The 72,089-nt window shown below is 34.1% G+C and overlaps 2 protein-coding genes, 3 long non-coding RNA genes and 1 other non-coding gene across 61 annotated transcripts; 4 read left to right on the forward strand and 2 right to left on the reverse strand.

Moving 5' to 3' along the window:
* The first annotated feature begins 827 nt into the window (after window positions 1-827).
* LOC112036521 (disease resistance protein RPV1-like) lies at window positions 828-8,242 on the forward strand. Of its 2 annotated transcripts, none has more exons than XM_065764553.1 (6): window positions 828-1,552; window positions 2,576-3,677; window positions 3,878-4,153; window positions 4,250-4,975; window positions 5,071-6,616; window positions 7,999-8,242. In XM_065764553.1, exons 1-5 carry the CDS (start codon window positions 1,059-1,061, stop codon window positions 6,154-6,156), a joined length of 3,684 nt encoding a protein of 1,227 aa, XP_065620625.1. In that variant the 5' UTR covers window positions 828-1,058; the 3' UTR covers window positions 6,157-6,616; window positions 7,999-8,242. The 2 variants fall into 2 exon arrangements, with proteins under 2 accessions (XP_065620625.1, XP_065620628.1); XM_065764556.1 differs by having other exon boundaries at window positions 8,009-8,242.
* Window positions 8,243-8,806: 564 nt separating this feature from the next.
* On the forward strand, window positions 8,807-18,024 carry LOC112022713 (uncharacterized). Of its 6 annotated transcripts, none has more exons than XR_010625426.1 (8): window positions 8,807-9,329; window positions 11,073-11,184; window positions 12,438-12,902; window positions 14,170-14,242; window positions 15,755-15,854; window positions 16,721-16,870; window positions 16,946-17,027; window positions 17,402-18,024. It is a non-coding gene; the product is annotated as an uncharacterized LOC112022713 (transcript). The 6 variants fall into 6 exon arrangements; XR_010625422.1 differs by having other exon boundaries at window positions 8,808-9,329; window positions 12,417-12,902; window positions 16,712-16,870; XR_010625425.1 differs by having other exon boundaries at window positions 8,808-9,329; window positions 15,763-15,854; window positions 16,712-16,870.
* A 1,592-nt stretch (window positions 18,025-19,616) lies between these two features.
* On the reverse strand, window positions 19,617-32,064 carry LOC112022741 (disease resistance protein RUN1). Of its 50 annotated transcripts, none has more exons than XR_010625384.1 (12): window positions 31,358-32,064; window positions 29,468-30,572; window positions 28,965-29,270; window positions 28,213-28,863; window positions 27,386-28,107; window positions 25,348-25,512; window positions 25,213-25,233; window positions 25,040-25,080; window positions 23,582-23,651; window positions 21,636-21,736; window positions 20,726-20,892; window positions 19,617-20,124 (listed from the first exon to the last, which is right to left on the reverse strand). XR_010625384.1 is itself a non-coding variant. In XM_024055368.2 (5 exons), the coding sequence occupies exons 1-5, from the start codon at window positions 31,849-31,851 to the stop codon at window positions 27,436-27,438; spliced, it is 3,228 nt and encodes a 1,075-aa protein (XP_023911136.1). In that variant the 5' UTR covers window positions 31,852-32,064; the 3' UTR covers window positions 27,222-27,435. The 50 variants fall into 50 exon arrangements, 1 of the variants encoding a protein (XP_023911136.1); XR_002883939.2 differs by having other exon boundaries at window positions 25,008-25,080; XR_010625387.1 differs by having other exon boundaries at window positions 25,188-25,233.
* A 4,786-nt stretch (window positions 32,065-36,850) lies between these two features.
* Window positions 36,851-42,335, forward strand: LOC136063774 (uncharacterized). Its single transcript, XR_010625429.1, has 2 exons — window positions 36,851-36,929; window positions 42,026-42,335. It is a non-coding gene; the product is annotated as an uncharacterized LOC136063774 (long non-coding RNA).
* Window positions 36,978-39,817, forward strand: LOC112022764 (uncharacterized). The gene is made up of 2 exons (XR_010625428.1): window positions 36,978-38,394; window positions 39,324-39,817. It is a non-coding gene; the product is annotated as an uncharacterized LOC112022764 (long non-coding RNA).
* LOC112022767 (uncharacterized) lies at window positions 39,997-41,898 on the reverse strand. Its single transcript, XR_002883966.2, has 2 exons — window positions 41,420-41,898; window positions 39,997-40,495 (listed from the first exon to the last, which is right to left on the reverse strand). It is a non-coding gene; the product is annotated as an uncharacterized LOC112022767 (long non-coding RNA).
* Window positions 42,336-72,089: the final 29,754 nt, after the last annotated feature.

Here is a 72,089-nt window from a genome sequence, read left to right on the forward strand (position 1 = left end):
TCTTGAACCCACAACTTTACCCTCCGGCCACCTAGAACTTGTAAAAGCATGAGGTGCCAGTTGACAAAAAGTATAATATAGCACTTTAACAGTATAATGTGTTAATGTATTAGTATTGTAAGATAAGAAAGAGAAGTTTAGACAAAGAAGAAACTTATGCACAGAAGGCTCTTAAGTTTAGATAATAAACTTAAGTTTAGATTGAGAAGTCAAATACCAATTTGAAAAAAAAAAATTTGGGGGGCAATCAATGTTTAGCTCCATTAGCTGCTTGTTGATGTTGGTTTTAGTAACAAAAACGAAATATTTTCATACCAATAGATATTGGTTTACTATTTCGGAATTAGGGCAATATACAATTATATAAATATATAATAAAAATATTATTGCTTATTACTATTGACCTAAAATTTAAATTGATAATAGAATAAATTTAAATTCTAATGAACTGAATTGGTGTATATCGTTTTTTTGTTTTTAAATGTAAAAATTGGTTAATTGCACACATCATACATTTGTCCTTACATATTGTATACCAACAGTCCACAGTCCACACCGATTGGTGATACGGGAAAAAAAAAAAATGGCACTTTTGTAAATAAATATGCCTGGAATGGTATCTGTAAGCAAGACACCTTCCAAGAAGTTTCATTCCAACTTAAAAATTGAAAAGTCTACCCTTCCCACGTGATTCCTTCTCTTTATTTCTGCTTTTTACTTTTCCTTTCCCAATTCTTTAACATTCCGTCTTCTTTTTCTTTCGTTTGTGCGTGAGAGAATGTATGGTGTGTTTTCCAATTTTAATTTGTTGATTGGAGCGAATCTATGTGTGAGAAAAGACAATGATTTAGTCAATTCCGCGTCGTCAAAAAGAAAAAAAAAAAAAAAAAAAGTCATTTTTTTCATTGTTTTCTACTCTTGGGACTTCCCTACTTTCAAGGCCTTCATTTCCATTCAAATATCGCTCTGCCAAAAAACTTGGAGCTTTGCTCCTTGTCTCTCGTAATTCTCATTTCATCACATCTTTCTTCTTCTCAATCTTCTGCTTGTAGATTCTAATGGCTTTCCAGATCAATCAAGGAGACTTCTTTTCTTCTTCCACTCGCCAGTGGGACTACGATGTTTTCTTGAGCTTTAGAGGTGAAGATACCCGCAATAGTTTTACTGGCCATTTATATCAAGATTTGTGTGACAACGGTTTCAATACCTTCATTGATAATGACCTCCAAAGAGGAGAAGAAATTTCAGTTGAACTTCTGAAAGCTATTAAATCATCAAGGATTTCAATTATCATATTCTCTCAAAACTACGCATTTTCAGCTTGGTGCTTGGATGAACTTGTCGAGATTCTTAACTGCAAGCAAAATGGACAGGTAGTTTTACCTGTTTTTTACAAAGTGGATCCATCTGAAGTACGTAAGCAAGAAGGTAATTTTAAAGTAGCACTAGCTAAACAAGAAATCAAGTTCAAGAATAACATAGAGAAGGTGCAAAAGTGGAGGGTAGCTCTATATGAAGCAGCTAATTTATCAGGATGGCATTATGAGAATGGGTATGTATCTAATAACTAATATTATGTGTTTTATGACTTTTAGACTTCTAATGGTTTTGTTACAACCACAGATTCCAAATATGAAAAAATAAAAAAATAAATCTATTATGATCATCTCTTCAATTACTGAGGCAGTTAGGTTAGAATAAATAGAAGAATTTAATCATACCAATTAAGAGTTTGTCTAACATATTTTGAGTTTTTCTCCCCCATTGGTAAGTTGTAAAAACATCCGATGAGCTCTAATCTCATGACCTCACCTTTCACCCACACTTGTGAGATGAAGTGTTGTTTGAATCAAGGCTCATCGACATAATCCTTTCAAAAACATTTCTCTAATTTTCTTAATCATTTCATTCAAAGTATTAAAAATGGGTTTTCAATAGGCTTGTAACCTCACCTAAGGTGAAGTTTTCATGTCCCTACTTGCCAAAAGCCTGAAACAATTTCTTACTAGGTAAAAAGAGAAAAAGAATGAATCAAAACCAAAGTTGTAAATAAAATATAGATTGTCGATTCAGTTTGTCTAAGAAACACAACATATATAAATACACACACACACCCCTTACGAAGACTTGTTAATGTTATAGTTTCTCCCACCAATTATTTTATTCATTTTTAAATGCAATTTTTTTTTTTTTTTGGGTCAAGTATGGAAATCCAAAATCTTATTCCACCCCAAAAAAAAACTAATATTAATGCTTTTTTTTTATACACAAAATAGAAATTCTACTCTAGTTTAATATAAGTGTATATATGTGTGAAGCTCCCTCTTGGAAACTTGAACCCCGGTCCTTACCCCCCATACCTCACAAGCACTTATACTTGTAGAGTGACTATCGCACCAAGGGTGTGTGGTGGTATTGCTGCTTCTCAAATCCTTGAATTATGTCCTTTAATTTAATTGATAATATGTCAAGTGTAGGTTTTAATGCACAAAACTAGACATCTTGATTCTTATATTTTAATATTCATATTTTTAACTAGTCCAACTTATTTAATGTCTCGTATGTTTTATTGCAGTGGCCCTGAATATAAATTCATCCAACAAATTATTGAATATATATCATATACTGAATTAAATGGCAAACAGTTATTTGTTGTTAAATACCCTGTTGGAGTAAATTCTCGTGCCAAGGCCATAGAATCGCTTTTAGATATTAAGGTAAATGATGTTCGGATGGTAGGGATTCATGGTCTTGGGGGAATAGGTAAAACAACTATTGCAAAAGCTGTGTATAATATAATTGCTGAGCATTTTGAAGGAAGTTGCTTTTTAGAGAATGTTAGAGAAAATTCTGGAACAAATAATGGCATAATGCAATTACAAGAGAATCTCCTTTTTAATATCTTAAGGGGCAAACATTTGAAGGTGGAGAGTGTAGCCCATGGAACCAATATGATAAGGAAAAGGCTACAAAGTAAAAGGGTTCTTTTAATTCTTGATGACGTGGATAAATCAAAACAAATTGAAAATCTGTTTGGAAATTTTGATTGGTTTGTTTTAGGAAGTAGAGTCCTTATAACAACAAGGGACGCACACTTGCTAGCTACTCTTAAAGTTTATGCAACTTACAAGGTGAAGGAATTGGCCGAACATGAAGCTCTTGAACTCTTTAATCAACATGCCTTCCAAGGAAATAAACATGAGAAAGATTATTTTGAACTTGCAAACCAAGTCATCCAATATGCCAAAGGCCTACCCTTAGCTTTAGCAATAATAGGTTCTGATTTGTGTGGAAGACCAAAATCTGAATGGGAAAGTGCAATACAGCAATATAGAAAAATTCCTAAAGGAGATATTCATAAAATACTGAAAGTAAGTTATGATGGATTGGAAGAAACAGAAAAGGATATTTTCCTCGATATTGCATGTTTCTTCAAGGGAAGGAACAATGATAATGTTGTAAATATATTAAATACTCGCAATTTATGTCCAAGAGTTGGTATTTCAAACCTTGTTAATAAATGTCTAATAACTATTGGTCTCGGTGACATATTGGGGATGCATGACTTGGTACAACAAATGGGTAGGGAAATTGTTCAGCAAGAATCACCAGAACTCAAAAAGCATAGTAGGTTATGGCATTATGAAGATGCTCTTGAAGTACTAACTGGAAGTAAGGTATAACTTCTTCTTTTTTTAGTTTTTCATTAGGTAGGAGTAATAAGTTTTTTTTTTTTTCCCCTTTGCTATTTTTTTCTTTTTAACATTATATAAAATATAAATTTAATAGTATAATTTTTGCACAAAATTTTAAGATTATTATAGTTTTGGCAAATTCTATTGTGTTATATGTTTCACTTAATTCCTTTTCCAAATAGGGGTCAGACAAAATTCGAGGTATAATGCTACATTCGCCTAATCCAATACCAATGCAACTACATGCTAAAGCTTTCAAAAAGATGGAAAATCTTAAATTTCTTATGGTTAGAAATGTACTCATTTCTGAAGAACTTAAACATCTCCCCAATGGATTAAAGTTACTTGAATGGGACCAATATCCTTTTTCCTTGCCATCCAATTATTGTCCTCAACAACTTGTTGAACTTGAGATGCCGAGAAGTAGTTGCATTAGATTGGAGAAGCTATTCAAGCAGGTATGAGCATTAGTATTGATGAATTTTGATTTCTTTAAATGTTATTTCTAAAATTTTGTCGAAGAACAATTTTTTATTTACTTTTTTTCTTTGTAGGGGTTCCTTTTTGAAAATTTGAATAGTATCAATTTGAGAGAGAATTTAACCATTACAAAATTACCTGATTTGTGCACCCCAAACTTAGAGATATTGGACATGGCTGGTTGTGAAAATTTAATTGAGGTTCATGAGGCCATTGGATCACTTTATAAGCTTAAAAGGTGGGAGCTAATGGATTGCAAAAAACTTAAAATTCTTCCTAGCACCCTTAGGTTGAAATCTCTTGAATATTTTTGTATATCTCGCTGCGTAAGCCTTGAAAATTTTCCCAATATTCACCCAGAAATGGAATGTAACTTTTTAGGTTTTAGTGATAGTAATATTAGAGAATGGCCTTTATCACTGGGGTATCTCATTAGTGGGCTTACGATGTTAAGCCTAGATGATTGTCGAAACCTTGGTGATTTTCTCGTTAGCTTTTCGAGATATGAGTTTACAAACTTGAGACAACTGCAAGTCCAGAACTGTGACGGAAAGATAATTGAATCACATATTTTGACAAGGCCCAAATCCTTCCCCTCATTGATATATCTATGTCTAAGTGATTCTAATATTGTTACAATCCCGAGAAGTATTAGTAGATTTCCTAGATTACGAGAACTTTTCGTGCGCAATTGCAAGAAGCTTCGAGAAATTTCAAGGCTTCCACAGTCTATAAGACTTGTGTGTGCAACAAATTGCATGTCTTTGGATCTACCATCATCATGTAGATTATTAAATCAGGTGAGTTCTCTCTATATTAATAATCAGGTGATATATATATATATATATATCACGAGAATCTCTAAATTTTAATTTCTTGTATTGGCTAAATGCAGTTTGGAGAAATATTCATGGATCCCAACTTTTGTGAGTACTTTGAATCTGAATCTGAATCATTTGACGGTAGTTGTCAACTTATACTGCCAAGAGTTCCAAAGGGGTTCAAATTGAACCATCAGAGTGATGGAAATTCTGTATCATTCTGGGTTGGTAGTGAATTTGAAAAATTAGTTCTCTGTTTTGCTTTCCAATCGGTGTTGGCAGAAGTTGCGGAAGCAACTTGTTTTGTTGTTTCCGCCGATGGTTTTTCAAAAAAAATAGAAATGATTTTGGATGATCTAGAAGGAGGTTCTGAGCATCTGTGCGTAAGTCCTATAGATCTTTGGGAATGGGAAGAATCAAATCCATCTGAAGAGAATCTCCTTACGATTGAAGTTAAAATCAATTACGATGGAATAATCCCTTCTTCTGATGATGATTCCAAAATTACATGGTTGGGAGTCCATGTAGGCTGCATCTGCCATGGTTGTGGGTCTTCCTATGTCTCTGATGACATCGTTTCTGTCTCTGATGACATCGATCACCATTCTTTTCCATCTGATGGGGGGCTTCAATTGGACACCAACTCACTCAAGTTTCACCCAGGTTGGGGATTTAGTGACGTGATGGATGATCTAGGTTCATCTTCAAGGGCCTGGAGTTGTGATGACACTGAGCTACAACCTTTGCCGGCTGTTTTCTCCACTTCTAATTGTTCAGATTTAGATCATGGGGTTTTAAACAGTGGAGGGGCTTCAGGGCTTTTGATCGAGCCAAACTCAGGTTTAGCTGGGTCATATTTGGGATTTGAAGGATTTGAATCAACATTTCATGGTGATGTGCACGATTTGGATTCATCATCATTTGCCTATCCCTTTGCAAGCATTGGATATCATGACTCAAATGCTAGTAGAGATGGTTGCCCTCCCCCAGTCCTTGATGACATTGAGCACCATTCTTTGCCATCTGATGTGCTTCCAGTGGATACCAAAAATGGGTCTGAATTAGGCTTGGGTTGGCAAGATTTGGGATTTAGTGATGGGTTTGATCTGGGTTCCTCTTCAGTGGCCCATGCCTTTGACAGCAATGAGCTACAACCTTAGCCGGCTGTTTTCTCCATTTCTTATGGTTCAGATTTAGATCATGGGGTTTTAAACAGTGGAGGGGTTTCAGGGCTTTTGATCGAACCAAACTCAGGTTTAGCTGGGTCATATTTGGGATTTGAAAGATTTGAATCAACATTTCATGGTGATGTGCACGATTTGGATTCATCATCATTTGCAAGCATTGGATATAATGACTCAGATGTAGGGAGAACATTGGCTCCTTTGGTTCCTGAAGGCACCACCATTCACCATTCCTTGTCAGTGCTTCCAGTGAATACCACAAATGGGTCCGAATTAGGCTTGGGTCGGCTAGATTTGGGATTTAGTGATGGGTTTGATCCGGGTTCATCTTCAATGGCCCATGCCTTTGACAACAATGATTCCAACTTCAATCCGTTCCCACCATCAAAGAAGACAAGAACATCTTGATCACACTTCAGCGAATTATACTCCCAAGGTATGCCTGCTTTAGTTGCATTACTGGATTCACACCTTTGACTGCCTTTATCATTCATAGGATTGTTTCTCAAGTATTTATAGGGAAATTAAGCTGCTGGGCTTTGTATTTCTTAGTTATAAAATAAGTATTTATTTTATTTTATTTTAATGCAATTGCTGTTGAACTAATTGGTTTTGGTAGGTCCAAGATCCATCGAGCCAATTGTCAATGTTTTATTGTTAATTTCTAAAAAATAATTTTGTTTGATTAATTTTGCCTATCTTGTGGGTTTTAAATTTTGTTATTGTTAATTGTCATAGGTGTCTCTTGACTTTTATTGATTCACTGAATAATATTACTTAGATTTTTCATTGTTTTATTGACAACTAAACAAGAACGCATCAAACATATTACCAAGAGAAATAAAAATCAACTTTGCACTAGACTATGGATTCAGAATCCTTGAGTATCCTTCCTTTCACAAAGAGGCTATGGCAGCAAGTTAAGTCATAGTGTCTAATATAGTCCTAGGCATATGATTGTTCTTTGAGGGTAAAAATAAGTTGAAGGCCAAAAGTTTTAAAGCCCCCCAAAAAAATTGCTAGGTCTGCAGTGGTTTATTATGTTTGACTTGAAAGAAATGCCAATGTATTCTGCAGCAATGTCAAGTCTGAGGAGGCATTACCTCGGTTGAGTTTGCCAAAATTGAGGGTTTTAGTTTGATTCTTTGGAAGTTTAGTTGCAGCTTTTATTTAGTATCCTGCTTGCTCTGTTTTTGTTGTTAGGTGTTACCGCTTTTAGATACTGGTGTTTGCTGTTTGTATAGTTTGTTTCTTTAATAATTCATTTGTTCATAAAATAATAATAATCTATGTTTTTATCTGAGGACCTCAACCTTTTTCACATACTTATTTTCAACATTGCTAAACAAAGAACAAACTACAAAGAAAGTGTGAATTCAAACCTGAATTCCGTTGCAGCCAAATGTGAATGTTCTAAATAAAGTAACTATTTCTTTTTTATTGATTGCATGGCTCATATGGTTACTGCGTTTTTCCATTTACTGCTTTTTTTTTCTTTAATGTGGTTTAATTATTAAGAACTTCTAGATTTGGATGAAAAATGTAAGAAAATGCAACGTTTGAGAAGTTTCTATGCACTATGCATTCCTCTTTTTTCCCCTAATTGGGGGTCAGTTTGTATATTTTCTTTCTACTTATTTTTAAGATATTAAATTTACTGTAAAACAGATTTAGATTTTTCAAGTTCAACTCTCAGATATGAAAATGCTTTAGATCTATCCAGCCAAGCTAAAATCATGTAATGGTTAGTGTAGTAAAATGTTGAAAAGTCCTATTAGTCTAAAGGTTTATCTGTATTGATTCTTTTTTACTTTTTAGGTGTTTGCAGGAATTCAAAACCTCTGAGGTAAGACCATGGAAATTTTATTTTGTGGATCTCCTCCTTTAGTGATCAATGTTTTGGTGAATATTCTTGGATGGGAGGATCATACAAGGTCGATGAGTTAAATTGCAAGCTTGTCATAATAGTTAAGTGGTACTGAACTCTCTCATTTTCTTTGAAAATATAATAAACCAATTTCCCCTTCCATTCATTTTCTTAAAAAATACATAATCTTTTTTTCTTTTTTCTTTTTTTTTTTTTTTTTTTTTTTNTCTATCCAGCCAACCTAAATCATGTAATGGTTAGTGTGGTAAAATCTCGAAAGGTCCTATTAGTCAAAAGGTTTATCTTTGTTGTTTCTTTTTACTTTTTAGGATTGAAGTTGGAAGCTCGAAAATGTGTTAAAACACAAGAGCTTGTTTAAACTCCCAATTAAAATAACGGCTAGATTGATTTTACTCTAACTTATCTAAGTGTGGAACAAGAGTAAATGAATCGCAATCAACTGATACTACTCTAGTACATAAACATGAACTACAAACAATAAAAGTAAAGCACAAGAGTAAGGAAAGGGAGATGCAACCATAATAAAAGTAAAGCACAAGAGTAAGGGAACAGAGATGCAACCATAATAAAAGTAAAGCACATTATTTTGTTTTTGTTTTTGTTTTTTGTTTTTAGTAGATTTGCATCTTAATGTATTAAAAAAAATGATTTTGTGTATTTATAATTTGTTAATACTATATGGATGCCTATTTTGAGTTTTTTTTTTTTTTTTTTTTTGCTTATACTCTGGCCTCCTCGAACTTAAAATCTTGGGTCAGTCCTGATTCAATTTCAATGTGATGTCATGAACCGTGTAGTTGTTTATATATTATGTTTTATTAAAAGAAGTTCATATTATGTCAAAGTAATCTTTGAATGTTTGGAACTTGGTGCTGACGTGCGTGATGTGATTAGTTTGGAAAGTGCGTAACAACCATATTTTAGAGAAGGGAATGAGATCTATTGAGAAATTTAAGTCCTTGCTACTATTTGATTTGCCTATACTTCTTCAAGTACTGTGAACATAGTGTAATTCCTTTCATTAGCAATAAAATCAATGGATACGGGTGTATGTAAATAAATATATATATTTGACACACGTTAACAGTATCTTCTTTTTATTATAAGCATCTTATCAACTCTCTAAATTTCTCTTTTTAATGCAACTTTGGTATTTAGATTATTTATTGTGAGGTTTTGGAAAAGCTCGAACAAGTCCAGCTGCCAAGGAACAATGATAATTTTGAGATGGATGTGAAAATTAGTCCAAAGATTAACAAAGGTATACCTGGTCTTTTGTAGAATTTCATGTGATAAAATATATCCGAAGTCTTTCATCTTTTGAGTGATATTATTGGATGAGTGAAACATCTATTACATATCTTGCTTAATTGATCCTTAAGTATCCTCTTTGAAAATTATTTTGAATAAGTATGCTTCTAAACCAATTCATTTAAAGATATGTTTAAAACTATTTGTCTGGTTTTGAAAAAAAAAAAGTTTTTTCTTGAATAATCCTATTCTAATTACTATTTAAGAGGGTTGGGGGGGTGGGGCTGCAGTTAAAAGATTTGTACACTCTAGTATTCTTTTGGATGAGTAGAATGCTCAATCAATCCCTAGGTGAGGGGTTGCCAGGTAAATTCCTAGGCATTGTTTAAATCAATATGACTAGCTCAGATGTTCTTATGGTTGAGATATGGTGCTTAGAACCATAGTTTTCAGAACCGGACCGGACCGGGAGATCGGACCGTGAAAACCGTGAACCGTGATGAAAATAAGTTTTTTAAGCATAAAGAATTGGGCATATGTGACAATTCCATGAACCCCTAAAACCGAGGTTGGACCGTACGAACCGATCAAGAACCGTGCGGTCCAACCCCTTAGCAATATATATATATATATATTTTTTTTTATATAAAAACAACTTAACACAATTTTATTTTACTTAGGCTCCGTTTGGTAGGAGGGAATGGAATGGAATAAAAAGAATAATTTTAGAATATTCTTCCCTTCTCTTGTTTGGGAGTTTTAAAGGAGGGAATGGAAAGTCCATTCCCTTGTTTGGAAGTTTAAGTGGGAGGGAATAGAATGAGTAGGAGGGAATACTCATTCCTCTCTATTCTCTTAAAACCTCAAATTTTCATTCCCCCCGAAATTGGAAGGAATGGGAGGGAATTGAATTAGATTTAATGATTTTTTTACTAAAACTCCCAAAATACCCCTATATATTCAACCCTTTATTTTAAAATAGGGGTCTAATAGTAATATTGTCGTAAAATGATTTCATTCCATTCCCTCCATGTTGCTCCCAAATAGGATTACTTACATTTTATTCATTTTCATTCCTTTCCATTTCTTTATTTTAAAACATCCAATTAAGGTTACTTAATTCCATTCCATTCTTTTCCCTTACTTAAATACATTTCATTCCATTCCTTTTCTTTCTATTCCCTTATGATTATCTCATTCCATTCCATTCCATTCACTTATGAACTCCCAAGCGGAGCCTTAATTAAATTATCCATCTCTTACAAGGAATAAAAAAAAAATTATAATTAAAATCCTTCAAAAATATTCAACTTTACTTCAAAAATTAATCATAAATTTTAATGTTTTCATGGATATTATTTTATTTTATTAACTTTCTTATTTAATTATTAAATATATACTTGAAAATCATTAAATTTTCCTCACATATATAGATATATTAGTCAATTTTACTAGTTTTATAAATTTAATATCTATACGTAGTTCAATCTTAGTTCGACCTCAAAAATCTTGAACCTTTCTCTTTTACGATTCGAACGGTCCGAGTCTGAAAATCTTGCTTAGAATACTCGCATCAGCCTCCTTAAAATAACATTTCGTCTATTTTTTAGCGAAACTCAAGGAAAATAGTCACGTAACAGTTGTAGGGTGCCCTTGCTACAACCGGCGTTGCATTGTTCCTCGCTAGACAATAAAAAATGAGAAATAGTTCATTTTTTTCTCATTCTCTGCCTCTCTCTCTCTCCGCTCACAGTAAACTTTGGCACTCTCGATTTAGCGCCATTTTCCGCAAGGAGGAGTTGGTCGATCTCACCGGTGCAAGGAAGAGGTTTTTGAACAGCATAGATTGAAACCCACTGACTCAGGTATGATGCCTTTCTCTCTCTCTTCTCCAAATTTTATTGCTTTGTGCTTTGATCGATTTTTTCCCAATATGCTTGATGATGGGTATGATGCCCAGTGGAGTGTGGGTTTGTTTGTGTCTATGGGTTTGTGCGCCTGGTGGGCTGCGGGAATGAGGTGTGGGTGTGCTCAGAACAGGAGTTAGCTTCAATTATTATGACTTATGTTATGTTAATCTTGAATTAGAGTATCTGTTTCAGTAGCTAAGATGTGATTTGTTGCTCAAAGTTATCATTTTTCTTTACCCATTTTCTCATCTGATTAGAGTATGTGTTTCGGTAGATTCTATTGTACTTTCTTTTTTTTTATATATTCATTCTTCTCTGCTCAGATCTTGGAAGGTAAAAATTTCTAATGCTCAATCATCTGCACCAAATCAAATACTCTCTTGGATCTGTATTTCCAGACTTAAGTAAAGAACAGTCAATGAGGATAAAATAGAATACTACAACTCACTTTCTTGTAGGTGTGAATTGACATGGATGACTTTTGAGTGTTTTGATACTTGGTAATGATGTATAACATGAATAGATATCATACTCTATGCTCTGTTTGATGACTGGTAAATGAAGGAGTCAAAGTAAAGGTGAACAAAAGGAAAAGGAAGGAAAAATAGTGCCATGTAGGAAGAAGAGCTTCAACTAAAAAGCTCTTTAGTGTTTTTGAGTGTTTGGTTAAAGTCTCTTTTCAATTCATTGAAATGCAGGATGAGCATAGTCATAAGCTTTGTACTTTCTTCTATCAAAAAAAAAAAAAAGCTTCGTACTTTCTGTTCTTTGTAAAAACCTACCAAACAATATTGCTAGTCTGAATCCTGAAGGTGCACAATATTGCTAGATTACTTCTTTCTTTCTTTTTTTTTTTGAAAAAAGCTCAGAAAACTTGGTGGTTTATAGGTTTCCGTCCAAAATAAATGAGGTAATATGATTTTTGGGGGGTTAATATAATGTGGATTTTCACTCTCTAGTTTTTGGATTCAATCTTTTTCTGTTGATAATGTATTTCAATCTTTTATATCTCTTTTTTATTATTGCTTATTTAGTTATTCATAGCAATAGAGGAGAGCAATCCAGTTTTCTTCTTCATTGTTTGCTCATATTTGCAGTGTTTGCGGTTTTACCTTTTATATGTCCATTTTTGTTTTTAAGGTAGGGAATCAATAATTTAGTATAACTCTGCTTGTGTCTGTGCTTAGTATTATATACTTTGTTCACAGTCTGTTCCAAACACAGAAAAAGAAGAGTAGCAGTAGGTTGGTGGCCATTCTGAAATTTAGTCACTTTATTTGTATGAAGAGGGGTCTAACATGAATAATGAATTTATGATGGACTCTCCACAAGATGAAGTGCGTACCCAACAGTCTCCATCTTAAGTTCAAATGGAATCCATTACTAAGAAGACACAACGGGGTGGTAATTTCATTGTAGAAGAAGATTGTTTCATTGTGTCGGCATGGCTCAATATTTCATTAGATGCAGTGCAAGGGAATGAACAAAAACACAAAACATATTGGAACAGAGTTTTGGAGTTCTTCAATAAAGAGAAGACATTTGCATTTCCTCGTAATGCAAACTCTCTAATGAATCATTGGTCAACAATTCAACTCCATACTAATAAGTTTGTTGGGTTCTTAGCTTCAACTGAGATGGCCAATCCAAGTGGTGTGAATGAGCAAAACAAGGTAAGATAAATTGCTAGGTCTGCAGTGGTTTATTATGTTTGGCTTGAAAGAAATGCTTATGTATTCTACAATAATGTCATCTCTGAAAAGGCTAGCCATGGTTGAGTTTGCCATAATTGAGGGTTTTAGTTTTAATCTTTGTAAGTTTAGTAGCAGCTTTTATTTAGTTTCCTGCTTGCTCTGTTTTTTTTGTTAGGTGTTACAGCTTTTAGATACTGGTGTTTGCTGTTTGTATAGTTTGTTTCTTTAATAAATTCATTTGTTCATGATAATAATAATAATCCATGATTTTTCAATCTAGACCATTTTCGCATACTTACTTTCTACATTGCCAAACAAAGAACAAACTACAAAGAAAGTGTGAATTCAAACCTGAATTACAAAGAAAGTGTGAATTCAAACCTGAATTCTGTTGCTGCCAAACATTAATGTTACAACTAAAGTAACTTTTTTTTTTTTTGTTGATTGCATTGCTCATATGGTTACTGTGTTTTTCCATTTCCTGCTTTTTTTTTTTCTTTAATGTGGTAACTATTGTGAACTTCTAGATTTGGATGGAAAATGTAAGAATGTGCAATGTTTGAGTAGTTTCTATGCGCTATGCAATTGCAATCCTATCCTCTTTTTTTCCCCTAGTTAGGGGTCAATTCATATATTTTCTTTCTGCTTATTGTTAAGATATTAAATTTACTGTAAACCAGATTTAGGATTTTTAAGTTTATCTCTCGGAGATGAAAATGCTTTACATATATCCAGCCAAGCTGAATCATGTAATGGTTAGTGTGGTAAAATGTTGAAAGGTCTTATTAGTCTGAAGGTTTATCTTTGTTGTTTCCTTTTACTTCTTAGGTTTGAAGTGTTTACAGGAATTCAAAACCTCTGAGGTAAGACCATGGAAATATTATTTTGTAGAACTCCTTCTTTAGTGATCGATGTTTTGGTGAATATTCTTGGATGGGAGGATGGTATAGAGTTGATGAGTTAAATTGCAACCTTTTCATAATAGTTCAGTGGTATTGAACTCTCTTGTTTTCTTTGAAAATATCTTAAACCAATTTCCCCATTCGTTCAATTGCTTAAAAAATACATAATCATTTTAGCTTCAAGAGCTAAAATGGGAGGTAAAGAGTAGACTCCTTTGCAATGGCATGTACTAATTTTTATTTTATTTTATTTTATTTTATTTGCTATCACTTATGATTTAGAGATTTAATTAAATAGTTTTTATACAAATTAATTTTTTCAAATCTTTATTCTTTTTGTCTAGGAATGTGGAGCAATCAATAAAGGGCTAGATCCTATGTCAAGGTCATCAAGAGGTACTCTCTACAGTTAAAAAGGTAGGTAATTCATTTAAATACTTTTGAAAAGGCATCTTTGAAAGTGCACCTCGCTCTTAATGTTCTAAAAAGTAAATAAAATTTTTGGATCACATATTAAGATAATGAGAAATGAGTTGATTGTTAATCAAAATGACAATATTTGGTTAGTTTTGTTGACAAAAAACAAACAGGTGTTTGTTGATCTTTTGGTTTTGTTTAATACTAAGTGATTTGCACTTGAAAAGATTTTGAAGACTATTCAAACAGCTAAACAATAATTTTAGAGGTTCTAAAAGCTGCAAATTTGGAATGGGCTGCCAAAGGAAGGTATCTGCAGTTGAGAAGAATTGGGATTACAGAGTTTGTTCATAAGACTACCCAGGCAGCAAAACCAATAAGGAGTGTTTAATTAGGATAAGTAGTTAAAGATTGGCTTATTCATTTATTTAGTTTATTTGATTTGCTTTAATATGCATTAGAACATGTTTCCTGATCATAATAGTTAAGGTTTTTTTTCCTAGGTAAATTGGGGAGGGGGTTGGAACCCCAATACTAGACATCATAAGAGGTGTTGGAACCACTAGAGTTTCCCTTCAACCCCTTGGATTTGTGATTGATCATGTAATATCTGCTGTCCCAAAACCTTTGGTTGGGTCTGTGAGAAAATAGTATTTTTATATGATTGGTTGAGGTGTAAATTTTAGAAACGTAATTTAAAATTATGCGTTTTTATTTACTTGTTACTTTTTTAATTAGGAATGAATTAATGAGGATGGACAGGGCCACAACTTCGTCATTGTTGGGATCGCAACTGTACTTGCTGATAAAATTTCTTAATCCCTTAAGTTCATTTTCGGGCTTAAAAATGATCTTTCTATCTTTTAGGTTCATCTGATTGGCCAGGGCCACAACTTCTGTTCGCATCTGATTGGCCATTCTCTAAAGCTCAAACTAAATTCTCAAAGTAGTTCCGAGTCATGTAGCCATCAGTATACAATATTATAACTGATTCGGAAGTACATGGAAATTGATTTGGCCCCATGATCAGTCAGGTCTCTTTACGATCAAGAGAGACTGTTGGCTTCTCCATAATGAATACTTGGATGGAAGGAGCATAATTCAAAGATATAGTTCTCAATTGTGGGCTTTCCTGTGAAAGATTTAACTCCCTTTCAAAGCCATTATTTTTCCTATGTTCTCAATTGATGTTTCTTGCCTTTATGTGCTACAGAAGAGTAATGCCTAGACCACCTATTTAATGCCTATGACTTAGCTCGTGCAATGTGTTTCACATCACCACTCACCATTAGAACTTAGGTCCTAGAGCCAAAGTCAAGTCAAAATTAAGTTTCTTCTTATCTGGAAAGAGTGTATCAGTCACAAGACCAGTGCAGTCACTTCACTGTCATCTTTGCCAACACTCTTTGGGCTATTTTAATACGTAGAAACAAAGTAGTGCATGAGGGTACAACTGTTAATGATAGCTTCTAAAGTCCCAAGTCATAGTGCCTAACTTTCTTCTGTTTGAAGGGATGCAGCAACACATGGGAAGTGGACACTGCATTTAAACCACCTGATGTACTCTTCAGCAGTTTTTCTTGGAAGTATAGCACATGATCAGATATTGGTGGTGTGGATCTCTCTCTCTTTTCATTATATGTCTATATGATGCTGTAAAACCTATAGAGAATTTGGTAGATAAAATTATTGTTGGATGCTTAAGGCTACCTAGTACATATGCATTTGTAATCGCTTTAAAAGCAGGCCAAAAGAACACCCTAGGAATTTGCAATTGATTGTGCAATAGAAGTTGTAAGCAACACATGCTTTATAATTGGGATTTCAGGTTATTGTGTTATTCGTTGCATCTAGATAGCTTTCAAATTTTTTGTAATGTTTCTGACGCAGGACAACCAGAACAAGACTGAAATAACGGAAAAATAAAAGATATGACCTAGAAGTCAACACCTAGACCTTGCTTGAAGTTAGCACCAAGCAGGAAACCACTAGGAGTCAGCACCTAGGGTAGACCTAGAGTCAGCACCAAACCAAAGAAAGACCAAACGGCCATTTTTTTTTCATTCATCAAAATATCAACTATCTCCTCAAGGAGTACAATAGGTTGCTTATAAAGGATTGCTAAACCTTAGTTCTAATTGGCTAGAAAACCCTAATTGCCTTATTACAAAAATAACCTTACTTCTAAATTAAAATACTAAAAGCCCAATAAACTACTAGGACCTAAAACATAAAAATACGATTGACTTGCAAACATAAATAATATTAAATAATAATTTTCTTGCATCTCCCGCATCAGTTTCTTTAGATGATGTGGACACTGTAACTGGACCTTATAAATTACCGATTTTTTCATCAAATTTCATATGATCTTTACTAGTTTGTCTTTTCAAATGGTATTAATATGGGTCATTTATCTCTTGTTGATCCTTTGCACATAAATTTATGTATAACCCAATTAACTGCCAGGAGTTCCAGAAATATTAGGTGGAGGCAATGCTGAAAGTCTTAATTTGGAGCTGCATTATGGGGAATTTATCTTGTAGCAACTAAAGTGATGATTGGTGGTACCTAGTGATTTAATGGGGTCTTTGGAGCAAAAGATGTATGGATCACTTGTAATATGAGGTCAGTCAGTTTTGGGATTTTCATGTACATGTCTGATGTCACTAGAGAATATGGATCAATTGATTGATTTTACAGATATATGGAAACTGCAATGTGGGTTGGTATAGTTTTTGGAAATCGCCAAACTGGAATTTGAATGCACTTGGAATGTGGGTTGGTATGTTTCTAATTGATGAGCTTTTTCTCTCTTCATCCATAAGTGATTTGGTTATTGCTTTTGGAGTTGTGTGAGCATTACTGCAATGTAAAACACTATATAGTGATTATGAATCCATATGACATTCAAACATTTCCTTAATTATATTTAAATGACGTAATTTTTTATATTAGTAAGTTATACATGCACTTTGTGGGTTGTCCACTCATCTTGTGGGAGGAAATAGTGTAATTTGAGTTAAAGCGGATTGGCTCGAGTTGTGAATTTCTTAAATCTATATCTGAATTGTTTTTCTTCTCCCTTTAGAATCTAGCTATAATATCAAGGCCTTTGTGAAATGACATTGGTTTATCATACCTTGGTTCTGTTTTTAGGCAAGAAGACATGGATGGAAAATAGCCTTACTATTGAACACGAGGGATTGCTGGTAATGGTGAGCAAAAGAGCCATGATTTTGGTTACACTTGATTGGGCAGAATAGAACACTTGATTGGGCGGAATGGAAGCATTGTTCTGATGTAAATTGTTGTTTACAATAATATGTTCCTGAATTGATCCTACTACAACAGCTAAGGGCTCCAGATCAGAGCCACCTATAGTCTAAAGCATTAAAATGGTTCCTCTCCTTTTTGGATAAATAATAATATAAACTTCAGCTCAACATAAATCTGAATTCAGGTAGCCTTTGAAATGCAAGCTGCTCTTCAAGTATCCAAGACAGAAGAAGATGAAAAGAAAACAATCCATATTATGAATCATCATCGTATTCCTTGGCCACCTCTTCAGCAATAGGCTCAAGCCTTGGTGAATTGGAAGGCTTCTTCTGAAGGTAAATAATGGGAGCAGGGGCCTCAACCCAAGAATTCAAGTTTGTGATCTCCTTAGCCATTGAAGCTTGATATTAAGAGAAACAAATTCTATAAATAAATTCTGTAGATGATTTTTTTTTTCTCTTGTATCTAAAGAAAGATGAAAGAGATGGGATTTCTTTAAAATAGTTCTTGGAGGCTTTGAATAACGCAGAGCACAAGAATTTGAGTGGTGAATATGAACGTGGAGGCACATATTAATATAGGAAGCGGAGGAAAGTGCAAAAGAAACTATATATATATATATATATAAGGAAGAAACAAAGAAAGTTCTGAGTTATAGTTAATTGATGCTAGTGCGCAGTTCCATGTGGACAATGTTGAAAAAAATGAAAATGGCTTGGAACAGAGGAAAGTTCGCATCATGATAGAATAAGCCACTGAACATTCCCCACAGCAAAGATAAACCTACAAAATTGAGAGTTTTTTGCCAGAGCGATATTTGAATGGAAATGAAGTCCTTGAAAGTAAAGGAAGTCCCACTTCCACGAAGATTCCTCGAAATGAAGGCCTTTCGAACAGACAGGCTATTTCATTTTTCAAAAAGTGAATGACAAAGCAATGAATAATCAGACTTTTTTGACAACGCACATTTTGGGAAAGGAAAAGTAAAAAAAAGTAGAAATGAAACTTGTCGGAAGATGCTTTGCTTACCAATACCATCCCATGCATATTTATTTACAAAAGTGCCATTTAATTTTTCCTTGTGTTGCAAATTGAAATTTTGGTAATTTCAATTGGTAATTTACAAAATTCAGGTGGTAAATTCAAGTGCCATATTATTTACAAAAGGCTTTTTGGTAATTTCAAGTGGTAATTTACAAAATTCTGCAAGTCTGAACAAAAGCTACGCTGTCAAACTGGATTTGACATGCTACAAAATTGAGAGCTTTTCCAACCGTACAAAGTTCCAACCAACGCTCTCATAAAATATTGTGGTTATCATCAATTTGCACCGCAATTTTTACACCCAAATGCTTAATTTTGTCAGGTTCATTCCCCTGAAATCCTAACCTCATTGAATCTCCCTCGGTGTTCCCTAGGTGCTAATCTCCATCTAAATCACTCAATCCTTAGGTGATAATTTCCGTCCAAATCACTCAATCTCTGAAAAAAGTTCATTGCTTTCTAATTTGAAATATATGAAAAGCTGAAATTTGAACGTTAAAACATAGTTTGTACTTTTGAGACAAAAATGCGAAGCTTTGCTGTGACTAATATTTTTGCATCCAAAAAACAAAGAAAGAAAGAAACTAACACCCAAATTTCCAATGATGTAAATGGGACAAATTAGTTAAACTCAAATTAATCAAGGGTAAACTGCAGTAAAAACAATATTTTTACAATTGATAAGAAACGATCTAACTTGATAAAAAATATGTTTATTAAGAGTTAAAACACTCTGAAGCCCTTCGAGGGAGCCCCTGCCCAGTTCTAACTTGAAACGATCTCGATCTAAGTTCCTTTGCATGGATTCTATGGCACCGGTTGTTCCTCTTCTTGGCTTTTCTGAATAGATTTTGAATTGATTTTGGTTATTATTTTCTCGGAAAGTGGTTGATCTCTCCTAGTATACACGTTTTTTTCACTTTATGTCACTATAAATAAATATGTTCTATTTCGTTTCATTTTATCTTTTGAGCAATAAAATTTATTTTAAAAAATATACAATTACAACACATCACCACAATACAGAGCTTGCAACAACCAACAAAAAAAAAAAACAAAACAAAACAAAACATGGAATTCCAAAGTAATGAGAATTACAACACATCACAACAATAAAGGAATGGTAGAATCTCCTATGGAGTGGAACGGTCTAAAGCATGTACTCAAGCAAATGGGATATCATCTACATTGTATTTATTTATTTACACATGCTTGGTTAACAAAATTGGTGTTCTAGTCTAACTTTAATTGGTTTGGTTTTTTCTTTAATACCATGAGTGGTCTCTGCATTCAGTGTAAGCAATGGTGTTGTAACCAATCTCCTAATTTGATAAAACCAACAGAACCAAACCCAATGAAATTCCAACCCAAGTCACACAACCTTCGAACCCATTCAATTCTAGTTGAGTTCAACTAATCCAATAGTTGCCTACCACCTACACTCAGCGCAACCAAGATCATGGTCGTTGCCATTGAGGCTTTCTTGCTCACCGTTACCAACAATTCCACTTGTGTCCAATTGTGAGGCCATTTTCTATCGATGTCTTCTTGTCTGAAAACTGAATCAAGATAATGATAAACCAATGTCATTTCACAAAGGCCTTCATTTTATAGCTAGATTCTAAAAGGTGAAGAAGAAAACCAATCCAGGTGTAGATTTAAGAAATGTAGCTAGATTCTAAAAGGTGAAGAAAACCAATCCAGATATAGATTTAAGAAATTCACAACACTCGAGAGCCAATCTGCTTTAACTCAAATTACACTTTTTCCTCCCACAAGTTGAGTTGAGGACCCACTAGGTGCATGCATAACTTCCTAAGAAAAAAAAATTACATCATCTAAATATAATAAAGGAAATGTTTGAATGTCACATGGATTCATAATCATATAGTGTTTTACAATGCACACACAAAGCAAGAACAAAATCACTAAAGAACGAAAAGAGAAAATGGTCATCAATTAGAAACATAAATTGGTACTATTGTTTTAAAAAATTTGAAGAGAGATGCACACAAGACCCTCCTAGTTCATTGAAATTCTAGTTTGGCGATTTCCGAAAACTATACCAACCCACATTTCAGTTTCCATATATTTGTAAAATCAATCAATTGATCCATATTCTCTAGTGACATGTACATGAAAATCCCAAAATTGACTGACCTCATATTACAAGTGGTCCGAACATCTTTTGCTCCAAATACCCATTAAATCACTAGGTACCACCAATCATCACTTTAGTTGCTACAAGCCTACAAGATAAATTCCCCAAAATGCAGCTCCAAAGTAAAGACTTTCATCATTGCCTCCACATAATATTTCTAGAACTCCTGGCAGTTAATTGGGTTATACATAAATTTATGTGCAAAGGATCAAAAGAGATAAATGACCCATATTAATAACATTTGAAAAGACAAACTAGTAAAGATCATATGAAAGATGACGAAAAAATTGGTCATTTATAAGGTCCAGTTACACTATCCACGTCATCTAAAGAAATATTACAAAAAATTTGAGAGCTATTTAGGTGCAGCTAATAACACAATAACCTGAAATCCCAATTATAAAGAATGTGTTGCTCACAATTTCTATTGCACAATCAAATGCAAATTCCTAGGGTGTACTTTTGGCTTGCTTTTAAAGTGATCACAAATGCATATGTACAAGGTATCCTTAAGCACCATCTCAATCGTAAGAACATCTGAGCCATATTGATTTAAACAATGCCTAGGAATTAGAACAGGATACTATACAGCCAAGAGAATACTAGTGTACAAAGCTTTTAACTTCAGCCTTGACACCCCCCCCCCTCCCCCCCATCCCCCTAAATGGTAATTAGAACAGGATTATTCAAGAATTTTTTTTAATCAAACCAGACAAATAGTTTTAAACATATCTTCAAATGAATTGGTTTAGAAGCATACTTATTAAAATAATTTTTTAAAGAAGATACTTAAGGATCAATTAAGCAAGATATGTAATAGATGTTTCACTCATCCAATAATATCACTCAATAGATGAAAGATTTTGGATATATTTTATCACATATAATTCTACAAAAGACCAGGTATACCTTTGTTAATCTTTGGACTAATTTTCAAATCCATCTCAAAACTATCATTGTTCCTTAGTAGCTGGACTTGTTTGAGCTTCCAGAACCTCACAACAAATAATCTAAATACCAAAGTTGCATTAAAAAGAGAAATGTAGAGAGTTGATATGATGCTCATAATAAAAAGAAGATACATTTTTTTCTTCTTTTTTTTAACAAGTAAAAAAAAAGATACCGTTAACATGTGTCAAATATATATTTATTTACATACAACCATATCCAGCGAGTCTTCTACCCACTATCTCAATCTCCACCTTAAATATTCAAAGATATTTAGTTTATTTATAAGGAATCGAAATTTTATTGCAAATGAAAGGAATTACACTATGTTCACAATGATGAGCAAAAAGCACCTTGAAGAAGTACAGGCAAATCACATGGAAGATCTAAGAGAAAATTGAAAACAAAAAATGGAAGTACAATTAGTAAAACCCCATGCTTGAGATCATTCAAACAAAGTGTGAAGTAGCAAGGAATTCAATTTCTCAATAGATCTCATGCCCTCCTTAGAAATATGGTTGTTACACTATTTCCAAACTAACCACATCGCGGACGCCAGCACCAAGTTCCATACATTCAAAGATTACTTTGACATAATATAAAATTTTTATAATAAAAAATAATATATAAACAACTACATGGTTTCTGACATCCCATTGAATGATGGGGGCAAATACAAACCCATTCAACCAATGCACTTGGATAATCTCAAGAAACTGCCCTATTTTCCCCTAAATACTGACGCAAGAAATTTCCCCCATCATATGAGTTTCCAATTATGAAATATCTAATGGAGCTAAATCATTATCTTTTCAACTTCATACACGACTCATATAATACATATATAGAACCGCATGAAACATCCAACAATAATTTTATTAACCAAATTCTCTATAGGTTTTACACCATCATATAGACATATCATGAAAGGAGAGAGGCCCACATAGGGATGGCAATTTATGCCCGATCCGCGGGTACCCGGTCCGGCCCGATCCTAATGGGCCGGATTTTACCCGGTCCGATTAGAAATAGGGCCGGGTATGGGTTTTTAAAAAAAAAACCCGAAACGGGTCCGGGTCGGGTCCGGATTTTATTAAAAAATCCGAAACCCGACCCGAAACCCGACCCGGATATAACCCGGTTACTATAAAATTACAAAAAACCCCCCCTATATATATATAACTATAACTAACCCTATCACTCATCTCACGCCTCCCTCAGTTTCTCCTCACCCTCATTTCATTTCTCCTCACCCTCACACCTCCGCCTCTCATCTCCAGCTCACAGTCTCTCTCACTCACTGTCACTGTCTCACACAACCGCCTCTCCCTCTTCATCTCTCAGCTCTCTCACTCACACGGAGCGCACAAGCAGTCAAGCACAGCTCTCTCAACTCATTTTTCTGGGTTGAGTTCTTTTTTTTTTTTTTCCTGGGTTCAGTTCGTTTTTTCTTTTTTCTTTTTTTCTTTTTTTTTTTTCTGGGTTCAGTTCGTCTTAATGTGAGTTTGTGTTTGTGTTTGTGTTTGGTTTGTGATTTTGAAAGGGAAAATCACAGATCTAAATTTGTGTTTGGTTTGTGATTTTGAAAGGGAAAATCACAAATCTGATCGTGTTTGGTCTGTGTTTATGTTTATGGTTGTGATTTTGGGCCTAAAAATCATAATGGATGTTTGTGGTTCTGATTTTGGGCTTGGCTGAGCATGAGGGGACGGGGCCCGCAGGGCCCGCGGAGGCCCGACGGGGCGGGTTCGGGGTTAAGAAAAAAACCCGTTTAATAAACGGGCCGGGTCTGGGTTTCTAAGAAAGACCCGCGGGTCGGGTCCGGGTATGAAAAAACCCGGTCCGAACCCGACCCGTTGCCATTCCTAGGCCCACACCACTAATATATGATCATGTGCTATACTTACAAGAAAACAACTGAAAAGTACATCAGGAGGTTTAAATGCAGTGTCTACTTCCCATGTGTTTGCTGCATCCCTACAAATAGAAGAAAGGTAAGCACTAAGACTTGGGACTTTAGAAGCTAGCATTAACAGTTATTCCTTCACGCACTACTATGTTTCTATGTATTAAAATAGCCCAAAGACTAAGATTGCTAGCAAAGATGACAGTGAAGTGATTGCACTAGTCTTGTGACTGATACACTCTTTCCAGCCAAGATGAAACTTAATTTGACTTGAATTTGGATCTAGGACCTAAGTTCTAATGGTGAGTGGTGATGTGAACCACATTGCACGAGCTAAGTCATAGGCAATGTCATCTTCCAAAGGGCAGCCCACATCTGAGAACTATATCTCTCAATTATGCTCCTTCCATCTAAGTATTCATTAAGGAGAAGCCAATAAGCTGTCTTGATCGTAAAGAGACATGACTGATCATGGGGCTAAATCAGTTTCCCTGTACTTCCGAATCAGTTATAATATTGAATTTTGATGGCAACATGACTTGAAACTACTTTGAGAATTTTGTTTGAGCTTTAGAGAATGGTCTATCAGAAGCAAACAGAGGAACCTAAAAGATAGAAATATAATTTTTAAGTAGGAAAATGAACTTAGGATGAAGAAATTTTATCAACAAGTGCAGTTGCGATCCCAACAATGATGAAGTTGTGGCCCTGTCCATCCTCATTAATTCAAACATTGCTAATTAACAAAAAAACTAACAAGTAGATAAAAACACGTGACTTTATATTATGTTTCTAAAAATAACTCCTTAATCAATCATATTTTATCAACAAGTACAGGGGTGAAGGGATATTCTAGTAGTTCCAACGCCTCTTACAATGTCTAGCATTGGGGTTCCAACCCCTTCCCCAATTTACCTAGGAAAAAAAAAACCTTAAATATTATGATCAGGAAACATGTTCTAAAACAAATTAAAGCAAATCAAATAAAATAAATAAATGAATAAGCCAATCTAAGACTCCTTATCCTAATTAAACACTCCTTATTGGTTTTGCTGCCTGAGTAGTCTTATGTACAGACTCCGTAATCCCAATTTTTCTCAACCGTAAATACCATCCTTTGGCAGCCCATTCCAAATTGGCAGCGTTTAGAACCTCAAAAATATTGTGTAGCTGTTTGAATAGTCTTATGACAAATTTGTGCAAACTCTTTTCAAGTGTAAATCACTTGGTATTAAACAAAACCAAAATCTCAACAAACACCTATTTTTTTTTTTATCAATAAAACTAACCAAAGATCATCATTTTGATTAACAATCAACTCATTATCTTAATATGTGATCCAATTTTTTTTTTTAATTTTTAGAACATTAATAGCAAGGTGCACTTTCAAAAATGTCTTTCCAAAAGTATTTAACTGAATTACCTACCTTTTTAACTGTAAAGAGTACCTCTTGATTACCTTGACATAGGATCTAGTCCTTTAATGATTGCTCCACATTCCTAGACAAAAAAGACCCAGATAAAGATTTGAAACAGTTAATTTGTATAAAAACAATTTAAATCACTAAATCATAAGTGATAGCAAATTAAAAAAATTTAGAACATGCCATAACAGAGGAGTCTACTCTTTACCTCCCATCTTAGCTCTTGAAGCTGAATCTTGGCATCAAAAAGAAAAAGAAAAAAAGATTATGTATTTTTTAAGCAATTGAATGAAAGGGGAAATTGGTTTAAGATATTTTCAAAGAAAAAAAGAAGGTTCAATACCACCGAACTATTATGAAAAGGTTGGAATTTAACTCATTGACCTTGTACCATCCTCCCATCCAAGAATATTCACCAAAATATGGATCACTAAAATAGGAGATCCACAAAATAAAATTTCCATGGTCTTACCTCAGAGGTTTTTGAATTCCTGCAAACACTTCAAACCTAAAAAGTAAAAAGAAACAAAAAAGTTAACCCTTTAGACTAATAGGACCTTCCAACATTTTACCACACTAACCATTACATGATTTAGCTTGGCTGGCTAGATCTAAAGCATTTTCATATCTGAGAGTTGAACTAGAAAAACCTGAATCTGTTTTACAGTAAATTTAATATCTTAACAATAAGCAGAAAGAAAATATACAAATTGAACCCCAATTAGGGGAAAAAAAGGATAGGATTGCATAGAGCATTGCATATTTCTTATGTTTTCCATCCAAATCTAGATGTTCTCAACAGTTAAACCACATTAAAAAATAAAAAATAAAAAATAAAAAGCATTAAATGGAGAAATGCAGTAACCATATGAGCAATGCAATCAAGAAAATAAAAAGTTTAATTAGCACATTAATGTTTGGCTACAACAGAATTCAGGTTTGAATTCACACTTTCTTTGTAGTTTGTTCTTATTTGGCAATGTAGAAAATAAGTAATTTAAAATGGTCAAGGTCGTCAAGTAATTATTATTATTATTATTATTATTATTTATGAACAACCGAATTTATTAAAGAAACAAACCACACAAACAGGAAACACCAGTATCTAAAAGCTGTAACACCAAACAACAAAAATAGAGCAAGCAGGAAAATAAATAAAAGCTGCAACTAAACTTTTAAAAAAAAAAAAAAAAAAATCAAACGAAAACCCTCAATTATGGTAAACTCAATCAAGCCCTTGATGAAACAAAAATAGAGCAAGCAGGAAAATAAATAAAAGCTGCAACTAAACTTTTAAAAAAAAAAAAAAAAAAATCAAACGAAAACCCTCAATTATGGTAAACTCAATCAAGCCCTTGATGGCTTAATGCCACCTCAGTCAAGACATTGCTGCAGAATACATAAACATTTCTTTCAAGCCAAACATAATAAACCACTGCAGACCTAGCAATTTTTCCTATGGTATTTTTAGAACTTTTAGGCTTCAATTTAATTTTTACCCCCAAAGAACTACTTGGTACCAACCATATATGCCTAGGATTATAATAGACACTATGACTTAAATCGCAGCCATAGCCTCTTTGAGAAAAGAAGGAAACTCAAGGATCTTGAGTCCATAGTTTAGTGCAAAGTTGATTTTTATTTCTCTTGGTAATATGGATGCATTCTTGTTCAGTTGTCACTTGCCTTTGAATAAGATAATGAAAAATCAAAGTAATATTATTTAGTGAATCTAACAAAATTAACAATATCAAAATTTAAAACCCACAAGAAATGCAATAGTAATCTAACAAAATTAAATTTCAATTTATGCAACAGGTTCAATATCCTGAAAAGGCATTTCATCAAACCGCTTGTGTGCTTGGCTTAAATTTCAATTTCAAACAATCAGCAAGCATACTCGTTATTTAATAAAATGAAGTTTAGAAAATCTTGTAAGAAGAAATTATGCACTAGATGCAGACAAATCAAATGAATAAAAGAAAAATATTACAATAAATGAAAATTAAATTGCAAGGTGGAAATGAATCTTGGACCTACCAATTACTTTAACAGTAACAGCAACTGCATACCACCGCGTACCTTTGCCATGATGTCACTCCAAAGTAATAAAATTCTTGTAGGGTGTAAGGTGCAAGTGCCGGGTTTAAGACTCCAAGAGGAGACTCACACACACACACACACACACACACATATATATATCTTGTATTTAAACCAAAAAAAAAACTGCATTAAAATAAATTAAATTAAATACTTATTTTATAACTAATAAATACAAAGCCTAGCAGCTTGATTTTCCTATAAATACTTGAGCAACAATCCTATGAATGATACAGGCAGGCAAAGATGTGAATCCAATAATGCAATTAAAGCAGGCATACCTTGGCATCAAAGTTGCTTTCAGTTGGAAGCAAAATTCTTTGAAGTTTGATCAAGATGTTCTTGCCTTCTTTGATGGTGGAAACTGATTGAAGTCGGAATCATTGTTGTCAAAGGCATGGGCCACTGAAGAGGAACCCAGATCAAACCCATCACTAAATCCTGAATCTTGCCAACCCAAGCCTGATTCAGACCCATTTGTGGTATCCATTGGAAGCACATCTGATGGCAAAGAATCGTCGTCAGGGACTGAGGAAGACCCACAACCACTCGGATGACAACAGATGCAGTCTACATGGACTCCCAACCATGTAATTTTGGGATCATCAGAAGAAGAAGAGCTTATGTCCCAATACCTAATTTCAACTGTAACCGTAACGTGGTTCTGTTCAGATGGATTTGATTCACCCCATCCCCAAAGATATACAGGACGTAAGGAGAGATGCTCAGAACCTCCTTCTGTAAAGTAAAATCTTAATTTTTCTTCTTTTGAAAAACCATTGGCGGAAACAACAAAACAAGTTGCTTCCATAATTTCCACCTCCGCTGATCGAAAAGCAAAACAGACAATTAATTTTTGAAATTCACGGCCAACCACGAATGATACAGAATTTCCAACACTCTGATTGATCAATTTGAACCACTTCGGAATCTCAATTCTTGGTAGTACAAGTCCACGATGATCGTAGTCAGAAATCGAGGGACCCATGAATATTTCTTGAAACTGCTTGCATTTAGCAAATACAAGAAATTGAAATTTAGAGATTCTCCTAATATATATCACTTCAACTTACATATATAGACTATAGAGAGAAGGGAGAGAGCTCACCTGATTCAATAATCTGCATGATGATGGTAGATCCAACGACATGCAGTTTGTTGCGTCCACTCTTCTTATAGACCTTGGAAGCCTTGGAACTTCTCGAAGCTTCTTGCAACAGCGCATGGAAAGATGTTTTAAACTAGTAAATCTACTAATGCTTTTCGGGATTGTAACAATATTACAGCCATCTATTCTTAGATAGTTCAATCTTGGGAAGGAATCGGGCTTCATCAAAATGCTAACCAGAATATCCCTGAGTTTTAGACAATAAAATAGGTCTAACTTCTGAAGCCCCCTAGTGAGAATCCATAGTGACGAAGGCCATTCTCTAATATTACTATGACTAAAATATAAACCATCACATTTTGTTTCCGGGTGAATATTGGGAAACTTTTCAAGGCTTACACAGCCATATAGATTAAGATATTCAAGAGATTTCAACCTAAGCACGTTGGGAAGAATTTGAAGTTTTTTGCATTCCATGAGATTCCAACTTTTAAGCTTATCAAGAGATCCAATAGCCTCATGAATCTCAATTAAATTTTCACAATAACTAAGGTTCAATTTCTCTAAGTTTGGAGCGCGCAAGTCAGGTAATATTCTAATGGATAAACACTTGTTCAAATCGATACTTTTCAAATCTTCGAAAAGGAACCCCTACAAGGGAAAAAAAAAAAAAAAACCAAAAATTGTTCTTCAACAAAATTTTAGAAATAACATTTAAAGAAATCAAAACTCATCAATACTAATACTCATACCTGCTTGAATAGCTTCTCCACTCTTTTTTTTTTGTTGAATAATAGCTTCTCCAATCTAATGCAACTATGCGGCACCTCAAGTACAACAAGTTCTTGAGGACAAAAATTGGATGGCAAGGAAAAAGGATATTGGTCCCATTCAAGTAAATTTAATCCATTGGGAAGATATTTAAGTTTTTTAGAAATGAGTACATTACTAACCATAAGAAATTTGAGATTCTCCATCTTTTTGAAAGCTTTAGCATATAGTTGCACTGTTATTGGATTAGGCGAATGCAACATTATGCCTCGAATTTTATCTGACCCCTGATTGAATAAAGAATTATGTGAAATACATAATACAATAGAATTTTCCAAAACTATAATAATCTTAAAATTTTAAGCAAAAATGATATCGTTAAACTTATATTTTCAATAATATTAAAAAACATAATAAAGGAGAAAAACTTATTACTTCTAACTAATGAAAAAAGAAGTTAAAATCACTAGAGAAGAAATTATACCTTACATCTGGTTAGTACTTTAAGTGCATCCTCATAATGCCATAACCTGCTACGATTTTTGAGGATAGCTGGTGATTCGTGCAGAACAATTATCATACCCATTTGTTGTACCAAGTCATGCATCCATAATCTGCCATTGTCATCAATGTCTATGAGACATTTATCAACAAGTTTTGGAATACCAGATGCTGGATATAAATTGCATGCATCTAATATATTATATACATTGTCCTCGTCCCTTCCCTTGAAGAAACATGCAATATCAAGGAAAATATCCTGTTCCATTCGACTCAATCCGTCATAACTTACTTTAAGTATTTCATGAATATCTCCTTCAAGAATTTCTCTATATTGATGAATTGCACTTTCCCATTCAAATTTTGATCTTCCACACAAATCAGAACCTATTATTGTTAAAGCTAAGGGTAGGCCTTTGGCATATTGGATGACTTGGTTTGCAAGTTCAACATAATCTTCCTTATTTTTATTTCCTTTGAAGGCATGTTGATTAAAGAGTTCAAGAGCTTCATTTTTGACCAATTCCTTCACCTTGTAAGTTGTATAAACATTGAGAGTAGCTAGCAAGTGTGCGTCTCTTGTTGTTATAAGGATTCTACTTCCCAAAGCAAACCAATCAAAATTTCCAAACAAATTTTCAATTTGTTTTGATTTATCCACGTCATCAAGAATTAAAAGAACCCTTTTACTTTGAAGCATTTCCCTTATCATATTGGTTCCATGGGCTACACTTTCTACCTTCAAATATTTGCCCCTTACGATATTAAAAAGGAGATTCTCTTGTAGTATCATTATGCCATTATTTGTTCCAAAATTTTCTCTAACATTCTCTAGAAAGCAACTTCCTTCAAAATGCTCAGCAATTCTATTATAAACATCTTTGGCAATAGTTGTCTTACCTATTCCCCCAAGACCAAGAATCCCTACCATTCGAACATCATTTACCTTAATATCTAAAAGTGATTCAATGTCCTTGGCACGAGAGTTTACTCCAGTAGGATATTTAGCAACAAATAACTGTCTGCCACTTAATTTGGTAGACAATATCTGTTCAATAATTTGTTCGATGAACTTATATTCAGGGCCGCTGCCAATCACAAAGCATATGAGACATTAAATGAGTTGGACTAGTTGAAATTATGACTATGAAAATATAAGAATCAAGATGTCTAGTTTTATGCATAAAAAACCTACACTTGACACATTATCAATTAAATTAAAGGGTATAATTCAAGAATTTGAAAAGCATCATTAATATTAGTTTTTTTTTGGGGAAAAAGATTGTGGATTACAATACTTGACCAAAATAATCAAAAAAAATTGGAACTGTAAAAAATTTAGCGGGATAAACTATAATATTAACAAGTCTTCAAAAGTATATATATATATATTGTGTTTCTTTGCCAAACTGAAATGACATTCTTTATTTTATTCAAAACTTTGATTTTGATTCACTCTCTTTCTTTTTCCCCCCTAATAAAAAATTGATTCAGGCTTTTGGGAAGTAGTTACATGGAAACTTAACCTAAAGTGAGGTAACAAGCCTATTGAAAACACATTTATAATATTTTAAACGAAATAATTAGTAAAATTGGAGAAATGTTTTTGAAAGGATTATGTCGATGAGCCTTGATTCAAACAACACTCCCCCTTCTCACAAGTGTGGGTAAAAGATGAGGTCACAAGATTAAAGCTCATTGAATGGATTTGCAACTTACGAAGAGAGGAAGAAAAACTCACAAATATGTTAGCCTAACTGCCTTAGTAATTGAAGAGATAATCATAATAGATTTTTTTTTTTTTTTTCATATTTGGCATTTGTGGTTGTTTAAGAAAACCATTAGAAGTAAAGTAATGTTATTAGATACATACCCATCCTCATAATGCCATCCAGATAAACTAGCCGCTTCATTTAGAGCTGCCCTCCACCTCTGCACCTTCTCTATGTTATTCTTGAATTTGTTTTCTTGTTCAGCCAGTGCTACTTCGAAGCTACCTTTTTGCTTACGCACTTCAGATGGATCTACTTTGTAAAAAATAGGTATAACCTGTTGTCCATTTAGCTTGCAGTTAAGAATCTCGACAAGTTCTTCCAAACACCAAGTCGAAAATGCGAAATTTTGAGAGAATATAATTATTGAAATCCTTGACGATCTAATAGTTTTGCGAAGTTCCTCTGAAATTTTTTCTCCTCTTTGCAGATCATTATCAATGAAGGTATTGATACTTCTGTCACACAAACCATGATATAAATTGCTAGTAAAACCATTGCGGGTATCTTCGCCTTTAAAGCTCAAGAAGACATCGTAATTCCACTGGATGGTGGAAGAAGAAAAAGAGATTCCTTGATTGATCGGGAAAGCCATCAAATCTATAAGCAGAAGATTGAGAAGAGGAAAGATGTGACGAAATGAGAATTACAAGAGATAAGGAGTAAAGCTTCAAGTTTTTTGACAGAGCGATATTTGAATGGAAATGAAGTCCCGAAGTCCCACTTCCACGAAGATTCCTCGAAATGAAGGCCTTTCGAACAGACAGGCTCTTTCATTTTTTTTAAAATGAATGACAAAGCAATGAATAATCAGACTTTTTTGACAACGCGCATTTTGGGAAAGGAAAAGTAAAAAAAAGTAGAAATGAAACTTGTCGGAAGGTGCTTTACTTACAAATGCCATCCCATGCATATTTATTTACAAAAGTGCCATTTAATTTTTCCTCGTATTGCCAATTGGGGTAGAGTGTGGACTCTGGGTACAAAAGTGCCATCTAAAAGAGAGATTTTGAATCATGGCCATGGCTTAGGGAAGTGGAAAACTGAGCATGATTTGAGGGTTAGCCGTTCTGAATCTTTACAGAGAGATTTTGTTGATTTTCTTTTGTGTGTAACTATGTAGGAACGATTTTGTTGATTTTCTGCCGTTTGATCCACCAGACAGAAGGATCAAGACCGTTAATCACGCTCAAATCGCAAGACCATGATTCATCTTACCAGTGTAACTGTGTCGATATAGTGCTTTACAGGCTTTTAGTCCAATAACTCTAAAGGCTTTGCGTGTAAAAGTCTTAGCAACTAGTGCTTTTGATTTGAGACCTTGCGTGTAAAACCAAAAAGACTCAGTGCTTTAAGCCTTTTAAGTCCAATCAGTCTTCTCCCTTAAGCCTTCACAGTTCACGGGTTCCTGAGTCTTCTACTTGAATTACCTTCTTTTTTTTTTTTTTCTTTTTTTTCTTTTTTTGAAAATATCAGTCGGGTCAGGTAATAGGGTTTTTTATTCCTTAACCCGTTACCCTGGCCCGCATCATCAAGTTTTGAAAAGAAATGACACATTCACAATATTTTTACAATAAATACTAAATACCAAGTTATTATTAATTGTTATTATTACGGCAGAAAAGTAATCTTAGTGTTAAGTTCAAATTTGAACCAATAACAAATAATCACCTATGATTAGTTGTAAAAATATTGTGAACTTAGCATTTATCAATTTTGAAAAAAGCAGACCCGAATCTGACTCACTATGGGTTTTGAGTCAACCCGCTGGACTTCAGATCGGTCAAACCCGATCAGTTTGGGCGGGTCAGTGAACCGCGAGGTACAATATGTATGGACAAATGCATGATGTGTGCAATTAACCTTAACCAATTCTTCTTTAAAAAATAAACCATAACCACCAATCAATTCACTTCATTAGATTTTTTTGTTATTCTATTATCAATTTAAATTTTCAGTTTCTTTGCCAAACTGAAATTCATTCTATATTTTATTCAAAACTTCAATTTTGATTCTTTTTCTTTCTCTTTTTCCTAGTAAGAAACTGTTTTAGGCTTTTGGCAAAGAGTTGCATGGAAACTTCACCTTAGGTGGGGTAACAAGCCTATTGAAAACCCATTTATAATAATTTGAATGTAATGATTTAAAAAATAAAAAAAGAGAGAGAAATATGTTTTTGAAAGAATTATGTCAATGAGCCTTGATTCAAATAGCACTTCCTTTTCTCACAAGTGTGGGTGAAAGGTGAGATCATGGGATTAAAGCTTATCGGATGTGTTTGCAACTTACTAATAGAGAGAGAAAAACTAAAAAATATGTTAGACAAACTCTTAGTTAGTGTGATTAAATTCTTCTATTTCTACTAACCTATCTGTCTTAGTAATTGAAGAGATGATCATAATAGATTTTTTTCTTTTTCATATTTTGCATGTTATGATCATAATAACAAAACAGTTAAAAGTCTAAAGGTAATAAAAGCAAATAACATTAGTTATTAGATATATACTCGTCTTTACAATGCCATCTAGACAAAAGAGTCATTATTAGTATAATCATTGGCAAGAGCCAGGATTTCAGTTTAGGGGCAGCAAGATTAAAAAATAATAATAATAAAGAGTATAAAATTATTAATCGATATTAATAATAAAACTATAAACAACAATAATTTTCATACAAAATCTATTAAAATTTAAATAATTGTAAAATAAATAAACAATTGTAAAACATTCTTAACAATTAATCATCAAAGTAAGAGATTAATCTATAGACATCAAGTTTAGACATTTAATTTGATTCCCCAAAATAAATTGAGAAAATAAATTTCAACTTTTCCTTGTGTATTCTTCTAATTATTTAAATTTTGGATTTTTGATAAAAATCTATGAAAATGCAAGAAATGAGGAATAAATAAATAATGGATGCTTTACTGCTTTAGTACCATATAAGATATTATTATTATTATTATTATTATTATTATTTTGTGTAAAGCTTGAGCTCCACGCGGTTAAACTGAAATGAAAGAAAAGGAATTTGGATAAGTAAAAAAAAAAAAAGGGGGAAGAGTTTGGTGGCATTTATATTGTGTTAGGCTCATTGTTTAAAGTGGGAAGAGTTGTTTGAGTAATACTACAAAATCTCACAATTTTTTTACAATAAATTAAAGTATCAGTACATTATTGGTCAAAATAAAGATAAAATATATCTATTCTGAGATCCGACTCAACTAAAAATATGAGTATTGTGAAAATTTGTTGTGTTTATTCTGAGATCCGTCTCAACTAAAAATATGAGTGTTGTGAAAATATTATGAAAATTTGTTGTGTTTCTAAACTTTCTCAAATAGAATTATTTATTTTATTTCATGTTAGAGGTATGGTTTGCTTAATAGAAAAATATGAAGGACTTTTATGAGAGGTGTCAGGGCAGGTGCCCCCCTCGCCCTACCACCCTGTAAATCAAATGTGAACCATTGAATTGATTTCAATGTGGTCGATGAAAAATTGCATGTTAACGGTGATCCAACACTTTGAATGGAACAAACCTAACAAACACAACTTAATAGAACAAACCCAACAACCACATATCATTCTACGTATTGACACGAGAGTTCCGTGAGATTGGCCTTGGTCTGTCATGGAACAATCCTATTGCCCAAATTACAGTGCAATATTACTTACAATACTTTTTAACCTTTTAAATTATTGTGTTGATCATCATTAGAATTATTGGACGCTAAATCAAATATGCAACTGTAGTTTAGTTCTAGTGTCCTCATATTTTGCTTCTAGATTCATTTCAGCCAGCGGGGACCAGAATTTCAAGTTATGGGGCCAAAGTATAAGGAAAAAAAAAGACCAAATAGGTGCCATTTAAAATTAACAAACTATCAACCAAAATAAATACACAAAATTATGTTTTTTAATATATTAAAATGCAATTATTTATTAACAATGATAAAAAAATACAAAATAATATTGTTTCTTAAGAGCATTACCTATTCGAAAAAATATATATATTTTTTCACAAATCAAAAATTACTTTTGCTACTTTAATACAATATTTGAAGTGTCTCATTCAGTAGTGTTTTTAGTATTTGGTGTTCTAAATACAAATATTCAGCATTTAAAATGTTTAATGCTAGTACTTTAATACTGAGCTGACTAGAATTTATTATTTTAAAGTTTTGTTTTTGTTAAATTTTTGAGACTAGAGTAGTTTTGTTAGAAAGGGAATGAGTCTAAGGGCCCTTTTGGTAGAGTATTTTAGCAACATGTTTTCAGTTTTTAAACAACATTATATGTATTTTCACACATTTTTTTTATCTACACGTATTTAAAAAAAATACAAATAACATTACTCAAATTACTCTACTAAAGGGTCCTAAATTTTTGGAAGAGAGACTCAAATCTAGAAACAAAAATATATAACCAATAAAAAAAAAATTTATTTGGGCAGGGTCCCTATTTTTTTTGCTTTTTTTTCTTTGGACCATAGCTCCTGCCCTACCGAGAAATTATAAGATCCATATGGTGGATAAATGATGTGGTCCATTATTCCACTAAAAAACTGCCACTTATTTAAAATGATTAATTAAAAAAAAATTTAAAATAAAAATTAATTATTAACTCAATAATTTTAAACAAATAAATTTTTTTTAGCAAAATAATAGATAAATAACGTGTCCATCAAATAACTTTATAATTCTCCTGCCTTATTTCAACATTGGAAATGAAGGCCTTGAAAGTAGGGAAGTCCTACTTCCACGAAAAGTCCGTGGTGCAAACTTTCAAACAGACAGGCTCTTTCAATTTTCAAAAAGTGAATGACAAAGCAATGAATAGTCTGACTATTCTGACAACGCGCAATTGACAAAAGGTTATTCGTTTATTTTATTAAGGTTCCAGTTAACATGGCCTAAATTTCTATTTTTAAAATATTTTTTTGAAAATTAAAAAAGTTGTCATTATTTTTTTAATTCTGAAAAAAGAATTTTTAAAAATAAAAATTAATGTGTGCTCCTTTTATTAAAATTAATTTTTTTTTCTAAAAATATTATAGATAAATGTGGAAATATAAATAAGAAAAAAGTATAGTGAAATTCACATGTGTTTGGCAAAAATTATTTTTATCAATTTATTTTATTATTTAATTTATTTTTTATACTATTTATTGGTTTTATTATATTATTTTAACTAACTTTTACTTTTATTTAGAATATTTTTAACAAAAAATTTTTAATTTCAACAAAATAAACGCATCACATATCCTAAGGGGTGTCTGGTTTGTGTTTTTAGACATTAATTTTTAGTTTTTAAACAATATTATACATATTTTTATATACTTTTTCACTCATACGTATTTTTACATATTTTTAAATAATAATTTTTAGTTTTTAACCAACATGCCAAACGAGCGTCTTCCGCCTTCACTTGTAAAGATTGTCTTTTCTCACATATGCATTCGCTCCAATCAGCAAATTAACCTTAAAATATTTATAAAAAAAAAAAACCGTACATTTTTTTAAAGGAAAAATAAAAAGTAGAAATGAAACTTGTTGCCTTTCAAAAAAAATATAAAAATGGGAAGTGGGATGCAGCAAACACCGAATTTAAACCACCTGGTGTACTTTTCTACAGTTTTCTTGAAAGTACAGCACATCATCATATATTGGAGGTGTGGATCTCTCTCTCTTTGCATGATATGTCTGTATGATGGTGTAAAACCTATGGAGAATTTGGTAAACAAAATTATTGTTGCATGCTTCATACGGTTCTATGTATTAATATTTTTGGATCACATATTAAGATAATGAGTTGATTGTTAATTAAAATTATGATCTTTGGTTAGTTGTGTTCACAAAAAACAAACAGGTGTTTGTTGAGTTTTTGGTTTTGTTTAATACTAAGTGGTTTGCATTTGAAAAGAGTTTGGCATAAAGTTGTCATAAGACTATTCAAACAGCTAAACAATAATCTTAGAGGGATCCATATCCCGTGCAATACCTAGGGTATTGCACGGTGTGCAATTCCTCTATTCTCAGCCATTGATTTAATCTAATGGCTTAAGCCTTTGACACCTCACCAAATAACAAAAAGACAATTTTGCCCTTAAAAAATTTCCCCCGCCCACTGTTTCAGTTTCAGCCCTAACTTTTCATAAACTCAAATTTTTTTCTCTGTCTCTCTCCCCTGCGCAGCTGCGTCTCCTTCAGCCCATTCTCTGCCTCTCCTTCAATCCATTGTCACAGCTGCCCGGTACCAGTCCACACAAGGCCAAGCCTCTCTCTTTGCCATCATTGTTGTTTCGATGATCGAAACCCATGGTTACCATTTTGTTTTAGTTTTGATTAGTTTGATATTGGATTTTCTTGATGCGTGTAAATTTTGGTGATTTTGCTTGGGTTGGGTTTTTTTGGGTATGGCAGAATGTACTGCATGCTTGTAGGTTGCTGTATGTACGGGTCTCTTGGCGTTACCATTTAAACATTTTGATATTAGATTTATGAATTTTATTTTTCTTCCCTTGATTTTTTTTACCAAAGATCATCATTTTCTTTCATTTATAGGCACTAAAGATTATGACTTTCTTAGTTTCTTTCATTGAAACATTACTATGCTTCTTAGCTTAATAATAATTTCTGAAATTGGAATTTGTTACTATTGAGAAATATATTTGTTGCTGTATGTATGCTTTTTATTTTTATTTTTTATCTATGACTGAGACTTTGAATTATTATTGAAATTCCCATGTGTAAGTTTAGAAATTCCAATTTCACATTGATACTAGAACTCCAAGCAAATCGTATTCAAAGTTGAATTTTAATCTACAACTCTATAATCTAGAACAGAACTAGAACATGATGCAGAGATGCACAACTACTGTAATTCTCGTTTATTACTGTTTCAAATGTTTTCTACTGCTCCATTGGTTTCTGTTAGTAAATCCTATGGATTGAGACTTCCTCGTGAATTTACACTTCTCATGAAGCAGCTTCTATATTTGGACCGGTCCACCCGGTTGTTGGCTCCAAACTTGAATATGCTTCAAGACCAGAGGATCTCCATTGTTTCAAACTGAAGAAGCAAATATGGGGACAGTTTCAAATGAACCTTGTTTATATAGATATTCTTTCTCCTAGGTGAAAGGCTTTATTTTCGTTTCTCTTTTATATATATATGAAAATAAACACTCCACAGTTAGAATTAAACATCCAAGAGGAATATAGACAAAGCAAGAGAGATATGTACTCATTTTATTCAAAGTGCTATACATGATTTAGTAGCAACGGAACTTTTGATATTTCTGCTGTATGAGCATTTGGTTACCCTTCGTGTTGCTGTTGCACGCTGGATCTGATGATTGTACTAACTTTCATTGTATCCTTGGCTTTAGTTTAAATCAACTAGTCTCATTTTTTTTGATAGTTAGGTCAACTAGCTGTAGCTTGCTCTAGCATTTGGAATTTCGTTCTATATTAGATCACCAATTGTGTCTTTTAGTATGACCTCCTTTGACAATCATAACAACACTCCATGTGCAACAGAAACATACTGCTTTAGTTACATTGCAGGAACACACTCCAGGAATGTGTTATATATATATATATATATATATTAAATAGGTGTCCCTTTGTGCTATATTCTTATTTTTTTAAGGCCAAGGCTGCCTATATATATGTTATGTATATAATACGTATGCTGCCACCACTTCATTAAAATGGTCTGCCTATTTAAATTTGTTGTGTTTCCCCTGTCCAGTAAGTGAGCCAAAATTTGTAATATCAATGAAGTTCAAAAAATACTCATGCAGGGGCTAGTGCTGGACCAACTAAAACCAATACAGTTAATACAGTTGTTGCATACGATTTTGTTAGCTGCATAATGGTCTGACAGAATGATATATTTAAATTTGGACTTTGAATATGATTTTCTTTCATTGTCTTAGTTTTGTTACTATTGTGTTTATTTTATTTTAAAGTTGATTTGGAAATGCATGGAAAATGTTTGTCAAAAAATCTATTTGAAACTTTGAAGTTAAGCTAAGCCATTTTATATGCATGTTGTGCAGTCTTGAGGGAGGTCATCAGATTGTGAAATGCACCGGGATGCTCCCCTAATAGGTTGATTCTTTTCACTTCCTGCCGACAAGGGAAGGATCTAGGCTCTAGCTAAGGTGAAGAACAAAGTTAAAAGGTTGATTCTTTTCACTTCCTGTACCAAGAAGACTATCAATTTCAATTGGCCAATTCCATTCCCAATTTTGGCTATGGGGAATCCAAGAATCAACTGACGGCTTTATCAACAATAATGAGGACATCTTGTATTTATCACCATAAATCTTGTGTAGAGGGAAAAAAAAAGTATGAAATGGACTTGTTCCATGGAAACAAAACACATGGTGTTGTGTTTTAGCCTTCTGTTGTTGCTACAGAATTGAATAGCTGAGCAAGTTGTTGCATTCAAGTTGTAGCTAATTTTGTGTTGACGAATATATGTAATGTATACAATTTTGTTTCTGTTATAAGCTTTCTTAATGCATTTTGAATTTTTATCTAGACTAAATGGAGTTGCTTTTTATATCAAAGTGTTTACATGACTCTTATTCATTTTTTTTTTTTTTTTAATATAAGGTTTACACGACTCATTCTTTTGAAACAAGGAATACATATCATGAGTGTTCAAAGGATGCTTGACCTATTTTACAATCAAAATTTAATTCAAGAGAGTAGACAAGAAACGAATTTGATCTAAAAATGAACAAAGTTTTATTAGAATGTACACTTTGACCACAAGGCCATATAACAGTAGTTTTGTTGAAATATACACTATGTTAACAAGAAACAACTCTTCCCATCATCATAAATTCATGATACATAATTCCCACAAGGCCAAGCCTCTCTCTTTGCCATCACTGTTGCTATAAATTATCGTTAGTGCTATAAATTAAATCATACAACCAATAGAAATCCCCAAAAATCTGAAGCTGGAAAAAATTACCCATTTTGCGAAGTACAAGAAATTTGGAAAACAAATGTTTCTGTAGGTAGGAAGGAACAGTATCTCCCAAATGGCCATCATATATAGCAAATAGTCCTAATTCATGTCCCTCAATCTGCATAAATTTAGCAACATGGTAATCCTCCATGGGATGATTGGCTTTCCCTTTTAATAGGCTGAAACCAAACTTGATTAACCCTTCATGGCTTCTTCCTTTGCCAGAGCTAGATGAGGAACGCCCTCCTACAAGCAACATAACAAAACTATAAATAACAAAAACCTCAATATTAATCTTGCGTGTTTTAGAGGCAGTTATATGGTACAAAAGCAAACAAAAGTAGTTGCAAGTTGCAACTTTGAAAATCATTTGCATGAGGCCGCAAGAAGAAGATTAAATGAAGAAATTACTATATTTAATCAACAACTATCATTCCAAACAAATGAAGCATTGAAAGTTATCAAGATAGGTACTTTTTTTTTTTTCTTTTCCTTTTTTTTTTGGTCTCTATTAGTCTATTTTGCTATGTTTATGATGGTTCTTTTTTGTTTTTCTTTTTTTTTAGAGGGGGGGAGACAGAGGACGAAATCAGAGGGTCACCAAAAGTTAGTTATATACACTGCAAGTCAGAAAACATGCAGTTGGTTCAATTCCGATCATCAGTTCTTCCTAAAATATGTGGCCTAACAGTGTTAAAATGTCAAAATCTCTTATACTCAATTTCAGCAACCCAGCAAATATCAGTCCAATTCTGTGCTAAAAGTCCCCCATCAAACTCACTAAAGAAGCGAGAAGATAACTTGAACAGTTGAACCACTCAAACTAACTAGATGTGCCATCATCACCTTCAAAGCCCCCCAATTATCCATTCTATACAAGTGATTATACAACAAAGAATGATCAATAATCTCACTAAGAACCTGCAAACGTTGAATAATTCAACTGAATAACATCACAAAATTATCATATTCACTCAAGAGTCTATACCCCTACTAAGAAAATTGGAGACATAAATCAATCACACAACACAAATAATCCTCTAACAAACAATTAAAGACTATGCCTTTTCAGATTATTGGTTAACCTTTTCACAACACAGAACATATTGATTGGTATTAGAGACAAACTGATAGACACATGAAATTAAAAAAAAAAAAAAAAATCCTTACCTTAGAGTAGGAACCACTAAAACAGCAGAGCCTATGCTGGCAGGGGGGTTTGGCTTCAAATGGTGAGTTGATGTTTTGGCTTCGATTTGGGTGATGGGTCTGAGTTGGTTATGCTGGCAGCGGTGACGATGAGGTTGAGGGAAGCGTGGATGTTGAGAGAGTGGTGGAGGCGAGAGAGACACCGATTGAAGTGGGAGAGAAAGAGAGAGAAGAGAGCGTTTTACTGAAAAGTGAAGCTAAAATGAAAGGAAAAGGAAGCACACAGATTGCCAGCGTGGATGGGTGAGGTGTCAATGATTTAAGCCATTAGATTAAATCTATGGCTGAGAATAGAGGAATTGCACACCGTGCAATACCCTAGGTATTGCACGGGATATGGGTCCATCTTAGAGGTTCTAAAAGCTGCAAATTTGGAATGAGCTGCCAAAGGTAAGAGTGTAACAGTCACAAGACCAATGCAATCACATCATTGTCATCTTTGCCAACACTCTTTGGGTTATTTTTATACATAGAAACAAAGTAGTGCATGAAGGAATAACTGTTAATGCTAGCTTCTAAAGTCTTAAATCATAGTGCCTACCTAGGCTACCTTTCTTCTATTTGTAGGGATGCAGCAAACACATGGGAAGTGGACACTGCATTTAAACCATCTGGTGTACTTTTCAGCAGTTTTCTTGGGAGTATAGCACCTGACATGGTCATATATTGGAGGTATAAATCTCTCTCTTTTCATGATATGTCTATATGATGGTGTAAAACCTATAAAGAATTTGGTAAATAAAATTATTGTTGGATGCTTTCTTACGGTTGTATTATATGTGGCAAGTATGAAGATGAAAAAGATAAAAGTCTAGCTCCATTAGATATTTCATAATTGGAAACTCATATGTTGGGAGCAATTTCTTGAGTCAGTATTTTGGCGAAAAAAGGGAAGTTTCTTGAGATTATCTTAGTGAATTGGTTGAATGGGTCTGTATTTGCCCAATGTGATGGCATGAACCGTGTAGTTGTTTTAACTTTTTTTTAATTAAAATAAGTTTATATTATGTCAAATTAATCTTGAAATGCATGGAACTTGGTGCCGGCATGCATGATGCGGTTAGTGTGGAAAATTTTAGGAAGGTATGAGATCTATTGAGAAATTGAAGTCCTTGCTACTTCTCACTTTGTTTGAATGATCTCAAGCATCCTGAAAAACAAACAAGTGTAAAAAAGTTTTACACCTGGGAAATGTGGAAAGACGGTGTGGAGGACACTAGGGAAAATAGGGCTGCAATTATTTGTTGCCAAGAAACATATATTGTTTTAAAAGGATTGAGAAGTTGGTGCAATAGTTATCAATAGTAGAGATTGAGAGTTGAAAAAAACAATTTTTATTTTCAATCATTGAATAAAAAAAGTTAAAAAGTAAAATGGTAAAAGATATTTGTGAGCGGAGAGGGGATAATTTCATCGATGATGTAACATTATGATTTTTGATTTATTTTATTTTTTCTAACATTATCATAATCTAAAATTATAAAATATATCACATCATCTTAATCTCGTTACCATCCTAAACAATATAATGTTGTATTCTTGTATTGAGATTACATTGTTGTAATATTACAATAACGTGATATTACAGTATAATGTAATATCACGGCAATCCAAATACCCCTAAGTTTAAAATTTCTTTTATTAATTTAAAAAATGATATGTGATTTCAAGTTAGTTTAATTGGTAAAATTTATGGTAGTTGAATAAGAGACAAAAGTTTAAAACTTTGAATCTCGTTCATACAAAAAATCAGTTAATATTTTGACCAAAAGATAAAGAGCAATTATCATAAAATAATGTACCTTTCTTATATTTTTTTTTCCATATGAATGCAGAGTACCAAGTCAATCATGCCTTATGTAAGCTACTTACTTACATATTTCTTTGGAAGGATCTCTATTAATGGATTGTTTTAATCCATGCCAAGTAAGCAATCAGTATAGAGGATAAATTTTGCAATATTTGGCCTGCCCTATTGAATCCTATTGGTTTGTTCGAGATTATTGTTGCCCATTGGCTGTTGCTACCAACGAATATGGTAGAGCTAAAATCATGCTAGGGTTGAACTTGACCAATTTCGGTAGGGGGAAAATCCAGTTATTGAATTTGTTGTTGTGATAGTCTTCATGAGTAGGATGGAGTTTCTGACCTCACTACCAAAAGTGAGGAGAAAATTTTAGCTTTTTTGTTAGCTCTAAACTCTTGGGCAAACTAATAAAGATGAGTCTTTGTAATCTAATGCATCACAAATACTGTCCAGTAATACTCAAAAAAAAAAAAAAAAAAAAAAACTACAGTCCAGTAGTCTAAAACATATTGGAACTCCATTTTCCATAGAGGGAGATAAAATTTACATCAGAGGAAACTAATTTGAAAATTGAAAGCATTGTTCTGATGCAAATTGTTCTTTACAATCATATGTTCATGAAATGATCCTATTACAACAGCTAATGGCTCCGGATCAGAGCCACCTATAGTCTGAAAACATAAAAATGGTTGCTCTACTTCATCGATTTTTAAACTTCAGCTCAACATAACAATTTATATAAATCTGAATACAGGTAGCCAAAATTGAAGTGCAAGCAGCTCCCCAAGTATCCAAGACAGAAGAAGCTGAAAAGAAAACAACCCAGATTATGAATCATCATCGTATTCCTCAGCACCCTCTTCAGCAATAGGCTCAAGCCTTGGTGAATTGGAAGGCTTCTTCCGAGGGTACATAATAGGAGCTGGGGCTACCTCAATCCAAGAATTCAAGTTTATGATCTCCTTAACCATTGAAGCTTGATATAAAGAGAAACAAAATCTGTGGAAAAATTTCTGTAGATGATTTTTTCTCTTCCTTGTATCTAAAGAAAGATGAGAGAGATGGGATAACCTTAGAATCGTTCTAGGAGGCTTTGTATAAAGCAGAGCACAAGAAATTGACTGTGATGAATATGAACGTGGAGGCACATATTAATATAGGAAGAGGAGGAAACTGCAAAACAAAAATGGAAAAAATCATCTAGAAGGAAGAAACAAAGAAAGTTCTGAGTCAAAGTTAATCGATGGTAGTACGCAGTTCCATGTGGACAATGTTGATAATGGCTTGGAACAGAGGAAAGTTCGTATAATGATAGAATAAGGGACCGAACATTTGACACAGCAAAGACAAAAACGTTAAACGTGTGAGAAATTTGATGGAACGTGGAGCCCACAAATAATACGCCCTCACGGCCTCACCAAAATTGTCAATCTATTTTTTTTTGGAGAAAATTTTGTCAATCTAATCTTTCTTGATATATTTGTAAAAGTAATTATCACTTTATTAATCACTTATTATATAAGACGTGTTTAAATTACTTTTTTAAAAAATGGTATAATTAATTTTCCTTTAACGAAATGATAGAAAATTTTATTCAAACTTAAAAAAAAAAAAAAAGATAAAAAGTTAAATGATTACAAAATTTCTAATCTTATGGCTGAGATTAAAAGTAAACTTTTTAAATTTTTAATCTCTTAAAAACTATTGTATAGTGCAATAGCTCATAATCCTATCATAATTATTCCCCTTTTTCTTGTACAATTAGGACATTTTCAAAGTGTCGTTTCCCATTTATGCCTTCAATTCGTATCTATTATGCATGTATTCTCTCCATTTCACCAACAAAGCTTGTAAAAGTCACTTCACCAAGAGACCTCAGCACAAAAGCAATTTTTGAGTTTATAAATTATTATTAATTTTTATATGGTCCCATCATTAACACTACTTTATTATCTACCACTAATAACTTATCACCTCAAACAATTGTGATGTCCGTTGCTCTAGATTTTGGTTAAATAGAAATATGTTTATTTCATTAATTTCTTCTCACCGAAGTGAAAGCATGGGTAGTATTAGACTATTTCTACCTAAGATTAGATAGTCACTAGTGGTATCTTGTTAGGTTAAGGAGCACCAAAACCTATTACAATTACTCAATTAGTAAGCCAAGACAGAAGAAGCTGAAAAGAAAACCTATTACAATTACACGTGGGATAAATGGAAGAATTGAAGGAAAAAATTAAATTACAATTATTGGCGACAAATCTAAATTGTAATTTTGAATACGCTTTTTTTTTTTTTGACGTTAATGATAGAAATATATTAATAAAGAAAAGAGAAAACAGTATACAAAAAGAAACTTGGCCTACGAGCTGTAAGACAAAAGGCCATGCAAACCATGCAGCGTGGCCAACAGCTTCTACGAAAACCAACCAAAATTACAATTTATCATTATATCTTAAAAAAAAAAAATTATAAAATAAGGACTTTTATCCAATAGTTTTTTTTACTCATATAAAATTATATCTTAATTAGGAGTGGTAATTCATGTTCGAATTTCGGGTTCATGTCATGCCGACTTATAAGTATCCGACTATATGGGTCAACACTAACTCGATATGTTTATTAAACAGGTCAAGATTGTCCAACCCTAACACAATTCATTTATTAAACGGGTCAGTCATCTTAACTTGTTTATCAAATTTTATCAAAACGAAAAAAAAAAATTTTTTATTATTATTAACCAGATTTATATGAATTATAAAAAACTAAATAAATAAATAAATATTTTTAATATAAAATTCAGAACTAACAAGTAGTTGCATCACAAATAATCATTCAAAATTAAAACACATCTTAATATCACAAATAATCAATCATAATATGTCAAATAAAATAAATAACAACAACTAATAAGTTTATATATTTAGGGTTTGAAGGATATATTAGTAAAATGCTATTTAATTAAACGGGTCAGACATGTCAAACAAGTTCCATGTGATAGATACTAACCCAACTCGTTTATTAAACGGGTTAGTCGTGTCAACCCGAATATGACACTAACCTATTAAGCCTCAACCCATAACTAACTAATTTCATGTCGTGTCGTGTTAGGTTCGCAGGTCGTGTCCAATTTTGCCACTTCTAATCTTAACCAAGTTATTGATAGAGCATGGGAAGAATTGGAAAATTGGAATTGAAGTTGACAAAACTAAAATCCGTTGAATTTATCAATAAGTACAATAAGTTTGTCAACATTTGTTGAATGTTTCTGTAGCTCTTGCCAAGAAGTGGATTAGAAATTAAGATCCCTTTTGTACCAATATTTTGTCACATGAGGAATGTTGGGAGAATGATTGTCCATATGAATTTAGAAGCTCAATTACTTCTGCCAATATGATTTTAGGTTCAGTATCAAATAGATTTTTAAATTTTGAAGATCTACTCCCAAATTCCTAACATTTATTTATAGAAAAAGTTTATTTCCAAACTAATTTTGATTTATCTTGCTCCAACCTACTATATGACAACTAAAGAAATCATACTTTTTGTAATGAGTCATGTGGTTTGTTTAAATAATAAACATGAATAATTATATTATTCACCATGTAATGGATTGGAAATATAGTTTCAAACTAGTTTGGAACCAAATTTTGTCTTACATGCATAGTAATCCAAACTTAGGACACTTGCCCCTCTATAGGTGTTTTTTTAATTGATATAATAAGATTTAAACTTAGGTATTCAGTTTATGATAATTGTTATTTATTATTAAATTAAGACATCAAATTTTTTTTTTTTTATAAATTGAATTTACACCAAAATCTCTTATTCAATAACTCAAAAAAAAATTTATACTGGTTCAATTAATCAAAATGGCAAAACCTGCTTGAATCTTCACTTTTTGACAAATTTACCCCCAAAAAAAAGCCGTTAATCATTTTAGGGTAAATTACATATTTGGTCTTTATCTTATACACTATATTTCAATTTGGTCCATAACCTTTCCATTGTGTCAATTTGGTCTCTATCTTTTCAGTGTTGTGTCAATTTAGTCCTTACCATTATTTTTATGATGAAAATTGATGACACATCTAATGGCCAAAATAAAAAATTAGATTTTGTTGATGTGACAATGCACAAAAATTTTATTTTGGCCATTTGTCATATCATCAATTTTCATCTAAGATATGACAGTATGGACTAAATTGACACAACATTGAAAGGTTATGGACCAAATTGACTCAATTGAAATGTTAGGGACCGAATTGAAATATGATTTATAGGGTAAAAACTAAATACGTAGTTTACCCATCATTTTAATAAAAGCAAAAGGGACACTGCAAAATAGAATGTTCATGAAATGATCCTATTATGAACTGCGGCTAATAATAGGAGCGGGGGCAACCTCAATCCAAGAATTCAAGTTCATGAACTCCTTAGCCATTGAAGCTTGACATAAAGAAAATCAAATTATGTTGATGATTTTTTCTCTTCCTAGTATCTGAAGAAAGATGAGAGAGATGGGATTTTCCTTAGAATTGTTCTATATAATATATATAGGGGAGGCTTTGTATAATGCAGAGGATAAGAAATTGACCGTGATGAGTGTGAAAGTGGAGGCAGATATTAATATATGTGATGAGTGTAAAAGTGGAGGCAGATATTAATATAGGAAGAAAAGGAAGTAAACAAATTGGAAAAAAAAAAATATATCTAGAAGGAACACACAAAGAAAGTTCTCAGTCATGGAGTTAATTGATGGTTGTACACGAGCCCATGTGGACAATGCCGAAAATGAAAATGGCTTGGAACATTGGAAATTTCGTATCACGATAGAATTACTGTACAATCTTCCCAGAATATACAAAACTTTTAACGGGTGAGAAATTTGATGGGACATGGGAGCCCACAGATAATACACTCTCTGACCCTCACCAAAATTGTCAATCTTAATCTTTCTGGGGATTTTTGTAAAAATAATCATTTTATTATCACTTATTTAAGATATGTTTAAATTACCCCCCAATTAATATAGAAATAAGTTCACTTACATTTATTTCATTAATTTCTTCTCACCCAAGTGAATTACCAATTTCTTTTATAAAAAAAAAAAATATGAATCACCATTTATGGTAAGACAATAGTTATTAAACTCAGTCTAGACATTGACCTGGGCTATGAGCCACTGGCTCATTTGTTGAATCATATGATCAAATAATTTTTTTTAAATTAAATATATATATATATATATATATAGACTAATAAAAGTAAGTTTGAGAAATCATAACATGAATATATAATTTTAAAAAAGTAGGCATATGTTTAAATTAAACTTGTCATTATTATTCAAAATCAAGGTTTCATAAGCAATAGCATTAGAAATTCTATAAAATTCTATAAAAAGGTCATTGAGGTGGACCTATTAGTGTAATTTTACACAATTCACAAACCCAGCTAGGTCACATGGTTTACTTAAATCTTGTTAGGTTTTACTAGTTTTGACCTGGTCTTGTGCACATTCGATCTAATTGATCACCTAGACTAGTCTATGTACCGAGTCATCAAAGAACACCATAAATGCATTCTCCATTATACTATAAAAGAGGCTGCTAATGGGTGGCTAGATTTGCTTGCCTTAGCAAGCACCTTGTAGGTGCAATCAGTCAATAAGGAGAGAATTTTTTTTTTTTTTTTGATTGGTAAACATGCACCAAATAAGTCTTGAACTTACAATCTTACCCTCCACCTAGAACTTGTAAAAGCACGAGGTGCTAGTTGACAAAAAGAATAATCTTGCACTTTAACTCTATAATTTGTTAATGTATAAGTATTGTAGGATAAGAAAGAGAAGTTTAGACAAAGAAGAAACTTATGCACAAAAGGCTTTTCAGTTTAGATAAGAAACTCAAGTTTAGAAAGAGAAGTTCAAATACTAATATTTTAAAAAAAAAATTGGGGGGTAATCAATGTTTAACTCTGTCTCTGTGTTTGCTGCTTGTTGATGTTGATTTTAGTAACAAGAATGGAATATTATTTTAGTACTGGTAGATGTCGGTTTACCATTTCAAGATTACCGTAATATATAATTATATAAATATATAATAGAATAGTATTACTTATTACTAATGAGCTAAAATATAAATTGATAAGAGCATCCATATTGGTGGTGCCAAAAATTTAGCTATTTGACATCACAAAAAACTATTTTATCTATTTTATATTTTCACTTTATAAAACACTCAACATAAGTGGTTTTATTTTAGCTTTCAACACAATAAAATAATATAAACAATACAATAAAATAATATATCCACTACAATAAACAACGTCACAACCACTACCACCACCACAACCACCACTGCCATTGCCACTGCTACCACCACTTGGGTGTCCTTCTAGGATGGTAATTGCAATTTTTAATTGAATGGTTGTGGAGATGGTCATGTCTTTATTATTATTATTATTATTTTCAATATTAAAGGCAATTAGTTGTAAATTTAAGGGAATTAGTTTTTTTTTTCAATATTAGAGGCAATTACTTCTTCCCGCCTTTTTCTTCTTCTTTAGCTCATTTTCCTTTCATTTGTTTCCTCATTGCAACTTCCAAGTTTGCAGTTCACATCTTTTTTTTTTTTTTTTTTTTTTTTTTTTTTTTTTTTTTAAATATGAATAAATTAAAAAAAAAAAAAAAAGACAAAAGGAACAGAAATTATTATTTAATTAGAGGAGTAAATAAAATATTAATACTTTAGTTTACCTTTGACCTACAGTGCACAGCCAAAGATGGCTGTGAATTGTAGCTAAGAAGCCAAACTTTATGGCTTTGGCTCCACCAATACAAACCCCATTTTGTAGTTGGTGCTAAAACGCTAAAAATAGTAATATGGCTTTTTAGCACCATCAATACTAATGCTCTGAAAGAATAAAAAAAAAAAAGATTGTACTCACTACTTGATTAATAAAAAATTATATTTGTGGAACACTTTTCAATAGTTTGATTTTCTACGATTAAGAAATTTTGTGTTCACAAATTTCCAGCACGCCTGGTAGGACAATCTCTGCCTCTCATTTCTTCTTCATCAATTTGTCATATCTTTTGAAGTCCTATGGCTTCAAAGAAGATTCAAGTTAACAACCCCCTTTTTGGAACAAGTGAAGTTGATCCTACAATGGATCCAAACTCTTCATCAAGTTCTGACACTTCCTATGCTAGACCCATGACAAGGGGAAGAACAAAGGCTCTTGCAGAGGTCTATGCTCAAACAACATCGATACCCTAGTCCTCGCCTATTTTCAACACTTCTAAATCTCAAAAGTCACAAACAGCCTCATCTACGTAGGGGGCAAGCAATACATAGTTGGTCTTGTTAAAGAAATGTTGTCTCAGCTAGCTTTGTCTCAAACTTTGGAACCAATCCAAAAAGTTCCAGTAGCTGAAGAAGAAAACAAGTCACCTGATGGCTTTGAGTTCTCTTTTTTAGAAAATATTCCTATTTCCAAGCTTAGGGACTCTCCTCACTCTGTTAGTTCATTTGCCATGCCAATTATGATGACTAACACAATATCTCTAGAGGAACAAGTCTCAACTATAGCTCACACTTTAGAAGAATTAATGAAGTCTAAGAAAAAAAGGGAAACATTGAGAGACACACAAATAACTCTCTTAATGGACAAGATGGGGAACACATCTAGACTGAATCATGAAGATGAAAGCTTTAAGCCAAAGTAAGCCTATAATGAAAAACGCTAGAGTTTAACAAAGGATCTCAAACTCTCTATAGATGGGTCTAACTCTTCTAACCGGCTCAAGGAGTTAATCAAGGAAAATTTCAAAGACCAAGTTGAGGGTGGAAGTCAATCATCTACTGCCTATGCCAAGCCATACACTCAAAGGATAGATCTCATGAGGATGCCTCAAAACTATCAGCCACCAAAGTTCCAACAATTTGAGGGTAAAGGCAATCCAAGGCAACATGTTACTCATTTTGTGAAAACTTGTAACAATGCTGGTACTTATTGGGATCTCATGGTCAAGAAATTTGTTCGCTCTTTGAAGGAAAATGCGTTTGATTGGTATACCGATCTAACACTTGGCTTTATTGATAGTTGGAATCAAATGGAGAGAGAATTCCTAAACCGTTTCTATAGTACTTGACGTATTGTTAGCATGACAAAGCACACCAATTCAAAGTAGTGGAAAGAAGAGTCTATCATTGATTACATTCAATGGTGGAGAGATCTTAGTCTTAACTGCAAGGATCAATTATCTGAAGTGTTTGCAATTGAGATGTGTATTCAAGGAATGAATTGGGCTATAAGCTATATTCTTCAAGGAATAAAGCCTAAAACATTTGAAGAATTAGCAACACACACTCATGACATGGAGCTTAGTATTGCTTCCAATGGCTCGCCTGTTCAAGAATCCCGTAAGGGAAGAGAAAGGCAAGATACTTGCAAAGGAGGAAAATTCTCTCCTAAATAGAAAAACAAGTAGTCTTTGATTGTAACTATTGCTCCTCTCAAAGTTTCAGTTAAGCCTAAGATGAAAGAAAAAAACGCTTGCTCTTACTCAAGATAAAGGAAGAAGAAGACTGACATTACAAGATATGTAATATCCACTCCCTGGTTCTGATATCTCCAAATGTTGGATCATTTACTTGAGTTGAAGTTGATTAAGCTACTAGAGATGAAACATCCTAAAGAGGCTAACCAAACAAATGATCCTAAGTATTATTGGTATCATAGCCTCATAGGCCACCCTATGGAGCGATGCTTTGTGTTGAAAGATAAAACTATAGAGCTAGCCCATCAAGGAAATATCACATTTGATGATGAAGTTGTGACTTCCAATCTTGCCATGGTGGCCTCAACAACCATTCCTACTTTTCTCACCATTCAATTTACTTCATTTGAGCCTATTGAGGTGAAAGTACATATCTCCCTAATGCCAATTCCCAAGATATCTTATGATGACACTCGGAGGGATGAACGTATCTATGAAGATTAGCCTTCAATTACCAACGAAGAGGGATGGACCCTCTTGGCTCGATGAAGCAGTAAGGCGAAATTTAATGTAAATGCAAAGGAGAGTCCAAGGACATCTTGTGTAGTAAAAAGACCAACAAGGGCGATGAAATCTAGAACTGAAGTAGTAGTACTAACTCTTGAAGATAAATCCATGCAAAGTTCATGACAACCAGTATCTTTACAAGAGTTCATTCCTTAGCATTTTCAAGATTATATCTTTTCATCTCTCACATGCTATCAAGTAAGCTATGAAGAAGAATCAAATTACAAAGAGGAGACAGAACGAGCTATCGTGTATAGAGCGTACTAGTCGTCAATCATTTTCACTGATGATGATTATTTGTTGGGCTCCAAGATTCACAATCACCCCTTGTTTTTGATTGGCTACATTTGAGAACAACAAGTCAATCATATTCTTATTGATGATGGATCTACCGTTAACATTCTACCACTCAAAATATTGAAAGAGCTTGGAATCTCTTTGGATGAACTACTTCCCAATAAATTGATTATTCAAGGCTTTAATCAAGGTGGGAAAAAAGCTATTAGGAAGATTAGACTTCATATACTCATTGGTGAAATGGAATCAAGTACACTCTTCATGTCATTGATGCCAAGACCACTTACAAACTGTTTATTGGAAAACCATGGTTGCATGCATATGGTGTTATGCCATCTACATATCACCAATGCCTTAAATATTTCCAAGATGGACAAGTCAAGAAGATAGTAGCTGATGACAAGCCCTTTACTGTAGCTCAGTCACACTTTGCTAATGCAAAATTTTACATGGAAGATGATATGACAAAAGAAGCACAAGTCATTGCTTCACCATCTAGCAAAGAAGAAAATCCCCACTCCAAAGCTTCAAGGATTGACTCTCTAATAGAGGAGAAGGAAACCAAGCAAACCAAGACTTCTATAAAAGAGAGGAAGCATCATACTCCAGAAGTAACTAAAATAGCCCCTTTGTTACACTATGTTCCGATCCCAAAATAAAAGAAAGCCAATCCTCATTTTCAGGAGATGAGGAGTCAATATTGAAAGATTTGCAAGGACAAACTCTGCTAGTTACTAAAATTACAAAACCAAGACCCTCAAGTCAACCGTTGAAAGGGCTTACAAGACCATCCCAAGGACCGATTGTTAAGCATGGGACTTTGCCCACCAAAAGAACCAAAGAGGGTTTTAACCCCAACGCGTATAGATTCATGGCTAAAGCAGGTTATAACCATGAGAAGCCAAGTGGTTTAGGTAAACTCATCCTTGAAGCCTTTGAAAAAGAAGGACAAAAGACATTGAAAGCCAAAGGTGTTGGCGTAACAAGTTCTAAGGCTAGAATTGGATACACTTCACCAACTCCCGTTCACATCTCCATTCGGAAAGCTAGTGTTTTGGTGATTTCGGCAAATGATAAAGAAGAAGAACAATCTTCAAAGCTACCAAAGAAATCATTTGTTTTTTATCACATTGGCCAACCTACTCCCTATATCTCAATCTTCGATAGGTTGGGGACACAAGAAGATGATAACTTTGTCAATGGAATTTGAAGCTCTGTTCTTACAAGAATCAGTCATTCAACTTCTTCTCAAAATGGCACTCAAAGTTATGTTTTTACAAGACTCAGTCATTCAACTTCTTCTCAACTCTCAAAGGATGAGAAGGCAAGACAAAAGCAAAATAAAATGTCAAATTTCCTTGCCAGAGATGTTGATGACATACTTCTTATGGATCAAGATTCAAACGAGGTTTGAAGCTCCATTCCTTCTCATATGAAGCGCAGAAGCATTTGGGAAGTGAATACTGGAGAAGCCTTAACTAAGAAAAATGAACAATGGTGTCCACAAAACAAGAGGTGGAAGATGAGGTTGCCACTTTAGTAAATCATATAACAATCATTGATACACAAAGGAGAAGCCCCCTATTGAAGACGATGCTGAAGATGCTCCACCCACATTTGAAGAAGGTGTACAGGCCACAGTTGATGAATTGAAGGAAGTTCACATTGGCACTACCAAAGACCTTAGGCCAATTTTTATAAATGCAAACTTATCTCTAGAAGAAGAAGGTGCTTACACTGAACTCCTTAAAGAATATAGGGATGTTTTTACTTGGACATACATAGAAATACCAGGTCTAGATCCAAAGGTTGCTATTCATCACTTATTAGTAAGACATGAGGTGCGACCAACAAAGCGCAATGTAAGTTTCAACCTGAATTAATCCCCCAAATTGAAGGTGAGATCAACAAGCTTATCGAATTTGGCTTTATTCGTGAAGTCAAGTATCCTACATGGATATCAAACATTGTCCCTATAAGAAAGAAGGATGGGCAAATTCATATTTGCGTTGACTTTCGCGACCTCAACAGGGAATGTCCAAAAGACAAATTTCCTTTTCCTTTAATAGAAATCATGGTTGATGCTACAGTAGGCCATGAAGCTCTTTCATTTATGGATGGGTTCTCTATCAAATTCGCATGGCCCCAAAAGATGAAGAGCTCACTTCTTTTTGTGCTCCAAAAGGAATATGCTGCTATAAAGTTATGCCTTTCAGATTAAAGAAAATGTTGGCACCAAAGGGCGATGCAAAGAATATTTCATGATATACTTCACAAGAATGTAAAATGCTATGTTGATGATCTGGTTATGAAGTCAAAGAAGAGAATGGAGCATCTTCAAGACCTTTGTCAAGTCTTTGAGTGACTTCATAGGTACCAACTCAAAATGAATCCCATGAAGTGTGTATTTGGAGTTACATCAGGAAAATTCCTAGGATTCATAGTTCGACACCGAGGAATTGAAATTGATAGTTCGAAGATTGATGCTATCCAAAAAATGCTAGAGTCTCGAAACATTCAAGAGCTCAAAAGTTTTCAAGGAAAGCTTGCCTACATTAGGAGGTTCATATCCAACTTGGCTAGATGCTGTCAACCTTTTAGTCACCTTATGAAGAAAGATGTCTCATTCAAATGGAATGAAGCATGTAGAAATTCTTTTGAAAGCATTAAAACATACTTGCTGAATCCTTCTGTTCTATGAGCACCCATTTAAGGGTGGCCACTTATTCTTTACATAGCAGCTCAAAAACGATCTTTAGGAGTTCTTCTAACTAAAGAAAATGAAGAAGGAAAGGAGAACGCTCTCTATTACTTGAGTAGAACCCTATGTGGTGCTGAATTCAATTATTCATCAATTGAAAAGATATGTTTAGCTTTGATGTTTTCCAATCAAAAACTAAGACACTACCTACATGCCCATTCAATATGGCTCATCTCATGGGCAGATCCCATCAAATACATTATGACTAAGCCAATTCTTTTGGGAAGGATAGCAAAATGAGCTCTCTTACTATAAGAGTTCAAGATAATATATGTCTAACAAAAATCAATAAAAGGACAAGCTTTGGCCGACTTCCTTGCTGACCATCCTATTCTTGATGATTGGGAGTTGTCTGATGACCCTCTTGATGAAGAAGTAATGCTCGTTGAAATTTCACAACCTTGGAAGATGTTCTTTGATGGAGTTGCTCAACATAGTGGAGCCGGTGCTGGAGCAGTGTTTGTAACTCCAGAAGGGGATGTACTCCCATATGCATTTACTCTTACAGAATGTTGTTCAAACAATATTGCCAAATATCAAGCACTAATCCTAGGTCTTGAAATGTCAATGGATGTGAAAACAACTCATTTGGAAGTCTGGTAATTCGAAGTTAATCATAAACCAAGTGCTTTTGCACTATGATGTGAAGAAACCAGAATTGATTCCATATTGAAAATATGCCAAGAGGCTTTTGGGATGGTTTGATCATATTTGCATTACACATGTCCCAAGAAATGAGAATAAATAAGCTGATGCCTTGGCAAAATTAGCAACAACTCTTACTCTACAAGATCCCGAGGTAAAAATTCCAATATGCCAATCATGGGTAATACCTCCAAACTTTGAGGAAGATGAGATAGAAGAAGAGGCTAATGCAATTTCAATTTTTGAAATAGAAATAGAAGATTGGCGACAACCTAACATTGATTATATAGAACATGGAAAATTGACTAATGACCCTCGACATAGAACAAAAATTTGGTGACGAACTCCATGTTTTGTTTCTTACAATAATAATTTGTATCATCGTTCTTTAAATGATCTTCTCCTTCATTGCTTGGATGATAAGGAAGCTGCTAAGGCACTTGACAAATCTCATTCAAGGATTTGTGGTGCTCACCAATCAGGTCCTAAACATCACTTTCAAATTAAGTGGATGGGTTATTATTGACCCACTATGGTCAAGGATTGTATGGATTATACAAAAAGATGCTTAGCATGTCAATTCCATGCAAACTTCATTCATCAACCTCCAGAACCCCTATATCCTACAGTAGCTTTATGGCCATTTGATGCTTGGGGATTAGATATGGTTGTGCCATTGACTCCAAAATCCTTTGACGGACATTCATATATCCTAGTTGCAACAAATTATTTCTCCAAGTGAGTTGAAGCTGCTGTCTTTCATGAAGTGAAGAAAGAAACTGTCGTGAACTTTATCAAAAGAAACATTATCTTTAGGTATGGTGTGCCTCATTATATCATCACTGATAATGAGAAGCAATTCTACAACAAGTCGATGGATAAGCTTTGCAATGACTTTGGTTTTAAGCAACATAATTCCTCCATGAATAATGCCCCAGCCAACAGTCTCACAAAAGCCTTTGACAAAACTCTACGCAAGCTACTCAAGAAAGTTCTAGGGAAGTCAAAAAAGAGATTGGCATGAAAGTGTTGAGGAAGCTTTGTGGGCATATTGTACAACATATCAAACACCTACCCAAGCCATGCCCTATTCTCTTGTTTGTGGGGTAGAAGTTGTTTTGCCACCTAAACGCCAAATTCCTTTATTAAAAATTACCATCTAAGAAGGTCTTTCAAATGACAACAATGTTCATTTACGACTTGAAGAATTAGAAACTTTGGATTAAAAAAGGCTAGAGGCACAATAACGCCTTAAGTGTTATCAAGCTCTCATTTCTAGGACTTTCAACAAGAAGGTTTGTCCTCGATCTTTCTATGTTGGAGATTTGGTTCTTGTTGTACGAAGACCCATCATTGTCACCCATCAAATTAAGAATAAATTTGTTTCAAAATGGGATGGACTATATGTTATTCAAGAAGCCTTTACAAATGAAGCACACAAGTTGGTCGCTAAAGATGGCTTGAGAATTGGAACTAACAATGGCAAATTCTTGAAACATTACTATGCTTGAAGATTGAAATACTCCTTGATAAAAGCCTAAACTACCTACCTCAACACTTAAAGGGTACATGATGTTTTCCCATTACTCTTGAAAGTGTTCACACACCCAAAAAAAAAAAACTCTTGAACTACATAATGACTTGATCCCTCTCAAGGGTATGTAGGCAGCTTGGCATTCTATGCTAAGTTTAGTCACATGTTCAAAAAAAAATATTTCTTGAACCACGTGATGACACAATCTCTCTCAAGTGGTACACAGGTAACTTGGTATGTTACACTAAGTACAATCACAGTTTTAGGCAAACGTCAATATGTGAAAGTCACTATGAGAAGACAATGCTACCATATGAAGGCAAGCATCACTGTAAGACATTTCTACCAAAGGAATGTAAAGTTACCATGAAAGCAAACAATATCATTGTGAGACTTGGCATCTCTAAAATGTGTTGGTATGTTACACTAAGTACAATCACAGTTTTAGGCAAACGTCAATATGTGAAAGTCACTATGAGAAGACAATGCTACCATATGAAGGCAAGCATCACTGTAAGACATTTCTACCAAAGGAATGTAAAGTTACCATGAAAGCAAACAATATCATTGTGAGACTTGGCATCTCTAAAATGTGTTGCCTCTCTCAAGTCTAAGTAGTGTTGCCTTTCACATTTAAAGTCTTGGTGGTATCTCCTGCATTTTTGAAGTGTGGATTGCATCGCCTCCCTTCAAAGTCATGTTTCCTTGCATTGTCAAAGTCAGCATTGCATCACCTCTCTTTTGAATTTCATAGCCTTCCTTCTAATTAAGTTGTGTTGCCTTACATCTCTAAAGTCTGAATAGTGCCACCTCTCATCTTTAAAGTTTTTGTGGTTTCTCCTTGCATCTTCAAAACTTGGTGGCATCTCCTTGCATCTCTAAAATTTGGACTAAATTGCCTCTCTTCTAAGTTAGGTCACCTTAAATCCTCAAAGTTTTGGTGTCATCTTCTCACATCTTTAAACTTTGAGTGGTGTTACCTCGCATCTTCAAATTCTGGCACTCGTCATTTTATATCTCTAAAGAGTAGCATAGCAAGAAGCAATCCTTTGAAAGACAAAAAAAGAATGAGAGAGGTGATGATTCATTCTCTCTAGTCGATGTCAATATTGCTTCATTGTAGCTTAAGATCATTGCATCAATAGTTGCTCCATTGAAAATATGCCAATAAATGCACATACTTGCATGGACAAATCTTCATCTTCAAGAATGTCTTCATCTTCAAGGTCTTGTATAGACAAATCTTCATCTTCAAGGAAATTTTTGTCTTCTAGATTGTCTTCATCTTCAAGGCAATCTTCGTCTTCAAGATTGTCTCGTCTTCAAGATCTTGTATAAATCATCTTCATCTTCAAGGCAGTCTTCATCTTCAAAATTGTCTTCATCTTCAAGGTCTTGTATAGATTATCTTCATCTTCAAGGTAGTTTTCATCTTCAAGATTGTCTTCGTCTTCAAGGTAGTCTGTCTTCAAGATTGTCTTTGTCTTCAGGTCTTCTATAAATCATCTTCATTTTCAAGGCTATCTTCGTCTTTAAGATTGTCTTCATCTTCAAGGTCTTGCATAAACAGTCTTCGTCTTCAAGATTGTCTTCATCTTCAAGATGGACAAACTTCATCTTCAATATCTTCATCTCCAAGATCTTGCATGTAACAAACTTCATCTTCAAGATGGACAAACTTCATCTTTAATATCTTCATCTCGAATGGCTGAGGAACAGTTGGCTCTCGCTCGGGAGAAGATCGAGATAAAGAGCTGGAGGGGAAAGAAGTAGAGATAACTAAGCCTGAGTAGTGCCTATGAGCTAGGGCAGAAAAAGACAGAGGATGGTCTTAAGTCCCAGCTTAGGGAAGTATGAGGGTGAGAAGGGGAGCTCCATTGCCCCAGCCTCTCAGCCTTCAAAAGAGAGTGAGAAGGGGAGCGAAGCTACTGAACAGGGGTTAGGCAAGTATGAGGGACCGTGTCTTTTGTAATAGGACTCCCTAATTCTGTATTTTGCTTCAGCTGTAGGGACCCCTAACTTGTAATTCTACTTCCAATCAATATTAAAGGAAAATCTTCTTTTAATGTGTTTCATGCTTATGAATCTATTATTTACTTATAACTGTCATTTCTTATTCAAAATACATGAATTTACTTTCTTGGATTAGCATCTATTCATCATCCCACCTTTCATAAATGATAATAGGCTTAGTTTTAGGACTTTGACTCATTCCTTACTTTCTCGAAGTTATGCTTAACACTAAACCGTTTTTTCCAAGCACTAATTTACCCAATGCAAGTGACCCGAGGGGTCAAACCTAACCAATGTTCTATTTAACCCTTAACCATTTTTTGATTCATAAGAGTTAATTTACCCAAGGCAGGTGACACGAGGAGTCGAACCTAGCCGAGGTTCTGTTTAACCCTTAACCATTTTTTGATTCATAATAGTTAATTTACTCAAGGCAGGTGACCCAAGGAGTCAAACTTGGCGGAGTTTCTGTTTAACCCTTAACCATTTTTTGATTTCATAAGAGTTAATTTACCCAAAACAGGTGACCCAAAGAGTTGAACCTAGCTGAGGTTCTATTTAACCCTTAACCACTCTTTGATTTATAAGAGTTAATTTACCTAAGACTAGTGACCTGAGGAGTTGAACCTGGCCAAGGTTTTGTTTAATCCTTAACCATTTTTTGATTCATAAGAGTTAATTTACTCAAAGCAGGTGACTCGAGAAGCCAAACCTAGCCGAGGTTCTGTTTAACCCATAACCATATTTTGATTCATAAAAGTTAATTTACCCAAGGCAGGTGATCTAAGGAGTCAAACCTAGACGAGGTTCGGTTTGATCCTTAGCTTAAATAAGATGAATAACATAGAGATGCTGGTAAGAGTAAAGACCTTTAAGAGTAAAGACCTTTAAAAATAAAGACACGATATGAATAACATTAGTGTTTCTCATTAATAGTAATATCTTCATAGGTTATTCACACTCCATGGCCATGGGACAGAGATTTCATTTAGGTCTTCTAAATGATAAGCCCATATTCCCGCCACTGATGTGATATGATAGGGTCCCTCCCATTTAGGTCCAAGTTTTCCCCATGTCGGATTCCTGGTGTTCCTTATGACCTTTCTTATACCAGGTCCCCTGGCATAAATGCCCTTGTCTTAATGCCTCTATCATGCCCTTGTCTAAGCTTTTTTTGGTAATGGGCCAACTAAATGGTAGCAATCTCCCTTCTTTCTTCAACCAAGTTTAGACTAGCAAAAAGGAGTTATTTGTTTTTGCTGCTATTGAACTGGTCATTTCTTATCGTTGGAAACCCTGTCTCTAAAGGGATGACCACCTCGGAGCCATAGGTCATTAAAAAGGGTGTTTCTTTGGTTTATCTCCTCGACATAGTGTGGTATGCCCACAAGACATAGGGTAACTCATCTACCCATCTTCCCTTTGCCTTATCCAATCTCTTCTTCAGCCCATCCACTATAACTTTATTGGTGGCCTCAGATTGTCCATTGCTTTGAAGGTAGGCCAGAGTAGAATACCTAGTCTTTATGCCTAGCTCATAACAGTATCTTCGAAAAGTCTTGCTATTAAACTAAAGACCGTTGTCTAATATAAGAGTATGTGGGACACCAAAGCTTGTTACGATATTCCACTAAACAAATTTTTTCACGTCCTGATCTCGGATATTAGAAATGGGCTTTGCTTCAACCCACTTGGTGAAGTAATCAATCCTGATGAGGACCCATCTTCGGTTTCTAGTTGCCTTAAGGAATGGTCTAACTATATCCAAGCCCTATTGTGTAGAAGGCCATGGACTAGAAAGAGGATTTAGGATCCCTCCCAGCTGATGAATATTCAGGGCATACCTTTGGCACTGATTGCATTTTCTAACGTATTCTTGAGCAAACTTCTACATGCTAGGCCATCAATATCCCTGAGTAAGAGCATTATGCGATAAAGACCTTCCCCTAGTATAACTGCCATAAATTCCTTCATGGAGTTCTTCCAACAATGCCTCCACTGCCTCGGGATGAACACACAGCAAATATGGCCTCGAGTACGATCGTTTGTACAACTTCTACTTTTCTGAGAACTAGTACAGTTGTGCCTTTCTTCGAACCTTTTTAGCCTTGGTCTTGTCTTTGAGCAATGTTCCATCCTTTAGGAATGACACCACTAGGTCCATCCAGCTCGGGCCAACATGTAATAAATTTACTCCAACAAGGACCTGGCTGTCCTAGCTCGATGCCACTAGGTCTTCTACCATAATAATCCTCGGTACGAGGTGTCTAGGGTCGTTAATGAGTCAGCATGGAAATTTCTACTCCTGGGAACTTGCTTTATAGACAATACCTCAAAGTTAGATTGCAGTTGTTTCACTTGGCTTAGATACCATTGCATCCTTTGATCCTTGGCCTCGAATTCTCCTCTCACTAGCCCCACAATGAGCCTCGAATCACAAAATACCTCCACCACCTTGCCTCCAAGTTTCTTTATAGCATTCAAGCCTACCCAAAAAGCTTCATATTCTGCTTTGTTATTCATGGCTGGAAAGCTTAACCTCAAGGATTTCTCAATAGTTATGCATTCAAGAGATACTAGAACAATTCCGATCACTGAACCCTTCTAGTTAGCGGCCCCATCCACGTATAATTCCCAAAGTAGCGAGCATGACATTGTAATCACCGAAATCTCTTTATTAGGCATAGCCATCCTTTTCCATTCCCTTAGTAAACTTAGCTACTAGGTTAGCCAAAACTTGCCCCCTTACAGCTGTGCGAGGTAAGTACCTGATGTCAAATGCTCCTAACATGGTTCCCACTTTGCTACTCTCCCAGTATAATCCAACTTTCAGAGCAATGCCTGTAAAGGAAGTTAGGTGAGGATGACGATCATATGTGCTTGGAAGTAATAGAGAAGCTTCTTTGTGGCATGTATGATGGCCAAGATGGCCTTTTCTTAGGGTAGGTATTGGGTCTCTACCTCTTGGAGGGACTTACTCATGTAATAAACAAGTTTCTACACCCCTGCTTCCATTTGAACTAGAACTAAGCTTACTTCATGGGTTGTGATTTCTATATAGGTGTACAAGACTTCTTCCTTCACAAGTGTGGACAATATTGGTGGGTGGGCCAAGTACTTCTTAAACTCCTCAACAGCCCTGTCACATTCCTCAGACCAAGCAAAAGCTTTCCACCTATAAAGCAATTGAAAAAATGGTTTACAACAGTCAGTCAGCCGAAAAATGAATTTGTTTAAGGCCACTATCATTTCGATCAAGCACTGCACTTCCTTCGAATTCCAAGGTGGGTGTAGATCATGGATGGCTCTAATTTGATCAAGGTTAACCTCTATTCCTCAATGAGTCCAAGAATTTTCCTGATCCCACACCAAATGAACATTTAGACACAACTTGTGCTTCCTCAAGATTGAAAAGATTTCATCCAAATCCCTAAAATGCTCAAACTCCTCTTTGCTCTTCACCACTATGTCATCTTTATAAGCCTCCACATTCTTGCCTAACTAAGCTTCAAACATTCTTGTCACCATTCTTTGATAGGTGGAGCCAGCATTCTTCAAGCCAAAGGGTATCATTCGATAATGGTAGTTCCTGGTAAGGGTCAAGAATGCAATCTGTTCTTGATTTGGCAACGCTAGTGGAATTTAATGGTAGTCTTGGAAGACATCAAGAAAACTTATCCAAGAATGGCCGAATGTTGCATCGACCAGTTGATCAATTTTAGGAATCAGAAAGGGGTCTTTAGGGCAGGCCTTATTCAAATCAGTGAAATTAACACAAACCCTCCATTTACATGACTTCTTTTCGACTACCACAATGTTGGCCAACCACTCTGGATAAAAAAACTTCCTTGATGGACCCAGCCTCTTTGAGCTTGTTAACTTCCTCTTTTACTACTTCAGCATGTTCCTTAGAAGATCGTCGAGGCTGCTGCCTCCTCGGTGTTATGGCTAGGTTCACATTGAGGTGATGGCATATGAACTCTAGATCTACCCTCAAAGCCTCGTATGTGCTTCAAGCAAAAACATCTGAGTTATTTCTTAGGAAGACTAAGAACTCTTCCTTCTCGGCTAGAGGTAGTTGTGTTTTGATCTGGAAATATTTATCACTATCCTAACCAAGGACAATCTTCTCCAATTCTTTACATTGTACACTAATCTTTGCCATTCTGTCCGAGACCTCTGGCACTCCAACTATTGATTGCTATGAGAGAAGGCTCGAATCATGGAGATTCACTTGCAACGATTGATGCTTGACAACAGCAATCATACACTACCTAGCCATGGTTTGACATCCCACTAGCTCCCTAACGCGCCCCTCAATTGGATACTTCACTTTCATATGCAAAGTAGAGGAGACTGCCCCCATAGGATAGAGCCATAGCCTTGTCAAAATTGTAGTGTAGGGGGAATAGACATAAACCACAATGAAGTCTACTTCAAAAACTTCACTACCCATTTGCACCGGCAATTTAATCATCCCTTTGGGGGTCACAGTTCTCCCGTCAAATCCTACCAAGGGGGTGCCATACTTGCTGAAGTCCTTAGGTTTCAACCCCAACCCTTTGTATAGGTCCCGATACATAATTTCAACCCCACTTCCTTGGTCTACCATTACTCTTTTCACATCAAACCCTCCTACTTAGAGTGTGACCACAAGAGCATCATCATGGGGCTAGAAAGTACCAATCTTATCAGCCTTCAAGAAGCTAAGGATTGGCTCTTGCTCTGTCTTGATCCTTTTAGACCCTCTGTCCTCTTCTCTTACCTCAAGTTACGGTGAAATGGCCATTACCTTGAACAAGGGACTAGCTTCCCTATTTGGTGCAGCAAAAATAACGTTAATGGTTCCTAATGGTGGGCGTGGTGCCACCTCCCTTTGGTAACCCAGTCCTAACTGCTCCCTTTAGGTAGAAGGTTGATGCATGAATTGTTTCAACTTTCCTACTTTGACTAGCTATTTTAAGAAGTCACGCAAGGTCCTGTAGTCCTCGGTCGAATGACCTCGGTCCTGATGATATTGGTAGTACATGTTTTGATCCCACTTGGTGGGGTCCCCTCCCATCTTATTGGGCCACTTGAAATAAGGCTCATTTTTTATTTTCTCCAGCACCTGATATACAGGTTCCTTAAACACCGAATTAACCGCCTAGGTGTTGCTTTGGGGAACTTGATTGAAAAAATCTCTCCCCGGTCGATTAAAGCCAAATCTATCAAATCGAGGATCCCTCCACTCAGGCATGAAAACCTTTGCTTTCTCTTTGCCCTATACTTGAACGTCTTCAACTCTTTTATGCTCGTCAATGCGATCCATCAGCTGATGCGTGTTCTGAGCAATATTCATGGTAAGGGATTTCCTCAGGTTTGAATTCATGGGAAGCCCCACTTTAAAGGTTCTAATAGCCATATCCTTAAAATCCCCATTAATCTCATTGAAAAGCTCCCAATACCTATCCGAATAGGTTTTTAAGGTCTCTCCTTCCCTCATGGCCATGGAGAGCAAAGAATCTAGAGGTCTAAGGATCCTACTGCAAGTCACAAATCTGGCACCAAATCTTCTCGTAGGACCCTATTGAACCCTCCTCCAATCCATTGAACCACCTCATGGCAATGGGCCCGAGGCTAGAAAGAACAACTTACACATGAGAGCCTTGTTTCTAGAGTAAATGGTCATCCTTTGATTAAAATGGCTCACATGCTCCATCAAATCAGTCCTTCCATTGTAGATCATGAAAGTTGGTTGGGTAAAATGATGGGGGAGCTCAACCCTTTCAATATGACTCAAAAAGGGTGACCAAGGGATCTAATGCAAGGCCCTGCTCATAGCATCGTTTCCCATATTCTCAGGAGGTGAATTTCTAACCCTTCTTCAATGATGTCTCTCTCCACCTACTAAATGAGAGGATATTGTAAAGGATTCACTTGGAGGGGTTCTGGATATTTGTCGATAACTTTGTTCTCCCCTCCAAACTAAAGCTTTGGCTCAATGAAATGGTTCTATTTTCCCTGAAATGCACTCTATGTCGAAGCCACCTACGTAGATGATCAACCTCCAACCTAAGGTTACACATCTCTTGTTCACGCGATATTTGACTTCCAGGTCTCGAATGACTCCGACTAATGTGATCTGAATGGACAAATTTAGCCCTAATGTTTGGAGACTAAGCCACCTCACGGTCTCTTCTTCGCTCCAAGTTCATAAACTAATCTGAAACGTCGTACAAAATTTAAGCCATTTTAGTTTTTTTTTTTTTTTTTAAAATGTAATTTCCTCTTTTTTAACATACTACGATTATAGTACATGAATTTTGTGGAATCTTCCTTCTTAAATTATGTTACTTTCATCCGATAACTATTTATTATATTACCATATCAATTCAACTCAAAGCATAAGTTATTGATTACACATTAAATCAGCCAAAAATATTTGAGAACGATTTGCTGTTACCTTCACTGCCGCTTTTCAAATATTAAAGTGATTTTTTAAAAACTAATTATAAATCAATTGATTCAATTCTATTTGATGTCTTAAAATCGTATATTATGCCAGGACCACACAAGTTGTCTCCCTGTCTCTCTCTCAAACACAAACACACACAAATAAGTTGAAAAAAATTAAAAATCAATTTTCATAAACTATTTAGGAATGTTCCATTTCGTTCTTAAGTTTACAATCATCAGAAGCCGAACATATGAACGTGTTGGAAAGCCATGCATACATCAATAAAATAATTTCACAAAAGATTTTTTTTTTTTTTTTTTTTTTTAAATTTGGTAACAGTCCGTATAATATTTTTCATTGAACTTAACCACACATTGGAAAAAATGAAAAGAAAAATAAGAAAATTTTCTAGTGAAGAGAATTGATGCTCTAAAATAATCAGGTTAGCCTACAATATATCACTATTATAGAGGAGGATAGAAATAGGAAGACAAGGAAAATCCGAGGAAGAGCAAGCCTCCAATTGCAGCAACTGTGCGTTGAGAGATCTTGGATGCTAGCATGCTTCCTCCCACTACGGCCACTGAGGTACAGATGGTATGTCCTATTATGGCGCCCACAGCCACTCCAATAGCGGCTTTGTGTGTCGCCAGCTGCAGAATCACAAGTTATTGTTCGTTAGTGCGAAAAACTACAAGTGAACTACATATTACCATGTTAATACCCTGCAGAATTCAAGCAAATACAACAGGATCCAGATGAATATGAAGAGGAAATAAACACAATGAAGTACTCAACCTAGAAAATGAAGAACCAATAATGGCAATTCAGGGTTCAACAACTCAATCTTATAATAGTTGGCAGCTCTTCTCAAGAAACAATATGCCTATTTTAATACTTAAGAATATAGGACCAGTTCCTAAGTCCATGAAACTGCATAACCAAAGCATAACATCAAATTTAATATCACACTAGAATCCATATAATATCATGACGCAAAGTTCAAAGTTAGTACTAAGAGAAAGGATATGTGAAGCCAAACACCTCAAAATTTACAAACTTATGAAGCCCTGAATAGTTCCGCACATGAGTGAAAGAATCAACATACAAGCAACAATCATATACAAGAGTACATATTGAAAAAATCAAATTCATTCATGAAGTTAAATTACCCTGAAGAAATGTAAAATGGGCCATAACAAACTAAATGGAAGAAAGAAATAAACAAGGAAAAAAAAATCTTACAGCAATCGTTGCTATCTGGCTACGGTCTCCCCACTCTGCTAGAAATGTTAATACAAATGACTGCAAACGGTAAAACAGAAATTTTCAGCTACAGCAGTTAACATAAGACTTAAAATAATATCCATCATGGACCCATAGACATTTCTTATTCATCTATTTATTCTTTAGGTTGAAGGATCACATAATACAGATATAAATTGATACGTGCTGCAAATGTTGAACTAACAAACAACAAAAGTAAAACAACATCAATTTCAGCATTAAGAATGTTATAAGGAAATAAGAACCACATGCACAAGGCATACCTCCAAAAATATTGGAGTACAAAATCTTGAAAGGAAACGGCGGTAGGTTGTTTTTCCTTGTCCAGCCTCAAGTTTCTCTTCTACCTAAATACACGAGACAGAAAAAGCCATTTCAGGGCAAAGGCAGTTTCAAATTCAACAAAAAGAAAATTTTAAATTGCATTTCCAAGCCCATAAATGCTACCTAACGCAATATCCTTCCATCAAAAGTAATAAATTAGAACATGCATAGGGGAGAGTCAAAAAATACAATAACAGAAAGAGAAAGCACTGGGGGAAAAAACTGAGTCATAAGAGCTGAAACATACAATTCTCTTAACAGTCTAGGTATATCTGGGCAATTTGCAAGAGGCATATCAGAGACACATTGATAAACATCAAAAGTTAAAACTCCACAAATTCCACACAAAAAATGCTAGAAATTTTCCAATTTTCTTTTCTTTTTTCATAAGTAATTTTTTTTTGGAGGATTAACCTCATGTACACAGTTTATATGCACAAGGCATCCAAAAGAATTACATTTCTCTTTAGGATAAGTATGTCCCAAAGAATTACAATAGATTTGAACTACAAAAGAAATGAGAGTCAATAAAATCTAAAAAAGAATGAGTGGCACTAAGACCCAAAGCTTGTGACCACGCAAAAAATGATCTAGTGAAATACGCCTAGGAAGCACAGGTGCATATTCAGGTTCGGGTGCAACAAAATACGTTTATTAATAAATTATTAAATATATTTTATTTATATTTTCTATATATCACTGAGCGTATCTTTTCATATAATAGTAAACATATACCAATTTAAAAGCAATAGTAGATAAAAAACCTTTGGGATCAATTTAATATATATAGCTAATATTTTATATTTAGGGGGGTAAATTTTGCAAAATACTATTATTTAATAATGATAAGTAATTATTTAAATTGATACAATTACTAAATTATTTGGCTATTATTAAGCTAAATGAAATAAATTGTTGAATTTAATATAGTGTTTTAAAAAAATCATAATAAAGAAATTCAAATTTGGGGGTTTAATTATAAATAAACAAATGTGTTGGGATATTTATAAACAAGGAAGCTTCCAAGAAGCTCCATTGCCAAGTCCCACCGCTACTCACATGCATTGCTTTATTAATATCACATTCCAAGGCTCCATTTGAAAGTCTACAGTCATCTGTCTCCACGTCATCGTCTTTTTTTTTTTTTTTTTTTTTTTTTTCTTCCTCACAAATCATTTGGTAGCAAATCTTTCTTCTTCTCCTTCCCTTTTTTTCTTCCTCACAAATCATTTGGTTGCAGATCTTTCTTCTTTCCTCTTCTTATTCGAACTAAATTAGGGCTTTTTCGGCCATTTCTCAGCCAGCTTCGACGGATTTTGGCCTAAATCGACGCCAAATCAGACTAAATCGGCTCGAATCAGCATGAATCAGAGACAAAACAAAACAAAAAAAATGACAAATCAGCGCGTCGAGTGCGAATCAGTGCGTCGAAACAAGTCAAGTGCAGGTGCAGCGACTCTAGAGCCGCACCTGTGCTTCCCAAATTACCTCTCCATTGGATTCCGTGAAGTTGAACATGCAAAAGCATTTGATGAAGTGGAGGAATGTCTGTTATATCAATACATTTTGCTAGAAATATATTGGAAGTTACAAAGATGGCTTCAGATTGGAACAAGAAGAAACTTTCAAGGGCTATGAAAGTTTTTGATAAATTTTTATACCAATGCATCTCATCCAAGTGAGAAGAAGTGACCCCAAAGAGGAAGGAAGAAAAATTCAACTTGTTGACAGCTATAAAACAACAAGAAGGAGAAATAAGTACCATTCCAAAATCCAAAAAAGTTTCTAAGGGACACTGCACTTAATCTTTTGTCAACAGGGATAGAGTGGCTGAGCATGGACTGCCCCACCTGACAACCCGACCCGAAAGGTCTTGTGCAGGTCTGATGGATGCTCAGGCCAAAGACTCAGGTTTATTTCAGGTATTGAGTTGGGTTCGAGTCAACCCAATCAATTAATATTTTAAAAATAAAAATAAAAAATAACAGTTGGTTGAATTCATTTTGGGATTTTCAACTTATCTATATCTATATATTACTAAAAGTTAAAATGTAACATTTAATGTTGCTCTGCTTATGTTGAGCCAAATCAGCAGCCACATCATCATTTTTTGTTTCTGATTTTTCTTATATATATATATATATATTTTTTTTTTTTAAATTCTCATTTAAGGTGACTTAAAAACTTAATTATTTAAAAATTAAAATATCTTTTAACCATTATTTTTATTATTAATTTTCCAAAACTCTCCCTCCCTTTTACCTCTTCATCTCTCCACTACTTTCTACCTTAATATCATTCTTTCTCTACCTTTTTATCTTCTTTTATTTTGACTCTTCTTATTCTCAACATCTTACTATAAATTTGACATCTTCTTCTTCATTCTATGCATAGTTTTCTCACACAAAAAGGGTTACTTCTCTCTCTCTCTCTCTCTCTCTCTCTCTCTCTCAATTTGTTTTACATTTTTTGTTTGATTTTTTTTTTATTGCATCAGATCTTTAGGTTGATGAATTTTTGTGTTAATTAGAATTCTACTTTGGGTTGATGCAATTTAGTTTTGTGTTTTAAGTTGTTATCTTTTATATTCTCCTTGATTAAATATTTTCTTACTACATTATACATATATAATGTTATTATATTACATAGAATGACTTGGATAATTTGATATCTATTGTTATATATTTTATTTTTACTCTTTTTTCTTCTCGTCTTATTTTATTCAACATTTAAATCTAGTCACACTCTCCATACTATTAAATTATGCAGCACAAATCAAGAAAATGGTTAGACACAAACCTGCCTTCCTTTAACATACATTGGGGGAATCAAAATATTTTTATGATAAAGGGAATTTATAATTTAGATGGCACTCTTTGAATGTGTCTAGGCCTATAGATTGAGCAATTTGTAGACTTAAAAGGCTATTGAGAATGAACTTTTTGAATCAAGACTGTTAGGTTCTAAGACTTTAGGAACTAAATGTATTAGAACTTCACTTTATAATGTGTTGACAAACCATGATCAAAACTTAGAGTCTAGAGTTAGGCTACTCAAAGTGTGTTTATTTGTAAAGTTGGAATCGAGTGAATTACAAGATTTATTGACTAAATCTGCAAGGCTCAATCGTTTGAAAATTAGGCTCGATTGATCGAACCTCGTGCAAATTAATTTTCTGCAGATTTTTCTAACTTAGCCCAAGCCTGATTTGACATGTAGGGTTTTATATTTTACTCCAAGTATAAAAGGAAAAACCCTAGCTATGTTTTATAAGTCGTTGACGTGCTGTGTGTTAAATCTCTTGTGAGATCTAAAGGTGTTTACCTTCATACACCCTTAGGGTTATCAAGATTCATGTCAAGAACTTGGTAATTGCTTCAATTGCTGCATAAAGAATTTAAAGAAGATCTGAAACCTTTAAGTGGAGTCTTAAAGTCACAAGTGAGAGTACTTGTGGTTGCAGTGGATTAAGGAAAGAAGTAGTCCGTGGACTCGAAGCTGTCACGTGGTCGTGGTAGTAAGTTTTCTACACAAGGTAGCAATAGGATGTTAGCGGTCTAAGTCTTATTGTACAAACTTCAATTCTTTCATAGTGGATCTATTTTACCTTAAGGATAGCTAGGTTAAATCCTCCCCAACTTTTTTACCGATTTGGTTTTCCTAAGTTATCATATCGTATGTTATTTATATTTCCGCATTACTTATATTATATGATTTTTTTGTGTTAACCTAAATTTGAATAATTTATCTAAGTAATCACTTGGCTAAATAACTAGGTTAAACAACTTGTATTTTAACGGGTCTAAAAACATACAAAAACTAAACAAATATGAACTACTATATATCATTTAGATAAAAACTTTTATCATAGATACTTTTTTTTTTTTTGCCACAAATTTAAATCACGCAAACTTAATAATTTTATATCATGTGTTAGCATCATCTCTGCTTCTTCTTATTCTTCTTCTCAAAAATATTATGTATCATCTTTAAAGGATGCCAACAATATTGATCTTAATGGAAAAGTTACATAAAATATTGAGAAAAAAATGTTTTATATTACAATCTACTAAAAATGTTTTTTAAATATTTAAACCTTTCTATTTTTCATATCATTGACATGTTCTACAACTACCATATATGTTAACTTAAGTCTTAATATTCTTAAATTGTTTCGGCAAAAAGATAATAAATAAATAAAAAAGTTGTCACAAAAGAGGAATTCATGTAAAGTTTTTTGCAAAATGAAATATCTATTTTTTAAGGCCACCAAACTTGATAATATGCAAATAATAAAACCACTTGCAACAATATTTGCATAGTTATATAGTTCCAGCTAAAGCAATCGAGTATACTTTTAATATTCCAAAAACACGTATCTATCAATGGTTAAACGTTCATCTTGAGTAGTTTTAACTTTTCATAAAATTTTACCTTTACATATTCATCTA

The sequence above is a fragment of the Quercus suber genome, unplaced genomic scaffold (genome assembly GCF_002906115.3).
Source record: "Quercus suber isolate HL8 unplaced genomic scaffold, Cork oak 2.0 scaffold_22, whole genome shotgun sequence".
Lineage (NCBI taxonomy): Eukaryota > Viridiplantae > Streptophyta > Magnoliopsida > Fagales > Fagaceae > Quercus > Quercus suber.

What these genes read in the sequence shown, in the direction of transcription:
- LOC112022741 (XM_024055368.2), bottom strand. Translation starts at nt 31,851, where the DNA reads ATGGCTTTCCCGATCAATCAAGGAATCTCTTTTTCTTCTTCCACCATC. An exon ending in TGGAGAAGCTATTCAAGCAG is followed by an intron (nt 28,864 to 28,964) that starts GTATGAGTATTA and finishes TTTCCCTTGTAG; the next exon opens with GGGTTCCTTTTCGAAGATTT. An exon ending in CATGCAGATTATTGAATCAG is followed by an intron (nt 28,108 to 28,212) that starts GTGAGCTCTCTC and finishes AAATGCAAGCAG; the next exon opens with TTTCAAGAAATATTCATGGG.
- LOC112036521 (XM_065764553.1), top strand. Translation starts at nt 1,059, where the DNA reads ATGGCTTTCCAGATCAATCAAGGAGACTTCTTTTCTTCTTCCACTCGC. An exon ending in GGATGGCATTATGAGAATGG is followed by an intron (nt 1,553 to 2,575) that starts GTATGTATCTAA and finishes GTTTTATTGCAG; the next exon opens with TGGCCCTGAATATAAATTCA. An exon ending in CATGTAGATTATTAAATCAG is followed by an intron (nt 4,976 to 5,070) that starts GTGAGTTCTCTC and finishes GGCTAAATGCAG; the next exon opens with TTTGGAGAAATATTCATGGA.